This window comes from Manis pentadactyla, chromosome Y (genome assembly GCF_030020395.1).
Source record: "Manis pentadactyla isolate mManPen7 chromosome Y, mManPen7.hap1, whole genome shotgun sequence".
In the NCBI taxonomy this organism is placed as follows: domain Eukaryota; kingdom Metazoa; phylum Chordata; class Mammalia; order Pholidota; family Manidae; genus Manis; species Manis pentadactyla.
Window position 1 is genome coordinate 29,660,336 of NC_080039.1, and position 72,089 is coordinate 29,732,424.

Sequence of the window (72,089 nt, forward strand, 5' to 3'; positions counted from 1 at the left end):
TCCATTCATGATAAAAGCTCTCCAAAAAATGGGTATAGAGGGAAAGTACCTCAACATAATAAAGGTCATATATGACAAACACACATACAACATCATACTTAAAACAGCGAGAAGCTGAAAGCTTTTCCTCTGAGATCGGGAACAACACAGGGATGCCCACTCTCCCCACTGTTATTCAACATAGTATGGGAGGTCCTAGCCACGGCAATCAGACAAAACAAAGAAATACAAGGCATTCAGACAGGCAAAGAAGTCAAACTGTCACTATTTGCAGATGACATGATATTGTACATAAAAAACCCTAAAGACTCCACTCCAAAACTACTAGAACAAATACCTGAATTCAGCAAAGTTGCAGGATACAAAATTAATACACAGAAATCTGTTGCTTTCCTACATGCTAATGATGAATTAGCAGAAAGGGAAATCAGGAAAACATTTCCATTCACAATTGCATCAAAAAAGAATAAAATTCCTAGGAATAAACCTAAACAAGGAAGTGAAAGACCTATACCCTGAAAACTACAAGACAAGAGAAATTAAAGAGAACACTAACAAATGGAAACTCATCCCATGCCCTTGGCTAGGAATTAATATTGCTAAATTGGCCATCCTGCCTAAAGCAATCTACAGATTCAATGCAATCTCTATCAAAATACCAACAGAATTCTTCAACGAATGGGAACAAATAGTTTTAAAATTCATATGGAACCACAAAAGACCCAGTATAGCCAAAGCAATCCTGAGAAGGAAGAATAAAGCAGGGGGATCTCGCTTTCCAACTTCAAGCTCTACTACAAAGCCTCAGTAATTAATACAATTTGGTACTGGTACAAGAACAGATCCATAATCCAATGGAACAGAATACAGAGTCCAGATATAAACACAAAAATATATGGTCAATATATGATAAAGGAGACATGGATATACAATGGGGAAATGACAGCCTCTTCAACAGATGGTGTTGGCAAAACTGGACAGCTACATGTAGGAGAATGAAACTGGATCACTGTCTAACCCCATACACAAAAGTAAATTCACAATGGATCAAAGACCTGAATGTAAGGCATGAAACCATAAAACTCTTAGAAAAAAACATAGGCAAATATCTCTTGGACATAAACATGAGTGACTTCTTCATGAATGTATCTCCCAGGTGAGGTAAACAAAAGCAAAAATGAACAAGTGGGACTATATCAAGCTGAAAAGCTTCTGAACAGAAAAGGACACCACCAATAGAAGAAAAAGGCATCATACAGTATGGGAGAATATATTCATAAATTACAGATCTGAGGGTCGACATCCAAAATATATAAAGAGCTCATGCACCTCAACAAAAAAACAGCTAATAATCCAATTAAAAAATGAGCAGAGGAGCGAACAGTCAGTTTTCCAAAGAAGAATTTCAGATGGCTAAAAGATACATGAAAAGATGCTCCACATCCCTAGTCATCAGAGAAATACAAATTAAAACCACAATGAGGTGTCAGCTCACATCAGTAAGGATGGCCAGCATTCAAAAGACTAAGAACAACAAATGCTGGTCAAGATGCGTAGAAAGGGGAGCCCTCCTACACTGCTGGTGGGAATGTAAATTAGTTCAACCATTGTGGAGAGCAGTATGGAGGTTCTTCAAAAAACTCAAAATAGAAATAACATTTAACCCAAGAATTCCACTACTAGGAATTTACTTTAAGAATGCCGCAGCACAGTTTGAAAAAGACAGATGCATCCATATGTCTATCTCAGCACTATTTACAATAGCCAAGAAACAGAAGCAACCTAAGTGTCCATCAGTAGAATAATGGATAAAGAAGATGTGGTACATATACACAATCGAATATTATTCAGCCATAAGAAAACAAACCTATCATTTGCAACAACATGGATGGAGCTAGAGAGTATTATGCTCCGTGAAATAAGCCATGTGGAGAAAGACAGGTATCAGATGATTTCACTCATCTGTGGAGTATAAGAACAAAGAAAAAATCTGAAGGAGCAAAACAGCAGCAGAATCACAGAAACCAAGAATGGACTAACAGTTCCCAAACGGAAAGGGACTGGGGAGGATGGGTGGGAAGGGAGGGATAAGGGGTGGGGAGAAGAAAGGGGGCATTATGATTAGCATGTATAATGTGGGAGGGCAGAAATGGGGAGGGCTGTGCAACACAGAGAAGACAAGTAGTGATTCTACAGCATCTTACTACGCTGATGGACAGTGTCTGTAATGGGGTATGTGGGGGTACTTGGGGATGGAAGGAGTCTAGTAAACATAAAGTTCCTCATGTAATTGTAGATTAATGATACCAAAATAAAAAATAAGAACGGCCTTTGCTCCCTGATGTTTATCACAGCACAATATAACATACAATAGCCAACCTATGGAAGCAACCTAAGTGCTCATCAGTGGATAAATGGATAAAGAAGGTGTGGTATATATACACAATGGAATATTATTTAGCCATAATAAGAAAACAAATCCTACCATTTGCATCATGGACAGACCTATACGGTATATGCTCAGTGATATAAGCCAGCTGAAGACAAGTACCAAATGGTTTCATTCATCTGTGGAATATAACAACAAGCAAAAAGGAACAAAACAGCAATGGACTAACACTTACCAAAGAGAAAGGGACTGGGGAGTGTCAGTGCGAAGGGAGTACAAGGGGATTAAGGGGCATTATGATTAGTGCACTGAATGTAGTGGGGGGCACGGGGAAGGAAGTATATAGCACAAAGATGGCAAGTAATTACTCTATAGCATCTTACTATGCTGATGGACAGTGACTGTAATGGGACATGTGGTGGGGACTTAATGGGGGGAATGTAGTAGCCACAATGTTGCTCATGTGAAACCTGAGCATAAGATTGAATATCAAGGAGACCTTAATAAAAAAAAAAGTACCCATGCACCACAGAAACAAGTCCAGAGTATGCTTCTCAAACTTTAATTATGAATGAGTAGGAATCACCTGAGGATCTTGTTAAAACACAGAATCTAATCAGTAGGTTTGTGGTGAGCCCTGAGATTTCTGCATTTCTAACAAGCTCCCATGTGATGTAGATACAGCTGATCCAGGACCACACAGGTGAAGAGGCTTTATTACATCTTTATAATGTAGTCAAAACAACAAAATTATACAAAGCTTTTACAAAGAGGAGGAAACAAAGGAAAAGACTACTATGAGTGAGAACAGTTACGTAAACCTTCATCTTCAGCCTTTATTCTCTCTCTGTATGTACAGCCAAGTTTTCAGTTGCCTGCTTGCCATCTACACTAGGTAGTGGCATGGGGACCTCAAACTCCACACCTCCCCATGTTAAACCTGCTTCCTTCTTTGAAATTTGCTACTTTAATCAATGGTACCACCATCTTCCTAGCAAGCCCAGAGAGAAATCTTAAAGTCAGCTTGTTTTTTTCCTCTTTTCATTTCCAAAGTCCATATATATCCCACACCACTTCAGGACACTATCACCCTTCACCCTCAACTTCTGCAATTTTTGGCTGGTGGATTTTAGCTCTTTTTAGGGGCTCAGACTCCTCTGAAAATCTTCTGAAAGCCATGGATTATCTCAGAAAAGGCACATTTGCACAGAATTTGACATACTGATGGCAGAGGGTTCAAGAACCAACCCCCAAATTCATTCAGATTCTGTATTAAAAACTCTTACCCTCTACGAAGAATGCCCAGAGAGCTCACTTGATGGACAGCACTGAGAGCCCTGGCTTGGCCAGGCCTGATGCAGAGACAGCAGTGGACTGACAGCATCTCTTCCATCTATGCCCCACAACCTAGAGTCCAGTTTGCAGTCATCTTTCTTACCTCATCTACAGGTCATCTTTCTACACTCATCCCACATCTGCTGCCTCCAGCATTGCCTCAGTGATTACTTTGCAGTTATTTATACATTTTAATCTTTCTCGTCTGTCTGTGAAGCCACTACCCTCACCCAATAACATCCTCTGTAGTTCCTTCCGCTCCTGCTCCTCCCGTTCACGTGATAGCTGAGAACTGGTTTTCTTATTCTGCAACATGTTCTCGATGTTCTTTCCCATTTCTTCAAAGTCACTGTCTTCAGCTGAGCTGCTATCTGTGTCAGTTGATAAGACTTCAGTTGATGACAAACCCTAAAAAGAGAAAAAAAACAACCTCAAATTAAGACAAGGGGAAATACAAAAGTTTACAAAGAGCTGAAGAAGCAGTTTGAGGCTACAGTAGGAAATTGGGAAGTCAGACTTAAAAACAACACTCAAAATCAATTAAGACATGGGGCCCTTAACGGAAAAGCTTTACAAGTTTTCCTAGACATTTAGAGAACAAGGCAAGTTTGAAATACGAAATAGCACAACTCTTTCAGAATTCCCGGAGAGACCCTGAGAAACACATCAATATATTATTGGTCATTCTGAATTAGGGCATTACCATCCTCTCAACAGTAAGCCTTCAGAGAACATACAACTTCCTGTCCCCTATCACCACCGTAATGGCTGCTAGGCCCAAGCAGGCCATAAAAGCTGCCATGGAACCCAGAGCTCAAACCTAGCACCACCTGCCATTCAAAACCTTTGCCAAGTTGTTTTGAATAAAGTAGGTACTCTAGCAGTATATGAACAGATGCCATCCTGAAATCTCCAGACACCTTACTACCTAGTTATATTATTAGGTGTGACTAAAACATAATTAGGTTTCTCCATTATAAAATAGTGTCTTGGACTCCCCCACTTTTCCAGATTGGATTTTCTGAAGCAGTAAAACACACTTGTTCTGCAGGTGAAAGATGCACTGACATTCCTCTTTGTAATGCTCTTGATGCTCAGCCACAGAAAACCTTGATCCATGAGCAAATTTACTCATGGGTCCCTCTCCAGAGTGGGCCTGTTCTGTTAACATTGTGCATACAGCATCAATCACTTCCCAGCAGGAAAACTTTTTAATCTACAAGAGAGACACACACACACACACACACACCAATTATTCAGGGATTTCAAAGAGCAAACCAAGACACATGGTTAGAGAGCTAGATCAAAATAACAACACCCAAAATATTTTAAACAGAAAGCTTTAGAATTAAATCCTGAAAAAGTATCCAAGACCCAGGCCACCACAACTTACACCACAAAATCCTCCAGACAGTTTCTTACATCTGCCTACTAGCTCTTCCCTCCTTGTGCAAAGACCCTAGGAGCCTCTACGTTTTCCTCTTCCACACTCACCTTTTCCTCAAGCACACCGAATTTACAAAGAAGTTGCTTGGCATTTTTCAGAGAAAGGTGACGGAGATCTGCATCTGTTCCTGTCACTGTTTTCTTCACTGGCTGAGGCTCCTTATCATCCTACATCAAAAACAAAATACAACAAAACGGGTAAGAATCCTAGAGAGCTGAATTCCTTGTAGTAGCCACTTAAATCATCCTGTCAACTTAACTGCTTCCTAGATCATGCATCCTATTCATCACGACTCCTTAACCTTCCTTTCTTTCTTCCTTGATTCGTATCCTAAAGAAATTCAGACACTCTCACCTTCTGCTGTGTTGGTTTCTTCGGAATCTTCACATACGAGAACCCTTCACCACACCCTGTGGGATCTGCCATCCCAGTCACCTCCAGGAGACACTTGCCCTTCATGGCAGCAATGAAGGCCCTTGTGGTGTTCCAAGGAGCTGTGTGAACCTGACACATAGAAAAAGATTCTAAGGGTTATGGAGCACATTTGCTCTATGTCTAGCCATGATAGAAAGTTGGATCAATTACAGTAACACAATTTGATGCTTTTGTAAACTATCCACAAAAACCAATTATTACATAAAGCTGCCCAGGGCTCAGAGCTTGCTGTTCTTCTTTCCTATGGTAATTAAATCATATTAAATAGAAGTTAAGATTTCAGCCATTAGAAGAAGGAATATGTGGAACAGTGGTATCCTTCACTCCAATATTCGTTGAGCTTCCCTGAGAGTTCTCAGAGACGGTGTTGCCACCATCCTCGTGATGCACAAAAGTTAGACTGACAACTGCATTTGACTGTCCAATTACTTCTTTAGAATGACCCACATATTTTCATAATTAGATGATAAATCATGCTTTACAAAACACTAGCCCCAACCCCAGGAGCATTGAATCAGAGTCCACTTCACCTCTGCCACTGGTTTGCTCAAAACGGTCTGTCCTCTCTCTCCTGGAATCCTGAATACCTTTTAGAAATCCCACAAAACAGTAAGGAAACTAAGAGTAGGGGAATGTGTTTCTTCATACAGACTAGTTAAGACTACAAATGATTACCTAGAAAGTGATCAAGGAGGAGAGGATTAAAGATGGAGGCATGAGAGGTGAGATGGAGGCATCCTTCTAAAACCGCATAAAATACAAAAATATAATTAATACGAGTAACCCTGAAAGGGCAACAGGAATGAGGGTTGTGCCAAACTGCATAAACCTGGTGAAAGGAATAAACCTCACAGAACAGAGTAAGGTAACAAAGCTGTGGCCCGGCTGGACCCAAACCCTTTCCCAACCCCAGCTCACTGCCAGGAAGGAAGAGAAACAGAGTGGGAAGGGAGTGGAGGGCTGAGACTGCTGAATACCTAACTCCAGAGATCTACTCTGGGAGCACATACACACATTTCATGGTGCTTGCATGGTACTCTCGTGATTAGCTAAGACAGGCAGAATTCCTGGAGAGACTGAGATTCCAGCCACTTGTGGAAAGAAGGGATCCATATCTGGCAGCCCTGGGACAAAAGAAAGGTGGGCAGTCTAAGAGACTTCCTAATGAGGAAGCCCTTAGCAAGAGGGCTGCTAAAGGGGCAAGGATTGCACAGAGCAGTAATGCTCAGGAGAAAGGAAAGTAGACAAATTGTCCAGGTGCACTCTGCCCAGCAGGTTGGGAGCTTTCAGTCTTTAGGTGCTCCAGCTTCCTGGCTGGCTATGCACCACCAAGGAACCCCTCGGTGATACACACCCACCTGCACATTCCTCCCGGCTAGCCCCATCTGGCTAGCCAACCAGCAAACCCTACCCTGGCGTTAGGACAGCCACAGGGAAGATCTTTCTAAAGCAACTACAAATGCAAAGCATAGAGGCTTATACCTGTGGGCTTGGCCCACTTGTTCAGACACTGGAGAGAGTCACAGCAGCTGGGAAGCAGGAAACAGCTCTTTCCTCCCCCAGGCACCAATACCACTCCCCTGTGGCCCTTGACATTCCTTCAGGGGCTGTGCAGCTCCACAGAGTAGAGCTTCTGGATACGAGAAAGGCCCATACACAAATATGAAATGCCAAAGGAACCTGGTTGAAATTTAAATTATTAACATAACTACTCAGGAGCATTTAAATGACACTGACATCATGAATCATCCTGAAAGAGTTCGAAATCAAAATAATTAACATGCTTATGTAGGTACAGAAAAATATTCAAGAACTCAGGAGGGAATTCCAGTCGGAGATACAATCATTGAAGAGCACAATGGGGGTATTAAAAGCAGATTAGATACAGTGGAGGAGACAATAAATGAAATAGAAACTAGAAAAGAGGAATACAAAGAAGCTGAGGAACAGAGAGAAAAAAGGATCCCTAAGAATGAAAGAATGTTGAGAGTACTGTGTGACCAATAGAAACAGAACAATACTCGCATTATAGGGGTACCAGAAAGAGAACAGAGAGAAAAAGGGATAGACAGTGTCTCTGAGGAGGTAATTGCTGAAAACTTCCCCAATCTGGAGAAGGAGATTGTCTTTCAGGCCATGGAGGTGCACAGATCTCCTGGGACAAGGGACTCAAGGAATACAACACCAAGACCTAGAGTAATTAAAATGTCAAAGATCAAGGATAAGGACAGACTGTTCAAAGCAGCCAGAGAAATAAGAACACATACAAGGGAAGCCCATCAGGCTATCATCAGATTTCTCGGCAGAAACCTTATAGGTAGAAAGGAGTGGCAAGATTTATTAAATGCAATGAAGCAGAAAGGCCTCGAACAAAGGGGCCGTTTGAACCAAGATTACTTGATTCAGCAAGATTATCATTTAAATTTGAAGGAGGGATTTAAAAATTTCCAGACAACCAAAAGCTGAGAGAATTTACCTCCCACAAACCATCTCTATAGTGTATTTTGGAGGGACTGCTACAGATGGAAGTGTTCTTAAGGTTTAATAGCTGTGGCCACAGATAATAAAACCACAGTAGAGAAAGCAGAACAGCTAATTACAAAGCAAATGCAAAATTAAATTAACTGTCCCCAAAGTAAATCAAGGGATAGACAAAGAGTACAGAATACAACACCTAATATATAAAGAATGGAGGACGAAGACACAGGGAAAAAAAGAACCTTTAGACTGTTTGTAATACCATATTAAGTGAGTTAAGTTAGACTCTTAGATAGTAAGAAGTTAACCGTGAGCCTTTGATAACCACGAATCTAAAGACTACAAAGGCAATATGTACATACCTATCGATAATCACCCTAAATGTAAATGGTTTGAATGCACCAATAAAAAGACATAGAGTCATTGAATGGATAAAAAAACAAAACCCATCTATATACTGCATAGAAGAGATTCACTTTAAACCCAAAGTTATGCACAGACTAAAAGTGAAGGGATGGAAAAAGATATTTCCTGAAATTAATAGGGAGAAAACAGCAGGAGTTGCAGTACTTGTATGAGATGAAATAGACATCAAAACAAAGAAAGTAACAAGAGATAAAGAAGGACATTACATACTGATAAAGGGGTCAGTCCAACAAGAGAATATAACCATTATAAATATCTATGCACCCAACACAGGAGCACCAACATATGTGATAACAGAATTAAACAAAGAAATAGAATGTAATGCATTCATTTCAGGAGACTTCAACACACCACTCATTCCAAAGGACCAATCAACCAGACAGAAAATAAGTACACAGAGGCACTAAGCAAACACATTAGAACAGATGGACCTAAATATGTCAAACAAAAGCCAACATAATTAAAAGGGGAAATAGAATACACCACATTCATTTTAGAGACTTTAACATACCACTCACACCAAAAGATAGATCAATTAGATAGAAAATAAATAAAGAAACAGAGACACTGAACAATACACTGGAACAGAAGGACGTGACAGACATCAACAGAATGCTACATCCAAAAGCAGCACAATATACATTCTTCTCAAGTGCACATGGAACATTTTCAAGAATAGATCATATACTAGGCCAGAAAAAGAGCCTCGGTAAATAAAAAAAGATTGAAATTATACAAACCAGTTTCTCAGACCACAAAGGTATGAAATCAGAAATAAATTATGCGAAGAAAATGAAAAAGCCCACAAACACATGGAGGCTTTACAACATGCTCCTAAATAACCAATGGATCAATGACCAAATAACAACAGAGATCAAGCAATATATGGAGATAAATAACAATAATTCAACACCTCAAAGTCTGTGGGATGCAGCAAAGGCTGTGCTAAGACAGAAGTATATTGCAATACAGGCCTACCTCAGCAAAGAAAATCAATCCCATATGAACAATATAAACGCACAATTAACAAAACTAGAAAAGGATGAATAAATAAGGCCCAAAGTCAGTTCAACGAGGGACATACTAAAGATTAGAGTAGAAATAAATAAAATTGAGAAGAATAAAACAACAGAAAGAATCAACGAAAGAAGGAAATGGTTCTTTGAGAAAATAGAAATGGATAAACCCCTAGCAAGGCTTACCAGGAAAAAAAGAGTCTATGCACATAAACAGAACCAGAAATGACAAAGGAAAGATCAAGACAGACACCACAGAAATACAAAGAATCATTATAGAATACTATAAAAATTAATGCTAACAAACTGGATAACCTAAAAGAAATGGACAACTCTCTAGAAAAGTACAACCTTCCAAGGCTGACCCAGAAAGAAACAGAAAATCTGAACAGAACAATTATCAGCAACAAAACTGAACTGGTAATCAAAAACCTGCCAAGAACAAAATCCCTGGACCACATGGAATCACCGCTGAGTGTTATCAAACATTTAGTTAAGACCTAATACCCATCCTCCTTAAAGTTTTCCAAAGAGTAGAAGAACAGGGAATACTTCTAAACTCATTCTATGAGGATCACTATAATACCAAAAAGAAGGAAAAACACCACACAAAAAAATTACAGACCAATATCCCTGATGAAGCCAGACGCAAAAATACTCAACAAAATATTAGTAAACCGAACTCAAAAGTACATCAGAAAGATCACCTATCATGATTAAGTAGATTTATTCCAGAGATGCGAAGAGGGTATAACTTTAGAAAATCCATCAACAAAAAAGAGGACAAAACCACATAATCATTTCCAAAGATTCAGAAAAAGCATTTGACAACATCCATTCATTATAAAATCTCTCAACAAAATGGGTATAAAGGGCAAGTACCTCAACATAATAAAGGCCATATAGGACAAGCCCACAGCCAACATCATACTTAATAGCAAGAAGCTGAAAGCTTTTCCTTTAAGATTGGGAACAAGACAAGGTCGCCCACTCTCACCACATCTATTCAACATAGTACTGGATGTCCTAGCCACAGCAGTCAGACAACACAAAGAAATAAAAGGCATCCAGATTGGTAAAGAAGAAGTTAAACTGTCCCTGTTTGCAGATGACATGATATTGTACATAAAGAACCCTAAAATCCACTACAAAACTTCTACACGTAATATCTGAATTCAGGAAAGTTGCAGGATACAAAATTAATATGCAGAAATCTGTGGCATTCCTATACACTAACAATGAACTACTAGAGAGACAAATAAGAAAAACAATTGCATTCACAGGTGCATTAAAAACAATGAAACACCTAGGAATAAACCTAAAAAAGATGGTGAAAGACCTATATTTTGAAAACTACAAGACACTCATGAGAGAAATTAAAGAAGATACCAATAAATGGAAACACATCCCTCATGCTCATGGATAGGAAGAATTAATATTGTCAAAATGGCCATCCTACCTAAAGCAATCTACAGAATCAATGCAATTCCTATCAAAATTCCAACAACATTCTACAATGAACTAGAGAAAATCGTTCTAAAACTCATATGGAAACACAGAAGGCTGGGAAGAGCCAAAGTAATCCTGAGGAGCAAGAATAAAGCAGGGGGCATCACACTATACTACAAAGCCGCAGTACTTAAGACTATTTGGTGATGGCAAAGAACAGACCCACAGACCAGTGGAACAGAATAGAGAGTCCAGATATTAACCCAAACATATACAGTCAATTAATTAACGATAAAGCTGCCATTGATATACAATGCAGAAATGACACCCTCTTCAACAGCTGGTGCTGGCAAAACTGGACAGCTACATGTAAGAGAATGAAACTGGATCACTGTCTAACACCATACACAAAAGTAAATTCAAAATGGATCAAAGACCTGAATGTAAGTCATGAAACCATAAAACTCTTAGGAAGAAAAAGGCAAAAATATCTTGGACATAAACATGAGCAACTTCTTAAAGAACATATCTCCCCGGCCAGGGAAACAAAAGCAAAAATGTTCAAGTGGGACTATATCAAGCTGAAAAGTTTCTGTAAAGCAAAGGACACCACCAATAGAACAAAAAGGCATCCTACAGTATGGGAGAATATATTCATAAATTACTTCAATGAACCGATACGATAAAGGGTTGACATCCAAAATATATAAAGAGCTCATGAACCTCAACAGACAAAAAGCAAATAATCCAATTAAAAAATGGGCAGAGAGGATGAACAGACAGTTCTCCAAGGAAATTCAGATGGCCACAGACACATGAAAAGATGCTCCACATCGCTAGTTATCAGAGAAATACAAATTAAAACCACAATGAGGTATCACCTCACACCAGTTAGGATGGACAACATAGAAAAGACAAGGAACAACAAATGCTGGTGAGGATGTGGGGAAAGGGGAAACCTCCTACACTGCTGGTGGGAATGTAAATTAGCTCAACCATTGTGGAAAGCAGTATGGAGGTTCCTCAAAAAGCTCAAAATAGAAATACCACTTGACCCAAGAATTCCATTACTAGGAATTTACCCTAAGAATGCAGCAGCCAAGTTTGAAAAAAACAGATTCACCCCTATGTTTATTGCAGCACTATTTACAATAACCAAAAAATGGAAGCAACCTAAGTGTCATCAGTAGATGAATGGATAAAGAGATGTGGTTCATATACACAATGGAATATCATTCAGCCATAAGAAGAAAACAAATCCTACCATTTGCAACAACATGGATGGAGCTAGAGGGTATTATGCACAGTGAAATAAGCCAGGCAGAGAAAGACAAGTACCAAATGATTTCACTCATCTGTGGAGTATAAGAACAAAGGAAAACTGAAGGAACAAAACAGCAACAGAATCACACAACCGAAGAATGGACCCACAGTTACCAAAGGGAAAGGGACAGGGGAAGATGGGTGGGAACGTAGGGTTAAGGGGGGGAAAAAGAAGGGGGACATTATGATTAGCATGTATAATATGGGGGGTGGGGCTCGTGAACCTCAGCAAACAAAAGGCAAATAATCCAATTAAATATTAGCACACGATCTGAACAGACAGTTCTCCAACGAAGAAATTCAGATGGCCAACAGACACATGAAAAGATGCTCCACATAGCTAATCATCAGAGAAATGTTAATTAAAACCACAATGAGATATCACCTCACACCAGTAAGGATCGCCATCATCCAAAAGACAAACAACAAATGTTGGCGAGGTTGTGGAGAAAGGGGAACCGTCCTACACTGCTGGTGGGAATGTACATTAGTTCAACCATTGTGGAAAGGAATACAGAGGTTCCTCAAAATAGATATACCATTTGACCCAGGAATTCCACTCCTAGGAATTTACCTTAAGAATGCAGCAGCCCTACTTGAAAAAGACATATGCACCTCTATGTTTATCGCAGCACTGGCTATGTTTACAATCGCCAAGAAAAGGATGCAACTTAGGTGTCCATCAGTAGATGAATGGATAAAGATGTGGTACATATACACAAGAGAATATTATTCAGCCATAAGAAGAAAAATCCTACCATTTGCAACAACATGGATGGAGCTAGAGGGTATCATGTTCAATGAAATAACCCAGTCGGAAAAAGACAAGTGTCAAATGATTTCACTCATTTGTGGAGTAGAAGAGCAAAGAAAAAAACTGAAGGAACCAAACAGCAGCAGAATCACAGAACCCAAAAGTGGACTAACAGTTACCAAAGGGAAAGGGGTAAGGGGATAAAAGAGGGGCATTACTATGAGCAGACATAATGTCGGGGGTTGGGTGGGGAGGGGGTAGGCACAGGGAGGGCTGTACAACACAGAGAAGACAAGTAGTGATTCTATAGCGTCTTACTACACTGATGGACAGTGTTTGTTTGGGGGTATGCAGGGGAATTGGTGATGGGGGGAATCTAGTAAACATAATGTTCCTCATGTAATTGTAGATTAATGAAAGTAAAGTAAATAAAATAAAATAATAAAATAACTGAAGGAACAAATAAAAATAAATAAATAAAGACGGAGAAAATCTTTGCAAATCACATACCTCTTTAAGGACTCAGACCTAGTATACATACATAAGTTTCAAAACCCAATAATAAGAAGACCAACTAATTAAAATAAAAATGGGAAAAAGAGATGAACAGGTGACCAAAAATGTTATGTGTATAAATAAGCAGACACTCAACATCCTTAGCCATTAGGGATATGCAAATTAAAACCACAAGGCACTAGAAAGGCCATAATTTTAAAAATCAGAAAATAGCCAGTCTTGACAAAGATGTGGAGAAACTGAAACCCTGATACACTGTTGGTAGAAATGTAAAATGGTGCAGCCACTACAGAAGCCTGACAGTTCCTCCAAAGGTTAGACACAGAATTACCACATGACCCAGTAATTCCACTTTTAAGTATTTACTCAAGCAAAAAGGAAACATACATCCACACAGAGATTTATACATGAATATTCACAGTAGTTTATTCCTAACAGCCAAAAACTAGGCACAATGAAAAATCCTTAAAGATAGGTGATTAGTTAAACTAACTGTGGTACATCCATACTATGGAATACTGTTCAGCAATAAAAATGAAACAAACTTTCAATATACACAATAACCTGAATTAATCTCAACATAAGTACAGAGTGAAAGACAGACAAGAAAGAATACATACTGTCAACCAGTGGTACTGGAAAAAAAAGAATATCCACATGCAAATTAATGAAGTTGGACCTTTACCTTACACCACATAAAAATTAACTCAGAATGGATTAAAGGCCTACATCTAAGACCTAAAAACATAAAACTCTTAGAAGCAAACATAGGGGAAAAGCTTTATGACATTTAATTTGGCAATGATTTCTTGGATAAAAGCACAATTTACAAAAGTAAAATTAGATAAATTGGAATTCATCAAAATTTAGAACTTCTCATTCATGCCTCATATCAAATTTACCGAGTATCATAACTCCTCCAAGTGGTAAAGATACCTCAAGACAAATGCTGGGCATAGAAGCCACAGGGCATAAATATGCAAAGAAATAAAAAGCTAACTTTTTCAAATAATAAGGCTTCTCTCTCACTTACCAACTTAACATTTCCCTGTATGGCCCCGGAAGATGACTGGTTAGCCAGAGACGGGTAAGATTCCTCAAGGGAGGAACAACCTAAGACAGGCACAGTCGCAGGGGGGCCATCAGGTGAGAAATTGGGGATCAACAGAGGTGAGGCTTAGAACCTCACCCCCCCGTTCTGAGAGAAATCTTCTGCATATGTGGATGTTTTATTGCCCTTGTCTAGCTTGGATTAACACATAGTCTACAGGCACACACCTGATCATCTACATTTGCTCTCTTACAACACTAAACTATGTTTTCTACCTTTATGTTGTATCTACCTACCACTTCAGCATTTTATTAAAAATAATAAAGAGAGAAATGTGGTATCCACATATAAATCAAGTATAAAAATCAAATGTGTATTCATATTTGAACTGACTGTTTATAGTTCATAATGCATGAGCAAAACCAAAAGTTTCTGTGATGACTGCCCTTGTACTGTTCACCATGTAACTTATTCACTATGTAAGAATTTGTTCTCCATGTAAGAACTTGTTCGTTATGCTTCAGAAGATTGGAGACTGACGAAAATTAGGCTTGGGGTGGATTAATGATTGTGCATTGAGCATTGACTCCCCTATACAGAATTTTATTGTTGTTAACAACCATTTGATCAATAAATATGAGAGATGCCCTAACAACAACAACCAAAAAAAAGTACACACTTCCAATTGTAAAATAAATAAGTAACCGGGATGTAATGTATAGCATAAGGAATATAGTCAAGATATTGTAACAGCTTGGTATGGTGATAGCTGGTACCTAGAATTATCATGTATATAAATGTTGAATCACTGTGTTGTACACCTGAAACTAATGTAATGTAATACTGTGTGTCAACTACCCTTCAATAAAAAATAATTATCTAAAAAAAAAAAAAATTTGAGAATCTGGTTAAAATATATATGGCAATTTCATGTATTATTCTTATAATTTTTCTGTACATTTGAAATTATTGTAGTTAAAAGGTGTTCTTAAGTGTACAATTAAAGATTTTACTAATTCAAAAAAAAAAAAAATTTAGAACTTCTCTGTATCAAAGGACACAACACAATGTGAAAAGGCAACCTGTGGAATGGGAGAAAATATTTGCATATTTATCTGATGAAAGGTTAATATCCAGAATATATAAAGAACTCCTACAACTCAACAAAATATAAAGAATCCGAGTCAAAAATCAGCAAAGGACTTGAATAGCTATTTCTCAAAAGATGACATACAGATGGCCCACGAGCACATGAAAAGATGCTGAACAACACTGACCATTAAGGAAATGCAAATTAAAATGACAATGAGGTACTATCTCACACCCATTAGGATGGCTGGGTTTATCAAAGAAACAATAGTAACAAGTGTTGGGAAATGTGGATAAACTAGAACTCTTACACAATTGAGAGCAATATAAAATGGTGCAGCTTCTTTGGAAAACAGTATGGAGGTACCTCAAAAAAAAAAAACCCTAAAAACAGAACTACAATATGATCAAGTTATCCCATTTCTAGGTATATATGCAAAAGAAAGGAAGGTTTGGGTAGTTGTTTGCACACCTGTGTTCCTAGCAGCAGTATTCCCAATATTCAAGAGGTGGAAGCAACACAAATGTCCATCAATGGCTGAGTAAACAAAATGTGGTATACACATACAACAGAATTATTTTTACCCTTAAAAAAGGAAATCATGGCACATGCTACAACATGGCTGAACCTTGAGAATATTACACTAGATTAAATTAATCAGTAACCTAACAACAAATACTTAAAGATTCCACTTAGGTGAAGTACTTAAGGTAGTAAAAGAAAGACAAAGTAGAATGGTAGTTGTCAGAGGCTGGGAGAGGAAGGAGTGGAGAGTTACTGTTTAATGGGTAACAGTTTCAGTTTTGCATGATGGAGAGTTCTGGAGATTGGTTGTACAACAATGTGAATATATTTAAGACTACTGAACTGTGCACTTAAATGTTAAAATGGTATGTTTTATATTATGAATATTTTACCACAATTTTAAAGAATACATACTACATGAATCCATTATCTAAAATTCCAGAAAATGTAAACTAATATATAGTTACAGAAAGCAGATCAGTGGTTGTCAGGGGACATGGAGGGTGGAGAGAAGGGAAGAGGCATGAAAACAGGACTTCAAAGAGGCACGAAGAAACTTTTGGGGGTGACAGAAACACTCGTCGTGAAGATTTCACAGGTATCAACATACATCAAAACATATACAACATATATACATATAAAAATTGTACACTTTAGTTTTCTAAAAAACCTCAATAAACAATAAAGCTGTTTTTTTAAAAAAAGGATGTGTTATGTACTAATAAAAATTAGTGTACTTCCTTGCCTCATCATCAATCTTCATCTGAAAATCTTTCTCATTTTCTTCTTCTTGAGCAATAAACGACTTCTCACCATAGCCAGCATCCTGCAAGAGGACCAATTCATGCAATCAATTATCAAACAACCGGAAAGTACAAAGCACAATTTCACTGAACACCTAGTACAGAATATCAAAGCACATTTTACACAGAAAATGGATTCTGTTAACTATCACCATAGGCTATCAGAGGATATATTACATTTCAAGAAACTTATCAGCTGATATATGGATAGTTAAGGCCCACGAGGGAGCTAAATACAGATGCTCATTAACTCAGACTCATTGATTCAGTGGGAGAGAGTTGTGCCATCACACATCAGCTAGATCTTTTCTATTTTGGCCTGATAAGAATAGTTCTGTGCTTCTCTCAATTACATGTCCAGCACCAACATCATCATCTCTGCCCACCCGTAAGGCTGTGGAAAACAACTGAAAAATACTTCCCTGCTTACATGCTTGTCTTGTAAAGAACAAGATGAAAGTCACCACCCAAATGGATTTGCACAGCAAAAAATATGCCCTAAGTCCCTCACCAACCCTTCCCACTGATCTGTAGCTTTCCTCAGAACTGCTACACATAGAGTACCTCATATAACATGAATTTTTAAATAATTGGCAATAATCTAAATCACCATCACTTCTAAGCCAGTGAAAACGGTCTTTATCTTTGTCTCTCTGAAAAAACCCATAGGCATAAGCAGTGCCTAAGAGGAAGGTGTTCACCTTCAGTCACTGCTCAGCAGCTATCATGCCATAAATAAGCACAGCACTGCTCTGGAGACACCATAGCTTTGATCTCCTCCTCAGTTGGTAAATGAAAATCAGATTTCAGCACCCACCAGTTTGGGTCCATCCCTAAAAAAGGTAAGAGAGAATGAAAACATTCTGAATTCCCAAGGCCCTTTCATTGACAGCAACAGGGATAGCAAGCAAAGACCGAACCAGGCAATGTCCTAAAAGGTATGAGGCCTAGCCAAAGACAGCCTGACTGGTCAAGAAAACCCCTGCTAGGTTTTCCTACATCTCAAATAAGACATCCAACAATCACACTGAATTTCCTGGCAGGCAAAATCAAAAAGCAATCAGAGCCTCCACAATTCAAAGATTTTCTATCTTCTCCTTTAGATGACTGACAATTTCTTTTTCCATTTTGTTAGCTGTACACTTATCCTTTAACAGAAATCCCTAATTCCTTTCTTGGAAAGTGGCAGAGAGGACAAATAATCAATCACAACTGATGACCTGTGCGTTTGAAGTCAGCGCAGAGCTTTAGCCTCTTCCGGATGCTGCTTTCTGAATGGAAAGGAAAGGCTTTTTTTATATCTTCCATTCGGATCCACTGTGGCCGATCTTTACTCTTCCAGAAGAGGCGGTAAATAAAAACCTGCCCAATAAACCAAATGTTTTCTATCTGACAAATAATAAAAGCCCTCACCAGGGCCCCTTCCCCTGCTAAGCCCCTGTGTGTTTTGATCTTTCTTGATGTGCCCCCAAATTCATATACCCTTTTATGTGCATCCTGACCTCCTCCTTATCCTCTCATTCTTACCTGCAGAAAGTCTCGAATGTGTGTATTAGCCCTTTTGGAGTTAGGCCTAGGAACTTCAAAACAAGGGGCACTGCTGGCCAACCACAAAAATATCCACTAATTCCCAAATATAGTAACCTTATCTTGTCCAAATGATAAGAAAGTCAGTTTCTGGCATCTTATGAAGGTAAATAGGGGCAAGAAAAAGGTTGTTCTCAAATGCCTAAAACAGATGGAAAAACATCAAATTATATACAGACAAGCCCTAAGAAATTTGGTCAACTAATGAGAAAGGATAATCAAGCTTGTCTGCTCTTGTTCCCATTATGCCACCTAAAATCCATCCAGTAATATAAACAAATTATAACACGGAATATCAAGTGGGATTGGACAGGTTAAGTTTTTATCCACTGGCAATCTTTAAGAGTCAGCAGAGGGGAAACTACAGGATTTGGAGTCATGACACTGGCTCTGCTACTCACTATTATGATGTCAGGTAAGTTATTTAATATCCCTGAGCTTAACTTTCCGCCATCTACAAAGCAGATACTTAAAAAGCTTATACCTCACAGGATTGCTATAAAGATTATATATGGAAGTCATCTGATAAGTACTATACTACTACCCTAGCCCCTGACATAATACAGATGAGATCAGAACATTTGTTAAAGAAATTTAAAAATAAAACAACAAAAGCTAATGAGGTAGAATATATGCTAGAGAAGACAGATAAAACATGGAAGAGAGAAACATTTTGGACTTAAGTAGCAGCCACATGGGAATCAATGTCACAAGAAACTATGCATCTAAGGAAAGACTTCAGAGAAAATCAGAGTTGTGTATAAGAAGAAAGAGGATTTTCAAAATACGACTGTGAAAACAAAATTCTAATTGTGAAATACAGAAACAAAAAGAATTACAGGAGAAGATAAAACAGGATTTTTCAGAAACTACAAAGGTAGCCACAAAAGAAGGAGATGGATTCATAGAACACCTCAAAGTTACAGGAAGAGAGAGGGGCGGAAGATGGCGGCGTGAGTAGAGCAGCGGAAATCTCCCAAAACAACATATATCTATGAAAATATAACAAAGACAACCCTTCCTAGAATAAAGATCAGAGGACACAGGACAATATCCAGACCACATCCACACCTGAGAGAACCCAGCGAGTCGCGAAGGGGGTAAGATACAAGCCCCGGCCCCGCGGGAGCCGAGCGCCCCTCCCCCCAGCTCCCGGCGGGAGAAGAGCAGGCAGAGCGGGAGGGAGACGGAGCCCAGGGCTGCCGAACACCCAGCCCCCGCCATCCGGGCCAGAGTGCAGGGCCCTCGATACTGGGAAAACAGGGCAGCAAGGACAGTGAGCAGGCACTGGAGGCTGGGCGACAGAGGACATAAGAAAAGCGCGCGACCATTTTTTTTTTTTTTTGCTTTTTTGCTGCTTTGTTTTGGCGAGCGCTTTTTGGAAGTCTTAAAGGGACAGGGACCCCAATACAAGGGAAACAGGGCAGAAAGACCAGTGAGCAGAGGCCTGAGGCTGGCACCGGAGAATAAAGAAAAACGAACGACCACCTTTTTTTTTAATTAAAATTTTTTTTTTTTTTAATTAAAAAAATTTTTTTTCCTGTTTTTTTTTGTGGTCGTTGTTTTGTTTTGGCGGGTGCTTTTTGGAAGTCTTAAAGGGGCAGGGCGGGTCACTTAATCCAGAGGTAGGGAATCCGGGATCTCTGGGCACCCTAACCCCTGGGCTGCAGGGAGCAGGGAGGCCCCTTACGGAGATAAATAGCCTCCCAGCAGCTCGTGCTCCAACGCGACTCCACCATTTTGGAGTAGCTGCCCGAGCCAGGCCACGCCCACAGCAACAGCGGAGATTAACTCCATAGCAGCCGGGCAGGAAGCAGAAACCCTGTCTGCGCGCAGCTGCGCAGCACAAGCCACTAGAGGCCGCTGTTCTCCCAGGAGAGGAGGGCCACAAACCAACAAGAAAGGAAGTCCTTCCAGCCGTCACTCGTCCCAGTTCTGCAGACTATTCCTATCACCATGAAAAGGCAAAGCTACAGGCAGACAAAGATCACAGAGACAACACCAGAGAAGGAGACAGACCTAACCAGTCTTCCTGACAAAGAATTCAAAATAAGAATCATAAACATGCTGACAGAGATGCAGAGAAATACGCAAGAGAAATGGAATGAAGTCCGGAAGGAGATCACAGATGCCAGAAAGGAGATCGCAGAAATGAAACAAACTCTGGAAGGGTTTATAAGCAGAATGGATAGAATGCAAGAGGCCATTGATGGAATTGAAATCAGAGAACAGGAACGCATGGAAGCTGACATAGAGAGAGACAAAAGGATCTCCAGGAATGAAACAATATTAAGAGAACTGTGTGACCAATCCAAAAGGAACAATATCCGTATTATAGGGGTCCCAGAAGAAGAAGAGAGAGGAAAAGAGATGGAAAGTATCTTAGAAGAAATAATTGCTGAAAACTTCCCCACACTGAGGGAGGAAGTAATCAAACAGACCACGGAAATACACAGAAACCCCAACAGAAAGGATCCAAGAAGGGCAACATCAAGACACATAATAATTAAAATGGCAAAGATCAAGGACAAGGAAAGAGTGTTAAAGGCAGCTAGAGAGAAAAAGGTCACCTATAAAGGGAAACCCATCAGGCTAACGTCAGATTTCTCAACAGAAACCCTACAGGCCAGAAGAGAATGGCATGATATATTTAATACAATGAAACAGAAGGGCCTTGAACCAAGGATACTGTATCCAGTACGACTATCATTCAAATATGATGGTGGGATTAAACAATTCCCAGACAAACAAAAGCTGAGGGAATTTGCTTTCCACAAACCACCTCTAAAGAACATCTTACAGGGACTGCTCTAGATGGCAGCACTCCTAGAAGGAGCACAGCACAAAACACCCAACATATGAAGAATCGAGGAGGAGGAACAAGAAGGGAGAGAAGAAAAGAATCTCCAGACAGTGTATATAACAGCTCAATAAGCGAGCTAAGTTAGGCAGTAAGATACTAAAGAGGCTAACCTTGAACCTTTGGTAACCACGAATTTAAAGCCTGCAATGGCAATAAGTACATATCTTTCAATAGTCACCCTAAATGTTAATGGGTTGAATGCACCAATCAAAAGACACAGAGTAACAGAATGGATAAAAAAGCAAGACCCATCTACATGCTGCTTACAAGAAACTCACCTCAAACCCAAAGACATGTACAGACTAAAAGTCAAGGGATGGAAAAACATATTTCAAGCAAACAACAGTGAGAAGAAAGCAGGGGTTGCAGTACTAATATCAGACAAAATAGACTTCAAAACAAAGAAAGTAACAAGAGATAAAGAAGGACACTACACAATGATAAAGGGCTCAGTCAAACAAGAGGATATAACCATTCTAAATATATATGCACCCAACACAGGAGGACCAGCATATGTGAAACAAATACTAACAGAACTAAAGGGGGATATAGACTGCAATGCATTCATTCTAGGAGACTTCAACACACCACTCACCCCAAAGGATAGATCCACTGGGCAGAAAATAAGTAAGGACACGGAAGCACTGAACAACACAGTAGAGCAGATGGACCTAATAGACATCTATAGAACTCTACATCCAAAAGCAGCGGGATATACATTCTTCTCAAGTGCACATGGAACATTCTCCAGAATAGACCACATACTAGGCCACAAAAAGAGCCACAGAAAATTCCAAAAGATTGAAATCCTACCAACCAACTTTTCAGACCACAAAGGCATAAAACTAGAAATAAAGTGTACAAAGAAAGCAAAGAGGCTCACGAACACATGGAGGCTTAACAACACGCTCCTAAATAATCAATGGATCAATGACCAAATCAAAATGGAGATCCAGCAATATATGGAAACAAATGACAACAACAACACTAAGCCCCAACTTCTGTGGGACACAGCAAAAGCAGTCTTAAGAGGAAAGTATATAGCAATCCAAGCATATTTAAAAAAGGAAGAGCAATCCCAAATGAATGGTCTAATGTCACAATTATCGAAATTGGAAAAAGAAGAACAGATGAGGCCTAATGTCAGCAGAAGGAGGGACATAATAAAGATCAGAGAAGAAATAAATAAAATTGAGAAGAATAAAACAATAGCAAAAATCAATGAAACCAAGAGCTGGTTCTTCAAGAAAATAAACAAAATAGATAATCCTCTAGCCAGACTTATTAAGAAGAAAAGAGAGTCAACACAAATCAACAGTATCAGAAACGAGAAAGGAAAAATCACGACGGACCCCACGGAAATGCAAAGAATTATTGGAGAATACTATGAAAACCTATATGCTAACAAGCTGAGAAACCTAGGAGAAATGGACAACTTCCTAGAAAAATATAACCTTCCAAGATTGACCCAGGAAGAAACAGAAAATCTAAACAGACCAATTACCAGCAACGAAAATGAAGAGGTAATCAAAAAACTACCAAAGAACAAAACCCCCGGGCTAGATGGATTTACCTTGGAATTTTATCAGACATACAGGGAAGACATAATACCCATTCTCCTTATAGTTTTACAAAAAATAGAGGAGGAGGGGATACTCCCAAACTCATTCTATGAAGCTAACATCACCCTAATACCAAAACCAGGCAAAGACCCCACCAAAAAAGAAAACTACAGACCAATATCCCTGATGAACGTAGATGCAGAAATACTCAACAAAATATTAGCAAACCGAATTCAAAAATACATCAAAAGGATCATACACCAAGACCAAGTGGGATTCATTCCAGGGATGCAAGGATGGTACAACATTCGAAAGTCCATCAACATCATCCACCACATCAACAAAAAGAAAGACAAAAACCACATGATCATCTCCATAGATGCTGAAAAAGAATTTGACAAAGTTCAACATCCATTCATGTTAAAAACTCTCAGCAAAATGGGAATAGAGGGCAAGTACCTCAACATAATAAAGGCCATCTATGATAAACCCACAGCCAACATTATATTGAACAGAGAGAAGCTGAAAGCATTTCCGCTGAGATCGGGAACTAGACAGGGATGCCCACTCTCCCCACTGTTATTCAACATAGTACTGGAGGTCCTAGCTACGGCAATCAGACAAAATAAAGAAATACAAGGAATCCAGATTGGTAAAGAAGAAGTTAAACTGTCACTATTTGCAGATGACATGATACTGTACATAAAAAACCCTAAAGACTCCACCCCAAAACTACTAGAACTGATATCGGAATACAGCAAAGTTGCAGGATACAAAATCAACACACAGAAATCTGTGGCTTTCCTATATACTAACAATGAACCAACAGAAAGAGAAATCAGGAAAACAACTCCATTCACAATTGCATCAAAAAAAATAAAATACCTAGGAATAAACCTAACCAAAGAAGTGAAGGACTTATACTCTGAAAACTACAAGTCACTCTTAAGAGAAATTAAAGGGGACACTAACAGATGGAAACTCATCCCATGCTCGTGGCTAGGAAGAATTAATATCGTCAAAATGGCCATCCTGCCCAAAGCAATATACAGATTTGATGCAATCCCTACGAAACTACCAGCAACATTCTTCAATGAACTGGAACAAATAATTCAAAAATTCATATGGAAACACCAAAGACCCCGAATAGCCAAAGCAATCCTGAGAAAGAAGAATAAAGTAGGGGGGATCTCACTCCCCAACTTCAAGCTCTACTATAAAGCCATAGTAATCAAGACAATTTGGTACTGGCACAAGAGCAGAGCCACAGACCAATGGAACAGACTAGAGAACCCAGACATTAACCCAGACATATATGGTCAATTAATATTTGATAAAGGAGCCATGGACATACAATGGCATAATGACAGTCTCTTCAACAGGTGGTGCTGGCAAAACTGGACAGCTACATGTAGGAGAATGAAACTGGACCATTGTCTAACCCCATATACAAAAGTAAACTCGAAATGGATCAAAGACCTGAATGTAAGCCATGAAACCATTAAACTCTTGGAAGAAAACATAGGCACAAACCTCTTAGACATAAACATGAGTGACCTCTTCTTGAACATATCTCCCCGGGCAAGGAAAACAACAGCAAAAATGAGTAAGTGGGACTATATTAAGCTGAAAAGCTTCTGTACAGCAAAAGACACCATCAATAGAACAAGAAGGATCCCTACAGTATGGGAGAATATATTTGAAAATGACACATCCGATAAAGGCTTGACGTCCAGAATATATAAGGAGCTCTCAGCCTCAACAAACAAAAAACAAATAACCCAATTAAAAAATGGGCAGAGGAACTGAAGAGACAGTTCTCCAAAAAAGAAATACAGATGGCCAACAGACACATGAAAAGATGCTCCACATCGCTAATTATCAGAGAAATTCAAATTAAAACTACAATGAGGTATCACCTCACACCAGTAAGGATGGCTGCTATCCAAAAGACAAACAACAACAAATGTTGGCGAGGCTGTGGAGAAAGGGGAACCCTCCTACACTGCTGGTGGGAATGTAAGTTAGTTCAACCATTGTGGAAAGCAGTATGGAGGTACATCAAAATGCTCAAAACAGACTTACCATTTGACCCAGGAATTCCACTCCTAGGAATTTACCCTAAGAACGCAGCAATCAAGTATGAGAAAGACAGATGCACCCCTATGTTTATTGCAGCACTATTTACAATAGCCAAGAATTGGAAGCAACCTAAATGTCCATCAATAGATGAATGGATAAAGAAGATGTGGTACATATACACAATGGAATACTACTCAGCCATAAGAAAAGGGCAAATCCAATCATTTGCAGCAACATGGATGGAGCTGGAGGGTATTATGCTCAGTGAAACAAGCCAAGCGGAGAAGGAGAAATACCAAATGATTTCACTTATCTGTGGAATATAAGAACAAAGGAAAAACTGAAGGAAAAAAACAGCAGCAGAATCACAGAACTCAAGAATGGACTAACAGGTACCAAAGGGAAAGGGACTGGGGAGGATGGGTGGGTAGGGAGGGATAAGGGGGGGAGAAGTAGGGGGGTATTAAGATCAGCATGCATGGGGGGGTAGGAGAAAAGGGAGGGCTGTACAACACAGAGAAGGCAAGTAGTGATTCTACAACATTTTGCTATGCTGATGGACAGTGACTGTAAAGGGGTTTATAGGGGAGACCTGGTATAGGGGAGAGCCTAGTAAACATAATATTCGTCATGTAAGTGTAGATTAGTGATTCCAAAAAAAAAAAAAAGGGCAGTTCCTGTGTGGTAACCTCCAACGAGTTCTACACAAGGGTATAAAGGGCATATAAAAGTGTAGGCAAAGGGTCTGTTTGTGTTTATACAGAGGATCAAAGCCTAATTGGGCTACCCCGAAAATGAACTAAGATACGATATGAAAAAGAACTTCCAACATCTGCACTCTCTGGAAGACTCATGCCAGAAGATGATCATCAAAAAACCCCAACAAAGATCCACGCACTGCTACAGCTGTAGATGCACTCATCCCACCAGTTCCTGGACTTGCCATGGGAATGAGGAAGGAGATATCTAAGCTGGCCTGTGCATACAGTAAAACAACATAATTGGACTGGATCTATACTGTTGGAACTCAACCAAGAATTTTGAGAAGTGCAAATTGTAGCGCTCCAAAGTCTTACAACTACAAACTATTTACTGTTAAAAGAACATATGGCATGTGAACAGTCCCCAGGAATGGGTTGTTTTAATTTGTCTGATTTCTCTCAGACTGTTCAAGTTCAGTTGGACAATATCCACCATATCATAGATAAGTTTTCACAAATGCCTAAGGTGCCTAACTGGTTTTCGTGGTTTCACTGCAGATGGCTGGTAATTACAGATATGCTTTGGTTATGTAACTATACTCCTATTATTTTAATGTGTGTGTGCAATTTAAGTAGTAGCTTAAAACCTGTACATGCTGAAGTTACTCTACAAGAAGATATATCAAAGAAATAATCAATCTTCCCATGTTTTCTTCCACCTGCTACTTCTATAGCTTTTCTTCTTCCTTCCTAACTACAACCCTTAAATAGAATTCGTGCCTCATATCAAATTTACCGAGTATCATAACTCTTCCAAGTGGTAAAGATACCTCAAGACAAATGCTGGGCATAGAAGCCACAGGGCATAAATATGCAAAGAAGTAAAAAGCTAACTTTTTCAAACAATAAGGCTTCTCTCTCACTTACCAACTTCACATTTCCCTGTATGGCCCCGGAAGATGACTGGTTAGCCAGAGACGGGTAAGATTCCTCAAGGGAGGAACAACCTAAGACAGGCACAGTCGCAGGGGGTCCATCAGGTGAGAAATTGGGGATCAACAGAGGTGAGGCTTAGAACCTCACCCCCCCGTTCTGAGAGAAATCTTCTGCATACGTGGATGTTTTATTGCCCTGGTCTAGCTTGGATTAACACATAGTCTACAGGCACACACCTGATCATCTACATGTGCTCTCTTACAACACTAAACTATGTTTTCTACCTTTATCTTGTATCTACCTACCACTTCAGCATTTTATTAAAAATAATAATAATAAAGAGAGAAATGTGGTATCCACATATAAATCAAGTATAAAAACCAAATGAGCATTCATATTTGAACTGACTGTTTAGAGTTCATAATGCATGAGCAAAACCGAAAGTTTCTGTGATGACTGCCCTTGTACTGTTCACTATGTAACTTATTCATTATGTAAGAATTTGTTCTACATGTGAAAACTTGTTTGTTATGCCTCAGAAGATTGGAGACTGACAAAAATTAGGCTTGGGGTGGATTAATGATTGTGCATTGAGCATTGACTCCCCTATACAGAATTTTATTGTCGTTAACAACCATTTGATCAATAAATATGAGAGATGCCCTCACAAAAAAAAAAAAAAAAAAGGACAGACTTCCAATGGTAAAATAAAAACCGGGATGTAATGTATAGCATAAGGAATATAGTCAAGATATTGTAACAGCCTGGTAGGGTGATAGCTGTAACCTAGAATTATGTATATAAATGTTCTACCACTGTGTTGTACACTTGAAACTCATGTAATGTAATCCTGTGTGTCAACTACCCTTCAATAAAAAATAATTATTTAAAAAAAAAAAAAAAAAGTTACAGGAAGAAAAATGCCAGTAATAGAATAAAGATAATACTCAAAATCTCTTGGAAAATGGACTACAGATGTAAAGGATAAAGAAAAATAGGCTTTGCAGATGCTTTAAGAGAATAAGCAACAATAATAATGGAACTCACAAGGTACAAGAGCAGGGAAAATGGTTAAGATTGCCAAGAGAAATTAAGGGGAGGAAAAACACGGCAGGCAAGTGCTAGAGATTTCCTCACATCATTTGTGGACCTCTTGATTTCCCTGCAACAAAATGTGTGAAAGCTAGGTTTCCAGAGGGCCTTTCTACAGCCATCAAAAAAGGAAGAAAAAACATTTTACTAAGGTTGTGGACTTTAAATAGCACAGTTTAGGTGTGGTTCAATACTCAAAATGACCACAACTAATACAGTCAAAACATACCACTTGGACCCATCCAAATTAAACATTTATAAATTAACTATAATTATTAATCCCAGGTTGACTTCCCTTTGCCACCCAGATGTTTCTGGATTTACCAGTGTGCATTTTCAAAAAACTACTTTAAATTTAGCTTATGAATAACATAATTAGAAGCCAATTTTAATAAAAAGATCAAAAAAATTTTGGATTACCACCACTCTTGGATTATACTGATCTTCCCCACATTTGATGTAAGACTAGTACCTCAATGAACTAAAACTGGTTCTCTCTGGGGGCTGACTAGCTCATCTGTCAATTTCTTTAGCAAAACGTTACAACAGGAAAGAATTCCTCACTTGCAGTAATTGGCCAGGATGGAGAGATCCCAGAAAAGGAGATGTATGGCAGTAAACAGTTTCTCTATATTTACAATCAGGGGCTCCAGGGTCTTTTTCAGGTTTCTATAAGGAACACAGCAGACTCACTTATTATCATGGAATATAATCAATAAACCTACACAAAATATTCCACAAGCATGACTGACACTTTACTAGTATTACTACCTCTAAGATACCATTCCTTTCTTCCAAGAAATCTATAGTATAACAAAGACAAATACACATTTACAGATTATCACTGGACATCTGACTAGCTATATTAACAACAAAGATCTTCTGAATAGACTCACCCGCTTATAGTAATTTTTTATCTTGGTTGCCATTCCAACCTGCATCATTAATGGTCCATTTTCCTCACTGTATTCTGAAGAATAAGATCTCCATCTTTGCCTGTGAGGTCCTGAGGTGTGCGCATAAAAAACATTTCTCCACCATCTGAAGCTTGCCTCTCCTGTTCTCTCATCTGCCCAGAACAAGGAGAATATAGTCCACCTCCTGATAGGGTAACTGAAACTACAGACTGATGCTGTTCATTCTGAGACACTGACACCAAACACTACCTCAACTTGCCTTTTCTTTCATTTCATCATAAAAATTTTGAAACTTTATAATAAAGCTAAAACTATGAACACTTATCATCTCATCTCACCACCTAGATGTAACTATTTATATTTTGCTGTATTTGTTTTATCTATAACAATCTCCTATGGATTCTGCAGAACCATTTCTGAAAATTGCAGTCATCAGAGCACTTCAGCCATGAAGTAATCTTGCTCGCATCTCCTAAAATTAAGGACAGTCTCCTAAATAACCACAGTAACATTCTATGACAACTAGGAAAGTAAATAATTCCCCAATATCACCTAATATCCAGTGCATTTCCCCAATTTGTACTCCAATGTTATTTATGGCTGTTTCTTTCTAACCAGGATTCAATCATACCTTAGCCTTCTTTTTGATGTGCTTTAGCAAGGGCTGGACTGAATGAGGAGCTGGCTCAGATAGTGCCTCAAAGGAATACTTCTTCAGAAGTGGGCGATGGAACTGCTGGATTTTGATGGGCCCCATGTGGGTGGGAAAGAAGGGCTGCTGTAACTCCACAGCTGGATTGAGTGCTAAGGCAAGAGATACAAAAGTTCTAATTAAATACTCACTCTAGCTTAGGCAAGATTAACCCCTATTCTCCAGCAGAACAAAGCAGTGATTCCCATCCACCACAGAAAAAAATGCTTTTACCTGGATAATATTTCCTCCAAAAGTGCCTCTTAGACCCTGTTGCTTGGGGTAGTAATATTCATCATTGGAGAGATTCCATGGATCTTTCACTTCTGGCTGACACATGTTCGAAATGACAGGTCGTCAAACAAGCCTTAGTCAGACTACCCTTCTCCATTACCTTTCTTTGTTCTAAACACTAAGTCCCTTTTCCCTTCACAGACCTGCTGTGGTTCCTCCTTGATGACACCTGTTTTCCTTAAGAGAATTCAACTTTTCTTCAGAGATGATTCCTTCTTATTCTCCTTACAGAAGGAGTTAGAGGTGGCTTCTTCCTTCTCATCAGGAATTTCTAAGGATGAAATAAAAATCACTCTGGAGGTGCTATCCCTAAGATTCACCTTTCCTCCCAGTACCTTTGTACTTCCTAACCAGGTATCTCATCCCACTCCAAACCACTTCTGGTCCATGATTCACTCTCACCAAACACACTCAGGACATCTCAAAGGTACTACTTTCCAACTTTCCTACATTACAAATTTTCCCTAAATGATACACAAATATTAGAAATTAACAGCCACCGTTTATTCTCTCAAACTGCTACAGAGAAGATTCTAGTCATGACCTGCCCATTTTCTCCTGCCTCTTGACATTAACAGCAAGCTGTCAATTATAAAACTGGCCGTACAGTACCACACCCAAAATGAGATTCTCATCATTGGGATCAGGTGTCAAAAAAGGAGGCTCCAAAAGTCAGGGCATGGCCTGGGCATCCCAAATGATATTGACCTCCCAGTGTCCATATATCAGCTCCTCATTGTCAGTGGGGAAAATGGAATACCAAGGCTTGTCATCACCCAGGGTGGCTGCAAAACCTAGTCAAAAAAGGAAGAAAAACTCAGCAATAGACAAAACACTTATGCCCCTTTCAATCATGATTTGAGCAGAGGGAAAAGGAACAAATGTTAGAAGAATTACTTATGTGGCTACTGAAAAGAAACCTACTGGAAACAGTGTATTTCTCACTTTAAAAAATGCTGCAGAAAAATGCTCCTTGCAATAACTTTAATGAGTCAAAATTTAAACAGCCATATATTTAATAAGGAATCAATTAAATTTTGGTAATAAATGATATGGCAAAATATGGTAACAATAAATGGTAGTAAAATATATTAAAAATACAATTATTGTTGTAGTCTATAAAATCATCCATGTAAGAATACTGTGCAACAAATAAAGTGTGTGAGGAAGGAAAAAAATAATTTCTTAGATTTAAAAATTAAGACATTTTTGTTTTTCTTCCAAATTATATATGTAATCCATGTTAACTGAAAATCTGGAAAATACAGAAAGGTATAAAGAAAACTGAAGCTATCTGTGATCTTACAAACCAGAATAACCACTTTGACACCCATAGTGTATTTGCTTTTAGTCAGCTATCTGTGATCTTACAAACCAGAATAACCACTTTGACACCAATACTGTATTTGCTTTTAGTCAGCTTTGTGTGTTTATATAGAGTGCTTTTCTTCCCCACTTACACAAGCAGGGTATCAAGTATGCCACTTCACATGCTTTTTGTTTAAAATGAGTTTCCCATGTCATTAAACATTTATGAAGAACTTAGAACATAGAATACTTAGTTAAAAACTGTATCTGTAGAGATGAGCCCAGCTACTACATACACACACACAAGACAGAAAACTGAAAACAAAGTATATAAAAAAGTTAATAGTCAATACTCTTTGGATGGTAGGATGACCAGGGACTTTTGACAACATATTTTCCAAGTTTTCTACACTAAGTATTAATATACCTTTTTTGGCATGTTTAAAGAGAAAGAAGGCAAATTCTGAATGATAAAGATAAAGGAGTTTTGGAAACAAAGTGAACCATATAAAGGATTATTATAGCTCAGAAAGATCTTTAATTTCAAAATGTTTTTCACATTCTTCTAATGAGAATCTCAGCTCATTAATAACAGTGCAAAAAAAAATTTATTACAGACTAGAATCAGGGCTCAGATCCAAACCATTTCACTGCCCTCACTCAGCAGCAGCAAAGATTACAGCTAAGCCCAATTAGGATGACTGAGATGGAGGGCAGTGTGCTGGACACAGCCAGCATAGAAACAAACCTTGCTTAACGTTATAAGCCATGGCATTCGGCATCATGCTGGAAGAAGCCAGCCTGCCAGGCTTGCACACTGAGGTTTTGTCCCTTTGGGTTTGACATCCTCTCCATCCCAGATGATATCATCCACCCAATGCAGCTGTGTCACCATCAGGAAGTTTTCATCAGCCAGAAGATCAGTGTCATCGCTTTCCTCAAGCTTCCTAAAGTCCTGCATAAGTACAGAAGGGACAACAAATCCCTGAATGGTCACTGGTCAAAGTTTTCACCCCAAATCCCATATTACATACATCACATGTTGTTCTTGACTTGAGAGAACCACTCAATAATGGAGGACCACTCCTAGTATGGCACAGCACTCATTTCACAATTAAAATCCTTACAATGGGACCTAGATGCCAGGGTGATACACCTTAAGAGACAAAAGGCTTAGACACCCACATCTTTCACCAATGAAACCCTGCCCATTATCTTCCTAATTGGAAAGTAAAATAAAACTGATAGGGCCCTGGGCACATTGATTCCATTCTTACATACTAGTGTTGCTTACCTCCATCATTCTATTTTTTATCACAGGTTCATGTTCCATCTTTCTCAGTTTCATGCCATAGTCAAACCCACTGCCATCTTCAGGGACACCCAGCATATCATACCACAGTCGGGCAGGCCCGTAACACCACTCAGCCACTTTTGGTTTGATATCTGTCACTTTATCTATATCTCCAGTTGACTGGGAAAATTTGGACTCCACAGGAGCCATCATCGTGATCTGTAACAAAACAAAGTAGTGGAAGGGGAAGAGGATTTCCTGATCCCAGATGTCCTAAGAATATAGGCAGGTGAGCAAGTTAAAAGAGCCATAAGGATGATTCTTGAATAGAACTGGAGTTAGAATATAAACAACAGAGGTATATCATGGCACACCGTGCTTATCATTCAAACTCTCCTATTCTCCAGTTTACATATCACCATCTTCCAGCCCCCAGTACTTTTTTATTACAAAAAGGAAGGAATAGCCACTGGAACTGAACTCATGATTACTTGTAATCACCACAGTACTCTGCCTACTAAGGTGTTATTTCTAATTTAGACATATGCCAGGGGGAACTCATTTGTTCCCCTCCTAGGTCTTAATCGCAGGTCCCTAATGTCTACTTCATCACCAGAGAGACACTGCTTTGTAGGTGGTGGTGGAGCATAGTCATAGTTCCACAAAGACTTCTGGTTGGTTTCTGATTCTACTGAGCACTCCACCTCCTGGATCTGCTCTTCTTGTATCAGATCATGGTGCTTCTTTTTCCTCTTTCTCCGAGCACTCTGCCAAACAGATGGGACGTTCTTCCCTGGCCCAAAAAGACGTAGGAAGCGTAACACCTAGCACACAGAACACATTACTGCATCAGAAACTCAAACGCCAGATACAAAAACAGCAACATCTGGGTCTGGAAACTTTGAGGGGTCTACTCAACTGTAGAGAAGAGATCAAGGAGTGCTAAACTCAGATTTATAACCTCATCCAAAAAATCAAAGAAAGAAGTATTCCTTAGTAATTTGGACTAATTCTTCTAAGACAACAAGAACGATTTCTAATGAGAACTATATAAATCACATGTGCTATCAATGCATGCAACTTAAAAAAAGACTTACTATAATGTCCTCGGATAAGGACACCTTTAGATTTTAAGAATAAGGAAGCCATTCTATATTTAGTACCTTGACAACAGATCTCAGTATTTAGAAGGAGTCAGTGGTTTGCAATGTGGGCATTTTCCACAGAAAGTACCTTTCCAGATCGAAATTCTGGGAAAAGTTCTGTGACACTTGGGAACAGCTTGGTGGCATCATACTGCATAATCCCAGCCAATGGTAGGGTCAGTTTTCTGTTCTCAGATTCTGCCTGTGTTACTTCCTGAGGTCCTATCTCAATTTCTGAGTCAGAGGAACTACTGAAGTCCACTTTCTCTGAGGCCAAAGAGGAAGGGGCAATGATGGAGGGCAAAATGATGCCTTCTCCATCCTCAGACACTGCAACAAGGAAGAGAAACCCCTTTGGCATACAGGTGTGAGCATTATTTCCTCAAATTCAGCCAACAACCCCCAATCTACGCTTATATGCATGGCTCAGTGGCAGGGGATATAGTTCCAAGAACCCAGATTACTAGAATGCAACCCAAAACACTCATTCCAATTCATTATCTTCCACTATCCCCAACTCACCTTGTACCTGGTACCCTAGGGTTGTGATGAAAGAGAACAAACACTATTACTACATTTACTACTTCCTGTAAATATATTAGGTTAAATGAATGTGCCCAAAATTATACATTTTTACATCAGTCAGCCCTTATCATATTTGGTTCAGAGACCCATGAGGTGAAGAATTTTTTTAAGGCCATAGGATAACAATGAAGTTATTTAGCATAAAATAAGATCTATGACATAAAATTATAGCTGCTGTTTAGCCCACAGACTAAAAAGGAAATGGCTTAAAATTCTAATAGAAGTAGCTTAGGTTAACATAAGCATCAAAATACAGGAGATCAAAGACACTGCTCTTCCCCAAATTCTAGCATAGGACAGGGTTACTACTATTGCAGACTGAGGAAGAGGTGAGATGATCAATGAGGACTCCGCCTTTGTAATCTCTGAATCTGGCTATTGGCTCTATATGATTTATACACATTCTAGAGTGCCTTCCCCATTTAATTTATTTTAAAGAGAATCATCTAAACGGGTAGTTTCCAAATACCAGTACCCAAATGAGTTGCATCAGAAATTACTTTGGGATACTGTACTTTTTGAAATTCCTGAGCTCTATCCCACATCTTCTGAATTAAGACTCTCCAGGGATGAAGAGTCAGAAATCCGTATTTTTTTAAAGACCTGGGGTGATTCTGATGGGTAGCCAGATTTGAGTACCACTGACTAGTTTAAACTACCTCTTCTTGAGTGCATGTTAAGATATTGCTGCCACATGTTTTAAAAGTAAATCTTACCTTTAATAGAGAAATTTGTATCCTGTCCTAGCAGCTTAATAGCCCCCTAGGTGCACACCAAAAATCTGGACTTTTGAATCAAACTTGCTCCGTCAATAAAAACAAACTACCTACCACAGGTAATAGCATTTTGGTCTTTATCCTTCTTCATAGGTCCTGAGGGTGGAGGTGGAGGAGGCATCAACTTGCAATCTATGTCTTCACAACCAGCATCATAGTCATCTACATCATAATCTAATAATACCAAAAAGGTAAGCACAGTATTCAGAATGTCACACAACAGTCTGGTGCTCCCTCTTCACTCAAGAATTTAAAGCACCAAATGAAGCTCTATGCAGATCCCTAAGAACACACAGGGAAGATGCACCTTCCACCTTCAGAAGGAAATGACATCAACAAATGCTGTTCCACTATGTATACATCATACAGGAACTTAGGGAGTTCCCAAAAACTGTTTAAAAACCTTTGAACCTTGTCCTGATCAAATCTTGCTTTATTTGTTATTTTGCCCTGCTTAATCTTATAATTGAATTTAACATTCTTCTGTCACTTTCCTTGAGACTGGACTTTTTCTTTTCTCACCTCCCAAGTCTGACACATTTCTTGTCCACTTCCTCCAGTTGGTTGTGCTTTTCACTGTCCTTTAGGCACAGGCATCACTCAAGACTTGGTCTTGAACACTCTTTTATTCCTCTATACTTTCCATTTCCTTTCTCAAAAATCACCAAATCTATATGCCTTGCCCTGACTTATCCCCTCTACAATTGTACCATGTTCTTCTACCAAAATACCTTTTCACTCTACATGAAGACAAATGAAAACAACAACTCAACAGCTCAAAACATGTGGGATGCAGCAAAAGCAGTTCTAAGAGGAAAGTACATAGCAATACAGGCTTACTGCAAGAAACAAGAACAATCCCAAATGAATAGTCTAAACTCACAATTAATGAAACAAAAAAAGAACAAATGAGGCCCAAAGTCAGTAGATGGAGGGACATAAAAATAATCAGAGTAGAAATAAATAGAATTGAGAAGAATAAAACAATAGAAAGAATCAATGAAACCAGGAACTGGTTCTTTGAGAATATTACCAAACAGATAAAACCGTAGCCACATTTATCAAGAAAAAAATAGAGACTGCACACACATAAACCAAATCAGAAATGAGAAACAAAAAATCACTATGGACACCTCATAAATACAACATATTATTAGAGAATACTATGAAAAATTATATGCTAACAAACTGGATAACCTAAAAAATTGGACAACTTTCTAGAAAAATACAACCTTCCAAAGCTGACCCAGAATGAAACAGAAAATCTGAACAGACCAATTACCAGCACAAAATTAAACTGGTAATCAAAAACCTACCTAAGAACAAAACCCCTACACCACTGAATTTTATCAAATGTTTAGAGAAGAACTAATACCCATCGTCCTTAAGGTTTTCCAAAAAGTAGAAGAGGAGGGAATACTTCCAAACTCCATCTGTAAGGCCAGCTTCACTCTAATACCAATACCAGAAGAAGACACCACAAAAAAAGAAAGATATAGACCAATATCCCTGATGAACATAAATGCAAAAATACTCCACAAAGATATCAGCAAACCAAATTCAAAAATACATAAAAAGATCGTCCATCATGAGCAAGCGGGATTTCTTCCAGGGATGCACGGATGGCACAATATAAAAAATTCATTAACATTGTACACATCAACAAAAGAAGGGCAAAATTCACATGATCATTTCAATAGATGCTTAAAAAGCATTCAACATAATTCAACATCCATTCATGATAAAAACTCTCAGCCAAAAGGGTATAGAAAGCAAGTACCTCAACATAATGAAGTCCATATATGACAAACCCATAGCCAATATCATACTTAATAGTGAAGAGCTGAAAGCTTCTCCTCTAAGATCGAGAACAAGACAAGGATGCCCACTCTTCCCACTTTTATTCAACATAGCACTGGAGGTCCTAGCCACAGCAATCAGACAACAAAGAAATAAAAGTCATCTAGATTGGTAAAGAGGAAATTAAACTGTCACTGTATGTAGATGATATGATACTGCACATAAAATCCTAAAGACTCCACCAAAAAACTACTATGACCAATAACTGAATGCAGCAAAGTTGCAGGACACAAAATTAATACACAGAAATCCGTGGCATTCCTATCTACTAACAATGAACTAGTAGAAAGAGAAATCAAGAAAACAACTCTACTTACAATTGTATCAAAAGGAATAATATACCTAGGAATAAACCTAACCAAGGAGATCAAAGACCTATATCCTGAAAACTACAAGACACTCATTGAGAGAAATTAAAGACACCAATAAATGGAAATATATACCATGTGCATGGATAGGAAGAATTAATGTTGTTAAAATGGCCATCCTACCTAAAGGAATCTACAGATTCAACTCAATCCCTACCAAAATACCAATAGTATTCTTCAAAGAAGTAGACCAAATAGTTCTAAAATTCATATGGAAGCACAAAAGAGCCCTAAAAGCCAAAACAATACTGAGAAGGAAGACCAAAGTAGGGGGGATTACGCTCCCTAACTTCAAGCTCTACTACAGAGCCACAATAATCAGGACAATTTGGAACTCACACAAGAACAAACCCATAGCCACACATATATTGCTAATTAATATACAATAAAGGAGCTGCCTATATACAATAGGGAAATGACAGCCTCTTCAACAACTGGTGTTGGCAAAACTGGACAGCTACATTTAAGAGAATGAAACTGGATTACTGTCTAACTCCATATACAAAGATAACCCAAATGGATCAAAGACCTGAATGTAAGACATGAAACCATAAAATTCAGAAGTAAACATAGACAAAATCTCTTGAACATTAACATGAGCAATTTTTTCCTGAACACATCTCTTGAGCAAGAGAAACAAAATCAAAAATGAAAAAGTGGAAGTTCATCAAAACAAAAGCTTCAGTACAGCAAAGGACACCAGCAGCAGAACAACAAGACATCCTACAATACGGGAGAATATATTCATAAATGACTTATCAGACAAGGGGTTAACATAAAAAATATATAAAGAACTCACATGCCTCAACACCCAAAAAAACAAATAACCTGATTAAAAAATGGGCAGAGGATCTGAACAGACACATCTCCATAGAAGAAATTCAAATGGCTAATAGGTACTTGAAAAGAAACTCCAGATGGCTAATCATCAGGGAAACACAAATTAAAACCACAATGAGATATCATCTCACACCAGTTAGGATGGCCAACATCCATAAGACAAAAATAAATACTGGCAAGGGTGCACAGGACAAGCACAGAGTTTTAAAGGCAGCTAGAGAGAGGACAAAGGTCACCTACAAAGGAAAACCCATCAGGCTATCATCAGACTTCTCAACAGAAAACCTTACAGGCCAGAAAAGAATGGCATTGTATATTCAATACAATGAAACAGAAGGGCCTTGAACCAAGGATACCGTATCCAGCACAATTATCCTTTAAATATGAAGGAGGGTTTAACAGTTCCCAAACAAGTAAAAGTTGAGGGAATTTGCCTCCCAAAAAACAACCCTACAGGGTATTTTAGATGGATTGCTCTAGATGGGAGCACTCCTAAGCCTAAACAGATGTCACCAGAGAAAATAAAATCACAGCAAAGAAAGCAGACCAACCAAATACTAACTAAAGGCAAAAATAAAATCAACTACTCACAAAAGCAGTCAAAGGAACACAAAAGGTCACAGAATAAAACACCCAACATAAAAAGAATGGAGAAGGAGGAATAAGAAGGGAGAGAAAAAAATAAACATCAGACAGTGTTTATAACAGCTCAATAAGCAAGGTAAGTTAGACAGTAAGATAGTAAAAAAGCTAACCTTGAACATTTGGTAAACACGAATCTAAAGCCTGCAATGTCAAAAACATATATCTTTCAAAAATTACCCTAAATGTAAATGGACTGAATGCACCAATCAAAAGACAAAGAGTAATAGAATGGATAAAAAAGCAAGACCCATCCATATGCTGTTTACAAGAGTCACCTCAAACCCAAAGACACGCACAGACTAAAAGTCAAGGGATGGAAATGTAGGGGCCGGCCTACGGCCGAGGCTGAGTCCCACTAGAGCTGACCACCGCCCTTCCACTGTAGCTGACCAACGCCCCAAGATGGCGTCCGCTTCCTGGGCGCCACCCTTCCTGGTTTGGTGGCATTAGCATAAGGAAGTTGCTCCTATAGGCTTGCCCCATGCTTCCGCGCTCGTGCTCAACTCATGCAGAAGGCATGCTACCAATCAGCTTAAAGGTCACGCATGATCTTGATCACCATAGGCCAGCTTCCTTTATATAAGGCATAAGCAGGAAAGAGAAGGAGACTGTCTCTCTCCTCTCATTCTTCCTCTCACTCGCTCCCTCCGGCTGTTGCTTCTTCTCACTCACCTTCTACCGACCTTCCGAGCAACAATAAAGAACTGAAGTGAACCAGGTCTGTGTACATATCGCTGTTGTCACCGCCACAAGGAGCAAACGCGATATGGAAAAAAAGATATTCCTTGCAAACAACAGAGAGAAAAACGCAGGTGTTGCAGTACTTGTATCAGACAAAGTCAGACTTCAAAATAAAGAAAGTAACAAGAGATAAAGAAGGACATTACATAAGGATAAACAGGTCTGTCCAATAGGAGGATATAACCATTATAAATATATATATGCACCGAATACAGGAGCATCAGCATATGTGAAACAAATAGTAACAGAATTAAAGGAGGAAATAGAAAGCAATGCATTCATTTTAGGAGACTTCAACACACCATTCACTCCAAAGGACAGATCCACCAGACAGAAAATAAGTAAGGACAAAGAGGCCCTGAGCAACACACTAGAAATGATGGAACTAATAGACATCTACAGAACTCTATATCCAAAAGCAACAGTATAGACATTCTTCTCAAGTGCACATGGAACACTCTCCAAAATAGACCACATACTAGGTCACAAAAAGAGCCTCAGTAAATTCAAAAAGGTTGAAATACTACCAACTAACTTTTCAGACCACAAAGGTATAAAACTAGAAATAAATTGTACAAAGAAAACAAAAAGGATCACTAACATATGGATGCTTAACATGCTCATAAATAATGGATCAATGACCAACTTAAATTGAAGAAAAAGCAATATATGGAAACAAATGACAACAACAACACAAAGCCCCACTTTCTGTGGGACGCAGTGAAAGCAGTCTTAAAAGGAAAGTATATAAAAATCCAGACAAATTTAAAGAAGGAAGATCAAGCCCAAAAGAATAGACTAAAGTCACAATTATCGATATGGGAAAAAGAACAAATGAGGCCTAAAGTCAGCAGACGGAGGGACATAATTAAGATCAGAGAAGAAATAAATAAAATTGAGAATAAAACAATAGCAAAAATCAATGAATACAAGAGCTGGTTCTTTGAGAAAATAAACAAAATAGATAAGCTTCTAGCCAGACTTATTAAGAGAAAAAGAGAATCAGCACACATCTATAGAATCAGAAACGAGAAAGGAAAAATCATGGCAGACAATACAGAAATACAAAGAATTATTAGAGAATACTATGAAAACCTTTATGCTAACAAGCTGGAAAATCAAGAAGAAATGGATAGCTTCTTAGAAAAACACAACCTTCCAAGACAGACCCAGAAAGAAACAGAAAATCTTAACAGACCAATTACCAGCAGCAAAATTGAAGTGGTAATCAGAAAACTACCAAAGAACAAAACCCCCGGGCCAGAAGGATTTACCTCGGAATTTTATCAGACATACAACCCATTCTCCTAAAAGTTTTCCAAAAAATAAAAGAGAGGGAATACTTCCAAACTCATTCTATGAAGCCAGCATCACTCTAAAACCATACCACACAAAGACCCCACCAAAAAAGAAAATTACAGACCAATATTCCTGATGAACAAAAATGCAAAAATACTCAACACAATATAAGCAAACCGAATTAAAAAATATATCAAGAGAATCATATACCATGACCAAGAGGGATTCATCCCATGGATGCAAGGATGTACAACATTAAAAAATCCATCAACATCATCCACCACATCAACAAAAAAAGGACAAAAACCACATGATCATCTCCATAGGTGCTGAAAAAGCATTTGACAAAATTCAACATCCATTCATGATAAAAACTCTCAGCAAAATGGGAATAGAGGGCAAGTACCTCAACATAATACAGGCCATATATGATAAACCCACAGCTAACATCATACTGAACAGCGAGAAGCTGAAAGCTTTTCCTCTGAGATCAGGAACAAGACAGGGATGCCCACTCTCCCCACTGTCATTCAACATAGTACTGGAGGTCCTAGCCACTGCAATCAGACAAAACAAAGAAATACAGGGTATCCAGACTGGTAAAGAAAAGTTAAATTGTCGCTATTTGCAGATGACATGATATTGTACAAAAAAACGCTAAAGATTCCACTCCAAAACCACTAGAACTAATATTGGAATTCAGCAATGTTGCAGGATACAAAATTCACACACAGAAATCTATGGCATTTTTATACACTAACAATGAATTAATAGAGAAATCAGGAAAACAATTGCATTCACAATGGCATCAAAAAGAATAAAATACCTAGGAATAAACCTAACCAAGGAAGTGAAAGACCTATACCCTGAAAACTACAGGACACTCTAACATGAAATGAAAGAAGACACTAACTAACAAATGGAAACTCATCCCATGCTCTTGGATAGGAAGAATTAATAGAGTCAAAAATGGCCGTCTACCCAAAGCAATATACAGAGTTGATGCAATCCCCATCAAATTACCAACAACATTCTTCAATGAACTGGAACAAATAGTTCCAGAATTCATACAGAACCACAAAAGACCCCAAATAGCTTAAGCAACCATGAGAAGGAAGAACAAAGTGGGGGGAATCTCGTTCCCCAACTTCAAGCTCTACTACAAAGCCACAGTAATCAGGACACTTTGGTACTGGCACAAAAACAGAGCCACTAACCTGTGGAACAGAATAGAAACTCCAGACATTAACCCAAACATATATCATCAATTAATATATGATAAAGGTACCATGGATATACAATGGGGAAACGACAGCCTCTTCAACAGTTGGTGCAGGCAAAACTGGACAGCTACATGTAAGAGAATGAAACTGGATCACTGTCTAACCCCATACACAAAAGTAACGTGAAAATGGATCAAAGACATGAATGTATAAGTCATAAAAAAATAAAACTCTTAGAAAAAACATAGGCAAAAATCTCTTAGACACAAACATGAGCAAATTCTTCATGAACATATCTCCCCAGGCAAGGGAAACAAAAGCAAAAATGAACAAGTGGGACCATATCAAGCTGAAAAGCTTCTGTACAGCAAAGGACACCATCAAGAGAACACAAAGGCATCCTACAGTATGGGAGAATATATTCATAAATGACAGATCCGATAAAGGATTGACATCCAAAATATATAAATAGCTCATGCATCTCAACAAACAAAAGGCAAATAATCCAATTAAATATTGGCAAAAGATCTGAACAGACACATCTCCAAAGAAGAAATTCAGATGGCCAACAGACACATGAAAAGGTGCTCCACATTGCTAATCATCACAGAAATGCAAGATAAAACCACAATGAGGTATCACCTCACACCAGTAAAGATAGCCACCACCCAAAATACAAAGAACAACAAATGTTGGCGAGGTTGTAGAGAAAGGGGCACTGCTGGTGGGAATGTAAATTAGTTCAACCACTGTGGAAAGCAATATGGAGGTTCCTCAAAAAGCTCAAAATAGAAATACCATTTGACCCAGAAATTCCACTTCTAAGAATTTACCCTAATACAGTAACCCAGTTTGTAAAAGACAGATGCACCCCTATGTTTATGGCAGCACTATTTACAATAGCTAAGAAATGGAAGTAACCTAAGTGTACATCAGTAGATGACTGGATAAAGAAGATGTGGTATACATACACAATGGAATATTATAGAAAAAATATTCCACATAGAAGAACATTAAGAAGAAAACAAATCCTACCATTTGTAACAACACGAATGGGGCTAGAGGATATTATGCTCAGTGAAATTATCCAAGTGGAAAAACACAAGTACCAAATGATTTCACTCTAATGTGGAGTATAAAAACAGAAAAACTGAAGGAACAAAACAGCAGCAGATTCACAGAATTCAAGAATGGACTAACACTTGCCAAAGGGAAAGGGACTGGGGAGGATGGGTGGGAAGGGAGGGATAAGGGCGGGAAAAAGAAAGGGGGCATTACGATTAACATTAACATGTATAATGTCGAGGGAGGCACAGGGAGGGCTCTGCTACCCAGAGAAGACAAGTAGTTATTCTACAGCATCTTAGTATGCTGATGGACAGTGACTGTAATGGGGTTTTGTTGGGGGGACTTGGTGAAGAGGGAAGCCTAGTAAACATAATGTTCTTCATGTAATTGTAGATTAATGATACTAAAATAAAAAATAATCAAAACAAATAAATAACCTTGTCACTCAGATATGCAATTGCATATCACTGAAATATTCTTTTAAATTACTTTTTCTTACTATCAATACCACTTCTATCCTCATTTTCCCAACCTATGATTTTAATCGCCTGTCTCCTTCATCAATTTCTTACCCCTCAAACACACTTTTCCTATTTCCAAGAAGCTGCTATCAAATTCTTCTACCCTGGGGTCTTGCTATTTGGCAGTATGTTTTCCACTCCTTTCAAGAAAACCCGCTGGTCAATTCCCCCCACACTATTCTATCTCCAAACATTTTAGACAAGCCATGTCTCCAAACCAAACGCTCTGCTGCCTCTTCTCCATCAAACCTTGTCTTTCAATACTTTGGTCAATACTCACCTCCATGAAGCATTTTCTAATAAGTTCCATGCAATTCCAGTTATTCCAAAGAAGCACCCATATAAATCAGGCAATGGGAAGGGGCCAATGCCAGGGAAGGAGGAAGCTAAGGGCAGAGACAAAGGTACCCTCAGAGGTCAAGAGAACTCAGAATAGAGATTTATCAAATTTAGCATTCTCCTTTCCTAGGTGTTCAGCTCATAAAACCCAACAGGAAACCACCACTATGCTCTTCTGTATCATCCCTAGAGAAATAAACCTAAACCTGAAATTAAAACATTCCCTAAAAATCAGAGCTACTACGACCTCCTCCTTAGCCTCAGTCAGGGGGCTCAAAACAATCGTTATGCTACTTTTTACTTAGCTATTCTGGCAGGCTTTCAAAACTAAATATAACACTCCATACAGAACTATGAGCTTTTAGCTGATTTCTGTCTTCTTCTTAGGAGTAATTATGCTTTGCATTGTCTACACCATCTTCCCTAATTTCCCTGTGAAGGTAAGACCTGTATCTTCTATTTTTCTGAGTTACTTCTTGTGTATGTAGTACAATTTATCTCTTTATATAGGAAGCACTCAAATCCATTAACTGACCCTGAAATGTAATTCAAAAAGGTGGACAACAAATAAACAACCTCATATAAAAGTTTCAAGCAGTGACAGGTAGCAAAGGGCAGTGGAAAGAGTGGACTATGGACTATGATGGTAGTTCTAGGTTCCAGACCATGGAACTGAGTTCAGGATCAGAAAATGGATTTTATTATCTTTGTTCCATACTGTCTTTTAGTTACACAGCACATATCATGTATTCCAAAAGTGTCTAATGCACTGAGTTGTTGAATTATTCAAGGTTGCAGCTAGCTGACTATAGAACTTTTAATAAAGTTCCACATTATTAAAGTTCTCTCAAGTTCAAGTTTTCCTTATCTATGATGAGGTGAAAAGAAAATAATCACTAAGACCCCCTCCAGTTCTGACATTCTGATTCTATAATGTAGTACCTTACACCCAGGAGAAAAACCTATGGTGTGTGCATGCATTAACTACACTGTCAGCATAGAGCTGGTGAGTGATTAACAGAAGATGAGCCAATAAATGGGTGTGCTTGTTTATGTGATCATACATATTAATCCTCCTTGAATTACCAATTGCTTGAGGGAAAAGACTGAGTTTAAATTGCATCTACAACAATGCTATGAACACGGTAGGTACTCAAATACTGGACAGTAAGGAAGAAAGCATTATCATCCTTACTTGGCATTCACCACAAGTTTGGAAATAATCAGTATGAGGAATAAAAGCCTGAGTATGGTAACACTGCCTCGGAACACGAGAGGAGAGTAGCTACTTGGAACTGAGCTGACAAAGGGAGAGAAGCAGAGCAAAGGCACAGAGAGCAGGAACAATGGCAGAAAGCACACAAAGAAAGAAACAAACAAACTGGACTATACAGTGGGATAATATACTGGTATGCTCTACAGAGGACACCAAACAATCACCTGAGTTGCAAAGGGGCTGCAAGCTCCCCATTGTCTGCTGACACCTTTGGCTTTCGTCTTCCGCTACCTCATTGATGTCTGAAGAGTTCACAGCATCTTCTGTACTCCTGATCTAGCCTATGAATTAAAAAAAGGCAGGGGGGAGTATATGTCAACAAATAGCAAATAACTCTCACTCCCTAAGGAAAATCCCATTGAAAAGTACATTTACCCTACGTGGCTAGCCTCCTCCCCACCTTACTCCCCATGACCCAGACTTCACCTTCATCATTTACCAGGGCACCGTCAGTCCCAGTCAGTTCTTCATTTGCGGTGAGTTCAGTGATCAGGCTGCCCAGACCAAAAGTCCCCAAGCCTGCCAGGTGCTTCTTACACTCCTGAAAAAGGGACAGCACCAGCGTCAAAGACAACAACTACACCTAAGCTTCCCATACAAGGCGTATTTCCTGGTCCATGACAAAGCTATAAAATCTGCATGAAAAATGACTCTGCAGTGTGCTAAAAGGAGCTTCACATTCAAGAAGTGAAAAGTAATCTTTCATTAAACTCTTTATTCATCAGGTCTTTATTGACATATTGTGTCCAATTTCATCACCCTACTTTAAAGTAATATAAAGAAATATCAAAAAACCACCACTAAGACTAAATGAATGTAACAGTAGTTCTCAGAATAAAGGCTAAAGCAACAGAGGTTGTTTGGACCAGACAAGGCAAGAACTTTACTGCTAGTTTTTGTGTACTTGTGTGTGCTCCACGGGAGAAGGAATATTGATCATTATTCTCTCCTTGAAAAGATGAACCTTAAACGGAAGGTGAGTTTCGCTTGGCCACAGGCAACGATAGCATGAATGAATGCCAGTGAACACTGGGAAAACTACTTAAGGACGCTGGGCCCAGAAGGGGACTGCCTGCCCCAGATAGTTTGAACATTCACTGTTCTAATAACAGGGAGGTGAGCCATATGATTTGTTGCAGCCTCTGTCCAGTTCTCTTGCTCTACAGCCACCTTAAGTCAGCAATGGCAGAAACGCAGTTTCAGGAATCTCCAAGTAGGTTCTGTAAGATAAATTCTGGCTGAAATAAGAAGGCGAAGAGAGGCAACGAAGGGCCAGGTAGTTTATTTGAACGCAAATTCCCAGGTGATGTTCCGTGGTCTGGCTATCACAGGCTGGGGAAGTCACACCAGGTCAGGGAGGTGCTGGCTTATAAGGGGTTAGAAGGGGGAGGAGTGGGCAAGCTATCTTAGGGGGCATGGAGAGGTATATGACTGGCTAAAGGTGACATAATAGACAACTAGAAACTTTTTTCCTTCCAAGAGGGAGAAGGCTGACATCCGGGTCTTAGTTGGCACATCAGAAGGATGGAATTCAGGAAGAGCTGTCCCCTTTCCATATAAGGCACGGACCTTGGGGTCTGGTCTGTTCTCCTTTTAGGGTATCTCTCTGTTCTGTTTGCATGTCCTTGTTTTTCCTTCCTCCAGACTAACAGGTTCCCATTGCAATAGTCCGAAAGCAACCTCCTTAGGTTAAAAGTGCAATAAATATTTCCTACTGCCTGGTCAGGTGGAACGGTCTGTCCAAAGTCACCCACATCGGCGCCCCTGACCTACGGGGGCTGGTCTACCATCCTGTCTCCTTCTCACACTCATCCACAAAGAAGCCGCCTCTCTCTTACTGCAGAGTCTATGAAGGCAGTATCCACTTCTCATTACTGCGCCCTCTCAGAGAGGACCACTTCCGCCCTCGAATTCTAAACATCCTCTACACTACACTCCAGCTGTCTCCTTAGCCACACCACCCCCAGCCCTAACCCCACGCCCACCCCTCACATCGTCCAAGATGCTTTCCCCCTCCAGCTGCCCAGCTTCACTGATGCTGCCAAAGAGGAAAACGATTAAAGAAAATGGGCCACTTCCCGCAGAAACCTCATCACTGTCCATGTCTGACATAATAGCAGCAGCGCCGAGATCAGCGGAAGCCACCAAAAGCAAATCCCAGCCTGATCCCACAGCCCAGAAATAAAAGCATTAGTCTCCCAGAAGTCACTTACGGACCTCCTTGACCCGTACCAAAAGTGGAATAAAGGAAAAACGAACCGGAAAGACCGGCCCGGCCGTTTTATGAGAAAGTAGAATTGCTTTGACTACTTTACAAACGGATTTTGATTCAACCATAGGCGAGCAGGAGACTGGATATTTGTAAAGAGGTTGGCCAAAGAAGCGGCTCGGTCCCACCCCCTCCAGCTGATCGGTGCACGAGCGGAAATGCTAGTGCCGGATGAGAGCCACAGCTCTTCCCCCAATCCAAAGGAGCTGGCTGGGTCACATGGTCTAGTTCCACGGGTCGCTGTGCTCCGGCGGACAAAAGTAGTAAAAATGCAAGGTTCTCACTTTGTGCTTACTGTTGCTTCGCTCATTCATTCCAAAAAGAAACTGGCCATAGACTGCACTATACCAAAGGTACACTGAGGACCGCACAATGTGTTTCTGATCCCATCTACCCCAAGTCTCTTACCAACCCAGGCTTTCTCCCTACATCAGGACACCTGGGTTTACATCCTGGATCTACCATTTCTTAGCTAGATAATCTTGCAATCTACTCAGCTTCCTGAATTCAGACTTCTCATGTGTGCCACAGAGATAACCATGGTCTCAACATGAGCTTTATTTTAAAAATCACATCAACTAACACACTTAAAGTGGCTAGCTCAAGACCTAACACATAACTGGAATTTTAATAAATGATACTTTCGTACCTGATGGATATGCCTATGTTAATATGAGTACTTTCTAAAGCACTGATGTATATTCCTCTTCATGTTTCTCAAACCTTAATGTATGAAAGAACTGATTATGGGCTTTCATGTGGTGAGTCTGTACGGAACTCAGGAACCTGCACTTAAACCACCATTCCAGGTCCTTTTGATGTGTGTGGCCATAGTGTGGGGTCAGGAAGGCACACGGGAAATTTTCTGTTTCACCAAGGAATAAGAGGGCCCTAAAAGGCAATAATGACCACAGACATGGGCAGGAGCTTTTTTATGTACACACCATTGCCTGCCTCCACAGATCAGCAGCTTTCTGCCTGCCCATTCTCATGCACTGTATGAGGCTCAGTTCTAAACACTGAACCCCAGCTGGCTGGGATGTCCCACTGCTGACTGCATCACCCATGCCGTGTTCCCCATGGCCTGCCCCACCCCAGAGCAGGGTCCTGCCTGATGGGCAAGTCCAGCTCCGTCCAGGCTCATCTCCTCACAGAAGCAGGTCCCATGCCCACCAGCCTCATGTACATTTGCCCCACATTAATGGCATCCTTCATGATGGTGATAAGACTATAATGTGCCTCTGTGAGCATAAAGTAGAGAAAGTATCTCATGCCTGTATTTCCAATATTTTATACAACCTCTGGGACCAATAAGTGGAGGACTTGCCTACCTACCCTTTGCCACAAAAATCAATCTGCTTTATTTATGTGAGTTCCATTTATAGCTACCTCTTCCCTTCTCTTGTAGGTGATGGTTTTTTAAATGGGTTATTGAACTTTTTACCCATTCCTATGATTGATGCTCTCTCTCATCTCAGCTGCCAGCTCTGGGCACTTCTGTTGGCCAATATCTTGTCCAGAGTCAGACAACCTACACTCCCTTCCCAGCTCTAGTGCTTATTTTTGTGACATTGAAGAAACGATTGACCTTCTCAGAACATGTGTGTTCTTATGTACATGTCAGAAATAACATACCACAGACTCATCATAAGGACTAAATAGAGATCTAAGTTCCTCACGGATACCTGGAATATAGTAAATGCTTAATAAATGCTCTTCCTCCTTCCTCTGCACTGGATACAGACCCCCGTTTTACACTGCTTTTATTTCCCACCTCTTAGAACTTCGTTTTCCTCTTAGACTATAAGGAAAGACATCTCACGAGTTAAAATGGAGGGGCAGACTCCCTTCACAACTCCTCTACTCATCTTAGCCCATCTGTTCACCTACACACCAAAGGAAAGAGTATCGCTTCCAAGGGTCTGTGGAAAATCTACTTCTTGCAAAGGGCCCAGCCGAGTGTGCAAAGGGCCCAGCCGAGGGCATTCAGAACTACATGCCCCCACCCCAAAGAAAAACATTAAACTTCCCTTTCTGCAGTAGAGGCTGAAGGAGGACTGCCAACAACAATGATCTGGTGAGGCAGATGGTGTCCTGTTATCAGTCACTTTCTTTCACCCTCCCAGTGGTGTTCCCATTGCCAGAAAGAAACTTTTTTGCCCAAAGAAAGCCACCACTGGAGATACAGCCGGTGGCCACAGAGGGGCACTGTGACAGCTTCCTCCAAGGGTCCTGCTTCCTCATCCTCTTCTTCCCCCACATCACACCCTCCAGGTACTCAATTCTGTTCTGGCCTGGGCAGCCCACTCCCCACCCAAAATCAAACTCCATTCTGGGCTTGGGTTCTGGGATCAAGTGATATTCAGGGTCTACTGACTGAGCTGTTCTTGATTCTTGCTTTCCTGGGCAGCTAATCCAAAGAAAAACAAACAGACAAGAACCAAAAAGTAGGAAGGTCAATTCCTTGCCTGAGGGTCAAGAGAAAGCAGGGTGAGGCCCTCCTTCTCAATTGGGCTGGAGTTAGAACACAGTGCCCAGCCCTGCCTAATACCTCTTCCCACTTACTAAATACTTGTCACAGTTTACAGCAGACACTCACGTTCACCCACACACTGTGCGGTTCATGCAAACAGGACTGCCTGCCTAATTGTAAAAAGAAAAGAGCACATGGCTGAACAGCTGATAGTTATCATTTGTTTACAGGCAGCAAAAGTAGAACTGCAGAGCAGGTAGAGAGGAAACAGCCAACGTGAACCTTCCCACAATTTGAAGTTATGTTAATTCTAACAGAGGTTCCCTTACAGATTCCACATATATACATACATACAGATGGATGGATGGATGGATGGATGATGGACAGGAATAGACACAGAGACATAGAGAAACAGAAAGAGACAGGGATTCTCAGACTGAATGACCCAAACCCCTTTGTTCTTTCCAATGATGTTTACCTTGCCTGAAATGCCCTCCTTTACTCCACGACACACACCCTCAACACGCCAGTCCAGGACTGGGAAGCAGCGAGATGAACACTATGCCAACTTAGAAATAGGATGAAATTCCAGCACTTCTTTCTAAATTACATGATTTCCCTAACTAAAGTCCTGCCCCTCCTCTATTGCTGTTACATTAAATGTCACTGTGAGCTCTGGCCACATCACAGCCTCCCTTCCAGGCCTCTCCCTCCTCTGGACTCCCTTCTACCAGGTGAAGTGGCCACTTTGTTCCAAATGTGCCCCATGTGTGCCACCCTCACATGCACAGTGGTAGGGCCCGCAAATGCATGCCCAGGGGAGCTGCTCACATGGGGCAAGGAGCACATTCTGAAGCCAAGGCACCCGAATTCTGGACACTGGCTTCTTGGTCCCCCACCGGAGGACCTCAGGCACATTACTTAATCTCTGTGCATCTCAGGTTCCTTAGAGTTTATAGACAAGGGGGTAGCAAAAGAATGAACTAGTGGTTACCAAAGGGGAGGGGTGTGGGAGGGTGGGTAGGGAGGGCGGGAGAAGGGGACTGAGCATTATTATGTTTAGTACACATGGTGTGGGGGATCACAGGGAGAAAATTGTATCACAGAGAAGGGACATAGTGGATCTCTGGCATCTTGCTGCACTGATGGACAGTGACTGCATTGGGGTATGGGTGGGGACTTGATAATACAGGCAAATTCAGTAACCATTGTTTTTCATGTGAAACCTTCATAAGAGTCTATATCAATCATATCTTAATAACAATTTTTTTTTAAATAAAAGGGGATGGCAAGCTATGGTTTGTGGGGCAAATACAGCCAGCCAGCCATTTTGTGCAGTTTGTGCGCAAAGAAGAATTTCACATTTTTAAATGGTTAACAAAATCAAAAGAACACAGGACAGTTATATGAAATTCCAAAATTCAATGTCAATAAATACGGTCTTCTTACTGTAATACTGCTGTTCTCATTCATTTACATGTTATCTATGGCTGCTTTCACATTGAAGTCAGAGGTGAATAGTTGAACCAGAGACTGAATGGATTGGAGAGTCCAAAATATTTACTCTCTGTTCACTACAGAACAAGTTTACCTGCCCCTGTTTCAAAACATTTATTGCATTCATGCTCCAAAATGTGCCCATAGACCATTCAAAGAGGATTTAAATTCTTTTACTATTTATATACTATATTGTGTTAAGTTTGATTTTCCCACAATCCAAAAAACACAATGATATATTAAAATGGATCCTTAAATTTCTCACATTCCATCCAGGACTTGGACTACTAAAACATGTTATCTGTTAAACATTACTACTCCAGATACCTTCCTCTGCAAATGCTGGAAGGATGTTTGTAATTGGCTACATTATGGTGATAATGTGGAAATCTCAAAAGAGAAATCAAATAGGGAATTGGTAAAATAACAATGATTTATACCTATTATAAAATAATTAACTGAATGACTAAACAATGGCTAGATAACTGGGAGGCACTTTTTATTTCCCAGAAGAAACTAATGTATGCTTAATCTGCATTAACACATAAGATGAGGAATGATGAAAATTGTTCAAAAAATGTAAAATGATAATGTTGACATTTATTGAACATTTATATGTGACGTACTATTAGTATGACTTTATATTTATTGCCTCAATCTACCACATATGAAATAAGTGGACATACTTTTCCCATTTTAAAAATGAGAGAAACTGTAGTCCCAAGGAGGTAAAAAAACTCCACTGAGCTTATAGCACAAATAAGTGGCAGAACTGGCCTTTTAATCCGGATTCTCTGTCTACACAGTAGACCCTAAGGTGCCTTTATTTTGTGGGTGTGGTAGGAACATGCCCAGGACATGAACACACTTTACTTGGGTTGGGTATGGGGCTATAAATAGCTTTTTAAAAGAAAACAGTGGGCATTTGAGGCTGCTTAGCATGCCTTGAAGATAAATTTCTTTTCTCATTTCAATTAATTATTCTCTTCAGCGTATTAGCCATTTCATCAGTGTGTTTTTTCATTCCTATTAGTTTCTTTATAAAACAAATGATGCCTGATATTTTGAGCAAATGAAATACAGACTGAGGTAACCACAATATTTTGCTCTACAATAAATACACAAATAAATAAATAAATTTAAAAGAGAGAGAAATATAATTACAAAACTAAAGAAAACTATTAATGACAAGACAAGAATATAACACGGGAAGAAAGGAACAGAGAGGAGATATGAAAAACAGCAGATAACAATAAAATGGCAGTAAGTACATATCTATCAATAATCATCTTAAATGAAAATGGACTGAATGAATCAATCACAAGACATTGAGTGGAGAATGGATAAAGAAACAAGAACCATCTATATGCTGCCTACAGGAGATTCATTTCAGATCCAAAGACTTAGACTAAAAGTGAGGGGATGGAAAAAGATATTCCATGTAGATAATAGGGAGAAAAAAGCAGGCATAGCAGTACTTATATCAAACTTTCCAGGAGAAAAAAGAATATACACAACATAAGCAGAATCTGAAGGGAAGAAGGAATAATCACAATGTATGCATTGAAATACAAAAATTTATTAGAAAATACTATGAAAAATTATATGGCAATAAATTGGACAACCTAGAAAAAATGGACAAATTCCTAGAAAAATACATCTTTCCAAGACTGACCCAGGAATAAACAAAAGTCTGAATAGGAAAATTACCATCAATGAAATCAAACTGGTAATCAAAAAGGTCCCCAAAACCAAAACAGCAGGTCCAGATGGCTTCACAGCCAATTTCTACCAAACATTTAACAAAGAGTTGATACCTGTCCTCTTAAACTGTTCCAAAAAATGGAAGAGGGAATACTTGCAAACTCACTCTATACAGCCAGCATCACTCTAATATCAAAACCAGACAAAGCCACCAAAAAGAAAGAAAATTACAGACCAATATCCCTGATGAACATATATGCAAAAATCTACAAAAGTAGAATATTAGCAAACTGAATCCAAAAATATATCAAAAAAGTCATCCATCATGACTAAGGGGGATTTATTCCAGGGATGCAAGGATGGTACACTATTCATAAGTCACTCAACATCACACACCACATAAAGAAAAAAGGATAAAAACCAAAAATAGAAGCTGAAAAAGCATTTGACAGAACTTAACATACATTCATGAAAAAAACTCAAAAAAATGAGTAAGTACTTCAACGTAATAAAGGCCACATATGACAAACCCATAGCCAACATCATACTTAGCAGCAAAAAGCTGAAAGCTTTTCCTCTAAGATCAGGAACAAATATGCCTATTTTCACCAATGTTATATAGCAATAGTCCTGGAGATCTTAGCCACGGCAATCAGACAACACAAAGAAATAAAAGGCATCCAAATGGTAAGGAAGAAGTTAAACTTTCGCCATTTACAGATGGCATGACATTCATTGTACATAGAAAACCCTAAAGAATCCATCAAAAAAGTACTAAAACTGATAAGTGAATTCAGAGAAGTTGCAGGATACAGAATTAATATATAGAAAATACATTGCATTACTATATTCTAACAACAAAACAGCAGCAAGACAAATCAGGAAAACAACTCCATTTAAAATTGCATCAAAAATAATAAAATGCTGAATGGATTAAAGATGGTGGTGTGAGAGATGAGACAGTGGCTTCCTCCTAAAACTGCATGTAATACAAAAATATAATTAATACAACCAATCCTGAAAGAGCAACAGGAAAGAAGACTGCACCAGACTGCATACACCTGAGGAAAAGAGCAGACCTCATGGAACAGGGTAACATACAGAAGTTGTGACCAGGCGGAACCCAAGCCCTTCCCCCACTCCAGCTACGCAGAGGGAGGAAGAGAAACTGACTGGGGAGGGAGTGGAGCTCTGGACCTGCTAAATGACTAAATCCAGAGACCTGGTCTGAGAGCACAAACCTACATTTCATGGTGCTTGCATGGTAATCTCGTGATTAGGGGGTTGGAAAGCTAAGAACAGCAGAATTCCTGGAGAGACTGAGATTCTAGCCGCTTGTGGAAAGCAGGGATCCACATCCGGCTGTTCCGGGACAAAAGAAAGGTGGGCAGTCTGAGAGACTTCCTAACAAGGAAACCCTTGGCAAGAGGGTTGCTAAAGGGGCAAGGATTGCACAGAGCTTACTACTCAGGAAAAAGGACAGGTAGACAAAATTGTTTGGGGGCACTCTGCCCAGCAGGTTGGGAGCTTTCACAACCTTCAGGTGCTCCAGCTCCCAGGCTGGCTACACAGCTCTAAGGACCCCCTCTGTGATATGCAGCCTACTGCGCCTTTCTCCCAGCCAGCTGCCACCTGGATTGCAAAACAGCAAATGCTACCATGGCATTACGCCAGCCAGAGGGAAGATCTGTGTACAGCAACTACAGATGCAAAGCATAGAGGCTTATACCTGTATGCTTGGCCCACTGGTTCAGACACTGGAGATAGGCATAGCAGCCAGGAAGCAGGAAACAGCTCTTTCTGCTCCCAGGAACCAATACAACTACCCTGCATCTCCTGATATTACTTCAGGGGCTGAGCAGCTTCAGAGAGTAGAGCTTCTAGGTACTAGACGGCGCCATATACGAATGTGAAAGTTGTAAGATGTTAGGAAAAGTAAGAAATTAGTAAATTTGGAGCCTAGGGTACAGGGAGAGAAGACTTTGGATAAGAAGTTTGGATTTTTCAAGGTATTTATATGCAGTAAGGAACAGTGTAGGGATAAATGAAAAAAGTCTAAGTATATGTTGTTTGCAGTTATTACCTATAAACTGGAAGTAAAATAATGGAAAAAGACATATCAAGCATTAGTCAAAGTAAAGATCTAGTGTATATCAATTAATATAAAAAGAATGACTTAGAAACAAACAGCATTATTAAATAGTGAGAAAAGATTCATCAACCATGTAGACACCTAAGAAAAAAAATGATAAATCCATTATCATAGAGAAAAATTTCAACGTATCTTTATTGATAATTGATACATTATACAGACAAAAGAAATGATGATCTGGGAAACAGAAGCAATGAATTTATGGACAAGCATACAGTTATGCGACTAACAGTTTGTGGATAAACTTTTCAAGCATCCATGGAATATTTACAAAAATTGATTATGTTCCAGGTCATGAAGAAAGCCTCAATGAATGTCAGAGAATATGTATTATGCATATTACATCTCTTACATTAACTAGTGACAAAAATTTACAATACTCCCACCACCATCTGGTAATTTAAAAGAATATATGCTGCTAAACAACTCATGAGGTAAAGAGAAAATTATGATGAAAACTTCTAAAACCTCTGTGAAATGTGAATATGATAATAAAATGTACAAAAACTTGTGAGGTACAACAAAATCAGAGTTTTCAGATAAACTTATTGATTAAAATATATTAGAAAAAATTTAAAGTGCTTTAATGTGCTTAATGCTCATTGTATGAAGTTAGAAAAAGAGCAATATAACAAACCCAAGTTACATGAACAAAAAGAGATAATGAAAATAGGAGCAGATATGCAACAGAGATCTACTACAACTTTGTCATTTAAAGCTTGAGGTAGGGACTATGGGCTTAGGCAGAGTAGGGTGAGGGCCTCTGGAAAAAGCAAGGCAAGATATTTACAATCAAAGCAATGGAACAACATAAAGTCCCTATCAAAACTGTGTTCAGCATTATGCAAAGTCAAGGTCACACTAATTCTCTAGGGTAAAGATACCAGACTAGGAATATAGACATCTTCACTGAGATCAGTTAAAGGTCAAAATGTCAGGAGCAACTTGGCTTGGAACATTTGAGTGTTCCACAAGGGTATCTCAGCATAACCCCGTAACTTCACCATAAACAGCCCTAGAAAACAGACAATAACCCAGCCCACCTTGAGCGCAGGGAAGGTGGTACAAGTCCACACCCTAAGCCCTCAGTTCTCAAAAGTCCTCAACTGCCTATAAATCCCCTAGACAATGCACCACCCTGGGCTCTCTTGTCCCCTCCTGGCATAAAACCAGGAGCTCTGTCTTCTGAGTGTCTCTCTCAGTAAAAGTCTCCCTGGCTCTCCCCTACCTTGTCTGTTTGCTAAGTTCATTCTTAGACTCCACAAATAAGAAACCCGGCATCAGGCTGACGTGAGAAAAAAAACTTGAAAAAGTAAGAGGGATGTAAATCAAGAAAGTCAACTAAAAGGCCATTTCAAAAATTCAGACATTAAATACTCAACACCCAAACTTCTCTCTTATCCTCCAGCCCTCACTATGGTCCACCTGAATATTATTTATTTTCCAAAATTTAGCCCAACTTCACTGATCTATGAAGTCATCCCTGACTTCTTCTCCAACATTAATAGTGGCCTGCCTTTGTACTCACATTATTTCTCATACACACTTCACTTTAACTATTGTCTTTCTCATGGAACTTCGCTCAAGACAGGGACAGGGATTTGGTATCTCTGGAATCTGGCACAGTTCCTGCTAGACCTGCACTCGGTAATGTGTCTTGAATTAAGAAATGAAGGAGTGAATGATGTGGTAAGATCCCTGCATGATTATAATAATATATACTGATTACTTAAAATGTGTGATGTATTGAGTAAAGTGCCTCTCTTGCATTATCTAATTTTATCTTCATAGAAATTCTGAAGTAGATACTATTGTTATCTCTACTATACAGAGAGGAAACTGAACAATGGAAGGATTAAGAAACTTTTCCAAGGTCACATAAACAAGTAAGTAAGAGATCTGGTACTCAGATCGAACATGTCTGATGTTAAAATATATGTTCTAAACCCCTATGAAAAACTTTCATTTGGGATTCTAAAATGTATTTGATCTTAGATTTCTAGCTTCCAGAATTGTTAGAAAATAAATTTGTTTTTTAAGTTACCAAGTCTATGGTGTTGTATTGTGACAGTCCTAGCAAACTAATGAAAACTATATATAAAACCAAATATGTTAAGGTCACATAACCTTTTGCATGACCTATGAAAATCTGGTGAAAGAAACTCTATTTATTGAATAATAATAAATGAAAATAATTATAGGAGATGTCAAAAAACTATCATTACATATTGCATTAACTGTATCGTAAAAATAAAATTTGAGGGGGTCAGCATGGTGCAGTTTTAAGAACTTAGGCTTTTTGCTCAGATTCAATGCTTAATTTCATTCACAACACATAAGCTTCTTAAAAGTCACTTAATAAACTTCCTACTGCTTAACTCCTTCCATCTGTAAAATAGTGCCAACTCCAAATAGGTTTTTTAGATTCAATAGGAAATACTCACTAAAGATTAGATGTCATAATCACCACTAGCAGAACCAGCCCCACAACCACTGTCAACATCACTGTCATAGTCACAGTGACAGCAACAGGGGCAACAAATAAAAACCAAGGTAGCCTTAGAAGGATACAGAATGAATATAGGCAAGCTTATTAAACCTGAAGTATAGACATGAGCTGAATGAGTAGAAAAGAGTGAGAAAGACATTTAAGGAATGGAGAACAAGGTGAACAAAAGCTTATACATGTTATAGCTGCTGTTACCTACCCCAGCTAGACTTCCCTAAAATGTTAGAAGGAACACAGGAATAGCCACGTCAAAAGTAGACTATGAAAAGAGGTTAAACATCAGGGAAAGCATAGGCCATTTCCCAAACCTGGTATCTGCAATCAAAATCAAGAAAAGGTTACTATCTTGAGAACAAATGAGCACTCTATTGCTTTCACCAAACATTGCTACAAAGCCATTTTGTGTGAAACTGCAATAGAAAACAGACTTGTTCACCATATGGTGACTTCCGTGTCACTAGGCAACACATCAGGATGGCTTCATCTGCAGCCAATTACATAGTCTCCAGAAAAAGAAATTTCTTTAGGAAGCAAACCTAAAAGTCCTGTACATTCATGTTTACTTATAAACTCTCCTGTTGATTCTTATGTGCAACTAGAGTGGAAAACCACTGACCTAATTAATATATGCCACGCTCTCAACTGGAATTACAAAAATGAGTTAAGACACACGACCTGCCCCTGAAGAACACAGAAAATAAGAACAACAGGTAAACCTATTAACATTGGTAAATGTAACAAAGGTCATGTACAAACTGCTAAGGGTACAGATATAAGACAGCATACAAAAGAAGAAGAAAGTCTTTGGATCTGGCTACTGAAAGATGAGTAGATTATAATGCATATAAGACTGAGGGAAAACATATACACACTTTTTAGTCCCTGGTAATCTGGCTTCTCTCTCTACTCCCTGCTCCAAACTCTAGTAAAACTGCTCTCTAAAAAGGCCACCAGTAATTTTTAGTCTTCCATTTTAACAGCTAGCCTCACCTGTACCAGTTTTCCCACCTGTAAAGTGGGAATAATCGAAAGGTTACTCTGATAATGGCGATTAATATGGTAGATATTGGCATATAGTAATACAATTTGTTTCTCATCCATTTCTCTTTATCCCAAAGGTTTTCTCAATCCTATACTCCTTAATCTCTGTGCAGTACCAGTAGTGCTCCTTTTTTTTTTTCCTTTGGTAACATTAATCTACAATTACATGAGGAACATTGTTTATTAGACTCCCCCCATCACCAAGTCCCTTCAACCACAAACCCCATTACAGTTATTCTCCATCATAGTAAGATGCTGTAGAATCACTACTTGTCTTCTCTGTGTTGCACAGCCCTCCTGGTGCCCCCTCACACACACATTATACACGCTAAAGGTAATGACCCCTTTCTTCCCCAGCTCCACCTTTATCCATCCCTTCCCATCCATCCTCCCCAGTCCCTTTCCCTTTGGTAACTGTTAGTCCATTCTTGGGTTCTGTGGTTCTGCTGCTGTTCTGTTCCTTCAGTTTTTTCTTTGTTCTTATACTCCACATATGAGTGAAATCATTTGGTACTTGTCTTTCTCTGCCTGGCTTATTTCACTGAGCATAATACCCTCTAGCTCCATTCATGTTGTTGCAAATGGTAGGATTTGTTTTCTTCTTATGGCTGAATAATATTCCATTGTGTGTATGTACCACATCTTCTTTATCCATTCATCTACTGATGAACACTTAGGTTGCTTCCATTTCTTGGCTATTGTAAATAGTGCTGTGATAAACATAGGGGTGCATATGTCTTTTTCAAACTGGGCTGCTGAATTCTTAGGGTAAATTCCTAGAAGTGGAATTCCTGGGTCAAATGGTATTTCTATTTTGAACATTTTGAGGAACCTCCATACTGCTTTCCACAATGGCTGAACTAATTTACATTCTCACCAGCAGTGTAGGAGGGTTCCCCTTTCTCCACAACCTCACCAACATTTATTGCTATTTGTCTTTTGGATGGTGGCAATCCTTACTGGTCTGAGGTGATATCTCACTGTGGTTTTGATTTGCATTTCTCTGATGACTAGTGTTGTGGAGCATCTTTTCGTGTGTCTATTGGAGTACTGCTCCTTTTGATAATTCACTTCAAGTTCTGTGACTTGAGCACCTACTTGTAGTAGGTATATGCTTCTACTTCAAGAGTCACTCCTCACCTCTGTATCTCTTCCCTTCAGCCTTAAATGAAAGTATATTCAAAGGTATGTTCTCTGTCCTGTCTTTTTTGCTATGTCAAAACTTGTTCTCCTAAAAGGCTTATCTTATCTCCACGCTCCAACCGACAATGAGGGAGTTTTCAAAACTATATAAAATCTCTGTGATTTAGGGTGTTCAGGATATTACTTTGATACACTTATATTAATATGATTGCCACTGAAGCAATACATATCACATTATATCATTAAAGTACATTCTGTCTATATTCATCATATTGTGTATTAGATATCAATGGCTTATTTGTACTTGTTCAAGTTTGTACCCATAAACACCACCAATCTTATCCCCCCACCTCCCATCCCCTGGTAACCACCACATCACTGTTTTTGTTTTTTTCCAAACAAATTTGACTTTTTAAGATTATATACATAAATGATATCTAACAGTACTATTATTCTCTAATTGACTTAATCTTGCTTAGTATAATGTGCTAAAGTTCCATCCATGTTGTCACAAATGACATGATATCCTTCTTTCTCGTGGCTGAATAATGTTCCCTTATGCACAGAGCACTTCAAAAAGCCCAAGTTTAACTGAAGTCCTCCAAGAGCCCTCAACACAAAGAGTGAGGAGATGCCACACTAACCACCTCCCACCAATCCCCTGATTGCACTATATCCTTGCTGATTTTAATCCACCATCAAAGTATGGTGCATAATATTATTTACCACTAGAAAAGGAAAAATGCTACCAATTAAATATCATAAGCCTTGTCACAATGAAGCCTAATTTCAGAGATCTTAAACTATGGAAAATTATGAGTTTTATTGATTTCAATAAAATATGTTATTTGGGTAAATGAATGAATGGGATGGTAGTTCTAAGACTGTTTACATTCATCGTCAATCAACAGAAACATTGTAAACTAAAATGTGCAGGAAAAGTTCTCAGCATTAGATTCACAGTGCAGTACGTAAATGTCAACAGAAAGAATGTAGACTGTATAACTAACCTTCAAAATAAAATTTTTGAAATTCATCTTTTTGACAAATACAAGTGGTTCTATGGAACACCTATTTTTTCTTTAATATGCATGAATATATCTCAATAAATTATTACTTCACACAATTAGGCTTCTTGGTCAAAGCACCAAACCACAGGTCAAGTTTTCCTGACATTATTTCCAACTTTAAAAATTACTTTGTACTCTCATCTCTAAGTGTTTTTATATTCCAAGTTCTTACACTAAAATGCAAAATTCTACACATCTACCCTTATTTTATATAGATGGCTCCCAAATGTACTGAAAAAAATACTACAAATTTCCTTTAATGTGCAAAGTCTGAAAAATTCCACTAATGGTACAGCATTTATCAAATTTTTACTTCCTGTATTAATTTTTACATTATATTGCTGCAATGACAGAAGTCATTCACCTACGGAATGAAATTAGAAATGACTATTTTCTACATTAATAGCTTACTGGTTGAATTTACTTTATGATTAATAAGAATAATACGGATTTTACACATGGCAGCTTACCTTGTTTTTACTTGCAAACAAAATTTCTGAAGCCAAATTATGACTGCGTAGTGATGGAGAAATACATAAACTATTTATAAAGAATACTTAGCATGTGTAGGTCGTTTGAACCACAGCTAATTTTACCACCTGTACCTCAAAGAATACCAGGGGTTTCATCTGACTGTATCTTTAAAATCTATAGCACTATTTAGAAATGAAAAGTTTAGGATTTTCCTTCAAAAATTTGCCTTTATATACTTCTACTTTTCATAAAACTTTTACGTTTTCTCTTAATTTTGTGGATTAATGATTCCCTTATTCATTTACTCACTGAACCAATGTACTCATCACATGCAGTCTAGGACAGATGCTAAAGATGACATTACTTCTGTACTTAGGAATTTCAATAAAATAGGGAATAAAGGACAAGTAAGCAAGTAACTATTATGCCAAACTGTGCTGAATACTAATGCTCAGAAGAGAGATTAAACTAGTTTCTGAGCTAAATCTTGAGGGATGAGTTACGATTTTCCCTTTTAAAAATTGGGACATACCAAGGAGCAGTACCAACACTCAAAGTGGATAAGACATGAGCAGAGTTAAGACAGCTATGCTTTATAGTCTGTCTACTACATGTCAGGCAACATTTATGCTTACAGCAATTTAAGTAGAGATACTTCCTTTATATCTCCACATTTCAAAAGATACTGAGGCTGAGAGAGTAAATAATTTACATGAGGTACTAGATTTGGACTAGCATGCAGGTCTCTTTGAATTCAGAGCATCTTAAACAACAGTATATATAGGGGAAGTCAGAACTATTTAGGTTAGAATGGAATACCATTTTCAAGAGCTGGCACTGATGGAGGAGCAAGCAAATGCAAATTTGGAAATATAAAAATGACATATTAAAACATGGCTTAGATACAGGAAATTGGATGTATTAGTCTAGGAATTTTGTAATAAAAGCCTAGCAGAGGCAAATATAACAGAAGGGAAGGACCCAGTATGATACATTCTTCTAACCCTACTCATCCTCCTTTGGATTTATTTCTTCCTTATCTGTGTAGTCACAGAACAGGTACAATTTGTATTCTGTCTCCATAGTAAAATTCTGTTACTAAACAACAGTAGTTAATAACAGAAATAACAACAGTCTGGACAACTAAGAGGCTATAAACCAAATAGTATAAATGAATTAACTTCTCAAATAAATTACTTGTGTATGACAAATTTTGATGACGGAAGTGACAAAGACTTAGAAACTGATTTTAAGGTACAGAGCACAAGGAGAAAAAAAATAAAGTTGAGGTTTAAAACCTCATAGTGGATGACTGGAATAATGGGAATAGAGAAATAAAGAGAAAAATGTGCAGGATGAGACAGATTTTGGCTCCATTTTGTGTAGGTGTAAGGGGAGGGGGTTTATGAACTGACTTTCAGCAGGTTCCATTTGAACACATCTCTTTGTCTCCTGGGAAAGGACCATCAGATAAAAATGTATGACCAGTGCTCAAGATAGAAGTCAGAGTTGAACTATGTACCCGAGACATATATCTACAAAGATACTAGAATTCAAGCTATAGGAGTGGATCACTCTAATCGTTAGGGGAAGTTGGAAGGAGTGACGGGGAAAAACACTCCTTTCCAACCAATAACAAAGAGTCTTTTTCCTGGATCTTGGAGTGATTTCCTGGATTTTTCACCTAGAGAGGGGTCTGGGAATGGTTTTCCTCATTTGAGCCTTATACCACAAGTTTATATAACTTCAAATTCACAAAAAGGCTTTACTATATAATGCAGCTGACCCAGGAATAGAGAACTTGAACTCTGTTTGGCCAAGAGTTTCTGTAACTATGTAAAAAGCTCTGAGGTGTACGCTACAGGAAATGAGTGACTCTAAAGAACTTCATTGTGCTTCTTTAGATAATTTGGTTTCCTATTAACCCAGTGGCCAAAGGTGAAAAGCTTATTAAATTTCATAGTGGTATCCTCAAAAAGCAGTTGTACATACATGATTTTAAAAAGCAAAGATATCTACATTAATTTCTAAAATGTTTTCTAGTTTAGGGCATATATGAAACTATACTAGTTGCATAAAACTTAAATGTGTTAACAGAGAAGGCAAATAGTGAATCTGTGGCATCTTACTACACTGATAGACAGTGACTGCATTGAGGTATGGGTGCTGCCTCAATAATATGTGTAAATGTAGTAACCACATTTTTTTCATGTGAAACCTTAATAAGAGTGCATATAAATAATACCTCAATAAAAAAAACTTAAATGTGTTAAACAATAATAAACTTTGGTCTAAAACAAAACATAAACTAAATTTAGAACCCAACACTATTTAATATTTGGTATTTAAAATTTTTATTAAAAACAAAAGAACTATTGTTTCTTTTTCAAAATAAGCTATCAACAATTTAAAAACAAGCAGATAAACCCAGAGAGTTCCTATCTTCAACTGTTAAGGTAGTTTATTGTCACAGGAGTATCACATAGGAGTCAAACTCGGGTTTAAATACCTCATTTGCCACTTTCTACTTATATGTCTTTGGGTGAATTAAGGCTTTTGAAACCTTATTTTACTTATCCCTCAAATGGTAATAAAACCTACCCCAACTTACAACAAATTGACTTATGTATTGCCTGAGCCAGGCATATATGAAGCATATAGTACTACATAATTCTCAAGCTTCCCCTTCCTTAGATCTGCAATCAATAAGGAAAATTCCAAAAACTTGTAAGTATTAAAAGCTTATTTTTGAAAATTACAAATAAGGTGGGAGAAAGAGTAATATGATTTAAATACTAAATTAATAATGTCACCTTTAAGTCCTTTCTAATCCCATATCTAATGTCCTCCTCCCAAAAGATGAGAAGAACATTTTGATAACTAAGATGACAATATAACCCAAAAGTTTGGTCAGTATTTTTCTTAAATTACTAGACATAGCAATGAAATCTCTAGGTAAATGTCTACAGAAAAGTCTTACAAAAACTCGAACTAAAAACAAAAACATCAAATTCCTTCAAAGTACAATTTTCATTCATCTACCCTTAAAATGTGTTGGGCAAGCTTAGATAGTAAGACACTCACCTCCCCACTTAGAACCCTGGGAGTGCCAGATAATAAGGAATCTTGTCATCTCATTTTGAAAAAACTTTGGTACTTTCGGCCTTTACAAGACATTACAGGTCTATATTAAGGCGAACACTGAGTACTCACTCAACTTGATTTTTAGTCACTTGAGCTACTTAATCACCACTTCAAAATGGTAAAATAAAAACATAACATTCTTTTAAAAACATTTTGGCACCACTTAATTTTGAATGTGCATGTGAGCCTGTGTACATTTTCAGTTACTAACTCATGGTTATTTACCAATATTACACGTGTGAATACTGCACACCAACTTTTGTGTTTACAGGATCTGCCTACCAGGTCCGCGAATTAGGGATCATGGAGCAACCTTACTGCTCTCCCAATTGTGTCATTTTATTATCACCTTCACCCAACAGCAGAGCAAAGGATTTCCAAAATTGAAGATGAGACCCACACATTCACATGAGGAAGGTGACAGAGTATTTCAGTGCAAAGAGACAAAATATAAAGACACTTGGAGCAGAATTCCAACTGAAAATATCCTCAGGCTTACATTAGGATTTCTTAAACACCACAATGTGTTTGTGTTTCACTGTACTGCTTTAGAACTCTTAAAACATGTACGTTGTTAAATTAAGTGTGGACACATCAAAAGCTGTGACTATCTTATTCAGAGTATGTCAGTTACTTCTGAGTCTGAGAAACGTCAAGATTCACTCCAGGAAATACTCAAAATAAGTAGGGTCCCCTCCTCTGTATTGGGGAATGGGGCCTTACACCCAAATGAAAACTGCGATTAAGAGATAAGTAGTTCAATGATCAGGTTTCTTATTTTAAATGCCTGAGAATTTAAGTCGTTCACTTGGTTCCAATGCTGTCACATCATCTAAGATACAGTGAAAGCAGCCACACAATCTCCCTCCTCCGGAAGAAGCCCAAGCAGGACGGCAGGGCGCCACCAAATCGGCCCTCAGGGGGGCTGCTGACAACCTGGGCCGCAAACAAATATGGGGTGGGGGGAGCTTTCTGTGAGCAACTCTGCTACCTCGCACGGAACACGGGAGATGCAAAGCCTACGGCTTAAGCCAAAAAAAAAAGAGAAGAGAGACTTTCACGGGCAAGGAAAAAAGCGCCAACAGGAAAGGAAGCATTCTGCTTCTGGGAGAAGTGAAGGCCTGCTTTCCAAGCGACTTTTGCCCTCTTAACCCCACCCGGCTACACTCCCCAGCCAGGCCGTGGGGCTGAGCCCTGCCCTTGGGCTGCTCGCAGGCCGACCAGAGCGCTTCACAGTCCCCACACTCGGCGCAGGGCCCCGTTGTCAGGCGGAGGGATCGGGTCCCTGGCGGCCGCCACCCTCGCCGCCCCCTGCCCCGCCCGCTGCGCCAGGCGCCGCCGCCCGGCTTCCACTTCCTATTTTCGGAGCACACACGCTACAAGGAGCGGAGCGAGCAGGCCCGGCAGAGCTGCCCCCGCGCGGGGCCTCGGGTGGCTGACAGGGGCAGGCACTAGGGCGCAGCACAGAGGGAGGAAGGGCGGCTGACCGCGCAGACCAGTGCCCTTTGCCGCCCCGCTCCGGGCAGATGCGCCGGGACTCTGCCGGCTCCGGACAGACGGGCTCCGCCACCCCCGCGGCTCTTACCTTCTCCTCATCAGACAACCGCTCCTCCAGATCCGCCATTTTCCTCCTGGCGACAAACGGCGGCAGCGACCTCCTGACTTCCCCCTTACGGTCCTCTGCGCCACGCGCCCCCGGCTCTGGGGGCTGGAGCGCCGCTTTGCGCAGGCGCGGGCGCCTCGTTGGCCCGGGAAGGGGGAGGTGTCGCCTGCTTTCCGCGGCGGGCACGCCAGAATCCTGAGTGTGGGAATCTGCTCTCCGACGACCGTATTGACTGGGTCTGCGACGGAGTACATTCTGAGCCCTCGATTATGTTCCCATCAAGCCTGAACACTACCAGCTAAAATGTGAAAAAGTGTACGAATAGAGGCTCTTTAAACTTTTTAATTACTAGAAAAATATTCAGAATTTCATTAAAATGTAACACAACCAAGTCCCTAAACTGAAAATTGCTCTTGACATATTCATTCTTTCATTAAAGAGATGTTAATTGGTCCTTTATTTTGTGCAGGGTACTGTATTGGTCTTTGATGATGTACAATGTTAAGCAAAAACCAAAGGAACCTCTGTTCTCAAGAGGCCAACTGACTATTCCTTAAATAAACAATACCGAGCAGTTGAGGAAGGCACTCTACTATTGCAGGGGAATTCAAATTTATGTGCGACATAGATCTTACTCTGCGGAGGATTGCCAGATTAAATCACAGAGTCCAGTAAAATTTGAATTTCAGGTAAACAATATATATTTTAAGTTGAAATATGTCCCCTGAAGCATTTGAGATAAACTAAAAAATTATTCATTGTTTTCAAGTTTTATTGGCCATCCATTACTTTTATTTGCAAAATCTTGGAATCTTACTTTTAAAACTTCAAGTTTAGCTAGAAACTAAAGATGTAATCAAAGCTGTGTATATGAATTGGCTAGCAATCTTGTTATGATGCAGTTGCTCATTTAGTAGGTCTGGGATGGGGCTGGAGAATCTGCTTTTCTAAAAGCTCCTAGGTGGCACCAGTACTATGGGTCTGGAGTCCATACTTTGAGTAGTAAGGCCTTAGGGTTTAGATAGGAGTAAAAACTTTAATCACCTAAACGAATACAATGTTATATATCAATTATATATAGCTCAATTTTAAAAAGTTAAGTTTTTATTTAGTATAAAATAAGAAGCTCTTGACAACTTTTGAAACGGTGACATGACATCAGAAATAGCGAGATGAATTTGACACCGGAATGTGTCACATGAGAGTCCCTTAAGAAAAAAAGAAAATAACTATTCATATGCAAAACACTATTACTAACCAATTTAGTGGATGATCACAGTGTGTGAATCATTGTTTCTTCTGGATGAAAAGCACACAGAATCCGTGCTATTGAACAGCTCATAGTCCAGGAAGGGGAAACTTGCTGACACATGCAGTGAAAAAGTAGGTGTCTGTTGAGGATAAATGCTGCAGAGAAGGCATAATAGAGAATAAACCACACAGTTTGGCCAAGGACCTCACTGGATGCAAATAAATAACATGTTTACTGTTTTTCAGTTTATAAGTCCTTGCTTCACTGACTTCTCACTGCAACTTCAAGAAGTAAGGTATTTATAAAACTTATACACATTTTACAGAAGAAAACTGAGGCTAAATATTTGTCCAAGACAGCACTTAAGTGGCTAAGTTGGGTTCAGACCCCAGGCCATCTTATTCTGTATTCCATATTCTTTCCTTTTCAAAATCTCTCTTTGTCTCTCTCTAAAGCCACTCTCCTTCAAATAAAAACAGTACTTTCTCATCCCATCAGTTTTATTCACCACCACCTGCTGCTGTGCATCAGCATTATTTCTGGGTTTTTTTTTTTTCTTCTGCTTTTCAGTTTCTGTTTACGTAGCAACACCTAATATCAATAACTCATACACATTGGGTACTAAGTAAATGCTATTGCTTGACTGATTGGCTGCTCTTTTCCTCTAGAAACCTCACCCAAATCTGGTAATGTTTTGCAATAATTTGAATCAGACTGTTTTATAATAGTGACCTTGGTGATATATACATGTGGCTCCCCATAGTGACACAGCCAGCAATTATGTATAATTTCTGATAAATCCTTTCAAAAACTTCCCAATACCACCTTCTAGATACAGCTAAAAGGAGTTAGAGAATTCATGAAACCTATTAACTCTGGGAAGATTTCAAGCCAGTACACAAAATAGGTATAAAAATTGAATGACCATTATATGACTTCAAGTAGAAATGTACTGGTATTCTTGATAATAAGTTATTTTATGATGTAGAGAAAATGAATAAAATATTCCTCCCCCAAAACAATTCTATCTACTCAGTTAGAATTTCTACCATTTTCTCATTTAACTTCTAAACTCACATTTCCTCTACTTCTTAGTGGTATAATATTGACCTACCTGTTAACTACCCAAACTCTGATTTTTTAAAAAAATCTTCCTTCTGTAGGATTTGTTTTTAAATTACTTGTGGGCTCAGTCTGTTTTCCTTTGGATGTGCTTGTCCTCAACTAATTTTAAACTTGTCAAAATCAGAGGTTTCCTCATTTCAGGAATTTCCTCATTTGAGGAAAGACAGTACAGATCAAAATTTAGAATCCATCTAGTGTAAGCCTCTCATTTCACAGGTTAAGTAGAAACTTAGATAAATTAAATGACTTGAGAAAAATTACACATCTAGTTGATATTACACATTAAGGATCCTGATCAGACTCATGTTCCTTCTTTATATGATTATATGTATGTATATATGCATATACACATATGCATGTATATATATACACCCACACATACTCATATGTAAGATATGTAATATATATCTCAATCATATAATGTATAATAAAATTATAAATATTCACTAAATATTAATGACTGACCACTAAGTAGTTACAGCAGATACAGACTTCTATAACACTGTATTATTTAATCTCTGCACTGGAAAACAAATACCTATAGTTTAAAAGTATGGCTTACCTCACTCCTAAGAAAAACTACCAGTATTAGACAACTAATATTTGGTTGGTTGTTACTCTCTGATGATCAATGAACACAACTGGTTTTTAAAAATGTCCTTTAAGGCAACAGCAAAGTGTCAAGCTTCATGTATGTTTTACAAGTAATTGTCTTTCTAAATCAAATTATTGCCTTAACTTTTGGCTCTTTGTAGTTGAGTGTGTCCTATTAACTCAGCTGTATTTGTAAAGATGCACACAAGTAACCCCCTTATAGAAGCCTGACATTCTAGAGGTACCAAGGAATTCTCGAAGAAACTCATTTGTTAATTCCTCCTCCCTCCTGAATGTGCTGTCTTTCATAATTTGGCTCATACACACCTCACTACACCCACCTCTGCCATTGCCCTAAACGCACAAGTCCCTGAAACACACAAAGCTATTTCATGCTCTCTCATGCCTCTGTTGAAGCCCTTTCTGGAATTTCTTATTTAAAAGACAGGCTTTTAAAATTTGGTACAATTATTCCCTTTTTTTCCCCATGAAGCCCACACTGAATTCTGTAGCTAAAGCTAGTAATTTCTTCTTCTAGATTCCCATAGAAAGTTTTCCATTTATTTGTGCCACGTATTTTAATGGTAAGGTATAGATTTTATAATCAGCAAATCCTGGGTTCTGATCTTAGTTAACTGGGTGACTTAGTCTGGAGGCTTTGGTTTCTTCACCTATACTTTGAGGTTAGTAATTGTACCTCCCTCATTGTGATGCCAGGGTTCTTGTTGGTGGAGCTGAAGAATGAGCTTCACAAACAGCCAAGATAGCAGAGCAACGTACAGGCTTTTATTTAGACATAAAGTGAAAGGACAGATCTTCCGGCTCACACCAGGAATAGATAGGAGAGTCTGTAGTGGTGCATTATCTAGGGGGTTTTATAGGCGGTTGAGGATTTTTTGAGAACATGAAAAAACTTAGGGGTGGGGACTTGTTAAGTGGTTCCTGAATATTAAAAATTAACTTAACTGTAAGGAATTTTCTGCATTGATTTCTCTCTGGGACACTGGCACCTGTGTCCAGGAGCACATCAAAAGGCTGCTTGCCCAACTTCCAAGGTGGGCTGAGGTATTGTCTACTTGCTAAAGAATCTTGCCTCTTGAACTTCCTGGGTGTTAAAATGCAGTATCATAATCAAAGATGGAATTCTTCCTGCCTTTTACTATGCCATTTACTGCTGGATCTGCATGCTAAGTTAGTTGCTCAGTTTGCAAAATCACCTTGTCAGATCTGAAGGAGGAAAGACAGTATATAGGCCTGGGCCTTTTAGAATGCTAAAGTGAATCTTACACATGGTTACAAATGATTAGCATAATAAAACATGTGCTACTCTTCTTTATCTGGGGAACATTAACTGATGTCACTGAAAAATGATTCTAGAGCTTAATGTTTATCATAGAGTTTTAGTAGGGGGGTTTCCTTGTATGTAGTTACATTGCTCTGACTGCAGATATCCCACCCTGCCCCCTCTGGAGGCCATCACACTGCTCTGACTAATCTACGGTCTCTGTCTCAATTGGACTTAATGAGATAGTACAGAGTGCTTAGCACCCAGTGCAGGCATTAGCAAAAGTCTCAATACATGTTAGCCATTATCATCATATTATAATATCAATCCACTCCTTGAGGACACAGCCTTTGTTTTACTGAGTTGTCTGACAAATACAGAGTTTGATACATGGGTGCTTAAAAATCTTTGATGGAATATATATTAACTGAATGTTTCTTTCATCTCATGTACCTAAATGGGAGCTGAAAAATCGGGCTAGCCCCATATGTGTGTGGTTGATAGCATCCCCTAAAGTGTGGTTCTGGAACTCCAGAACAGGAGAGCACTTACCCACAAAACTCCCAAAGCACATAAATACTCCTATTCTTTACTACACCATATTCAGTCATCCCTTAATACTTAGTTGATTCCTGCTTTGAATTTGTCTCTCACAGTAAGTTGAAGCCTGTAGCATCTTCACACAATGTCCCAAATGAAGTACAGGACATGGGGAGTGTCCAAGGTGATCCTTTAGGGTGAGGAAAGTGTTAGGCTGCAGGCATCAGGGGAAGGGGTGAGCCTGATGGACAAGCTCAGGCCTCACCAAACGAGGGGAAGAGACCAACCGGTTCCGGTCTGACAACATTCCAGAGCCTGATCTGATAACACTCCCAACTAGACCCCTTCCCAAAAGCTAAAGGATTAGTGGTAACTTCCCAGTACCTGGCTAAAGGCCAATGAGAGACCCCCACATACCCTAGATGAGCCAATCCTCATGCAACAGTATACCTCTGCTCTCCCTCCCCCTGCCTTCTTTATAAACTTGCTGCCTGCCCTGCTGGGGGTGACTTCCCTGGCCTGTCTTTCAGACCATGGAACATCACCCGGGGGTGGCATTCAAATAAACTACCTGGCCCTTTGTTGCCTCTCTTCACCTGCTTACTTCAGTCAAAATTTATTGGAATTTATCTTATATATGGTGCCTAAAAACCCGGGAATGAGTGTGAACGCGGGGACCCGACTGGCCACTGGTGGCTCTGCCCCCTCTTTCCCAGACCCAGGACCTCAGACTGCTCTCTGCTGCGTGTACTATTTTCTGATGATTCCCTCAGTTACCTCCAGTCTGTTTACTTCCCTAACTCCGTTTCACCTGGTCTGTTAGAAATCGTATGTATGTCCAGGTGGCCCACCCTCTGCAGGCATCCAGCCTGCCCCTGGCCCTGCTGTATGGAAGACATCCCTACCCCAGGCCCCATGACATCTGTGGGCATCCAGGATACCTGCCCCTGGCCCTGTGGTGGGGGAGATGTCCCTACCCCAGCCCCCAGGACGTCTGCAGGCATCCAACCCACCCCTGGCCCTGCGGTATGGGAGACATCCCTACCCCAGGCCCCAGGACGTCTCCCCTGACTTGGCATGCTTTGGACACTGAGGACTCCTCTCAGCGGGATTAATTGGGAGTGATGCAGACATGGGGAACGAGCCCTCAAAAGCAGAGACTCA

At 39.2% G+C, this 72,089-nt stretch overlaps 1 protein-coding gene across 1 annotated transcript; it reads right to left on the reverse strand.

Annotated features, from left to right (window-relative positions):
• Positions 1-3,087: 3,087 nt before the first annotated feature.
• On the reverse strand, positions 3,088-48,386 carry LOC130682111 (transcription initiation factor TFIID subunit 1-like). Its single transcript, XM_057496247.1, is given in 24 exon segments — positions 3,088-4,132; positions 4,765-4,940; positions 5,219-5,338; positions 5,526-5,675; positions 16,980-17,060; positions 17,739-17,771; positions 17,773-17,870; positions 18,258-18,399; positions 28,425-28,529; positions 28,757-28,833; positions 28,836-28,929; positions 29,409-29,615; positions 29,703-29,811; positions 29,907-30,033; positions 30,380-30,556; positions 31,819-31,863; positions 31,866-32,025; positions 32,365-32,583; positions 32,970-33,188; positions 33,598-33,839; positions 34,925-35,044; positions 45,215-45,326; positions 45,451-45,591; positions 48,264-48,386. Coding segments are annotated over 24 exon segments (3,294 nt in total). The 3' UTR covers positions 3,088-3,915.
• Between the last annotated feature and the right edge of the window lie 23,703 nt (positions 48,387-72,089).